Genomic DNA, 72,089 nt, shown 5'->3' with positions numbered 1-72,089 from the left:
TTCCAGACCACAGGTGAGATGTGTGTGTGTGTGTGTGTGTGTGTGTGTGTGTGAGTGAGAGAGAGAGAAAGAGGAAGAGAGAGAGAGAACACAGATTCGTCGTCCATGCCCACCAGTTTCTGCCACTTCCCTCATCATAGCTTTTTGTTTGCTTGCCTGTCCCTCCCTCAATGCAACTGGTTGAGCTGGTAGGGCAGGTGAACAGCAGCAGCAACATGCTTCTTCTCATGTGTGCCCCCCTCCTCCCGGTTGTCTATATATGGGATTGTGTAGTGCTCCAGTGCTGAACATCAATCATCTGTTTCTATATGGGACAGTTTGTGTGCCTGCTGAGGGGGAGTTCTGGAGGGCAGGCTCACATACTCTGCCCAATCCAAGGCATGTTTACACAGGGGTAAATCCTACTGCATTCAACTGAGCATTCTCCTAAGTAAGCTGTCCTAAGGATCTCCTAGTCCAATCTTAAGAATACCTTAACAAAGAATGATGTCCATGTGTTAGAAAAAAGGAGACTCCATAACCATTGGCGTCTCAAGTTACGTAAGAGCCCGAGTGGCGGGAAAATATAGGCGGAGCAAAAAGGGAATCATACTGACGCACTCATGACTAACGGCTTGGTAAGCTGATAGTGACTGTTTATTGGATATTAACTTAGTGAGCCGATGTACTAACTGTTTCATTGGTTACTGGTGAGAACAATAGAAGCGATATGATATAAAGGGCTTTTGCACACGTGTCTCGGGGTCCAGAATGCTCTGCACCCGTTTTGCAAAACATTCAATAAAATAGTGTTGGATCCACTGCTGCCTGCCTGGCATTCTTTTCTTCTAAACCGAAAGCAAGGACTTTTTATCTAACAATTTGGTGCCGTGACTCGGATCCTGCTTCGGGGCGCGTCCCCTTCGCGCTGAGCCGAGGGGCCGCGAAGGAGAAGTGGCCACAGGCGGTTGTTTTATACTGCCTTCTCTTCACGACGGTGGCAGCAGAAGCGCCTGGGGACCAACGCCAGAGGAAGAGGGAGACGTGATCACTCCTTTTAGGCACCGGCAGTGGATCAATAAAGCAGCTGGACGCAGCTGCGGGCGGGACAGAAGAGGCTTTTGGGGTAAGTGAAACAGCTTACATTAGGGGATAAACGCGGGACGGTGGTGTGTTTGTGATTGTGTGAGACGCCTACGGGCGAAGCAAGTGAGGAGCCCCGATCTGCATTTCCTTACCCCGGAGACGGGCTAGGTCAGAGGAGGGTGAAGCGCAAGAATTGCTGACTGAAATTCCCACCGTCATGGGCGGGTCCCAATCTAAGTCTGCGAAGAAGTCCCATACGCCCTTGGAGTGTTGTTTGCGCAATTGGTCACATTTTAAGCAGGATTATGGAACTAAGATGACAAAGGATCGTCTTGTCTTTTTTTGCACCCGGGAATGGCCAATATTAGAACCCAAATGGGCACCCGAGGGGTCTTTTGACCCAACCTTGGTATCTGATGTGCGAACAATAGTAGCACAGAGGGGAAGTTGGGACCAGTTCCCTTATATTGATTCGTGGGCAACTTGTGTGCCCCTTGGCGGCAGGCCTGCTCCGTGGGTTGTTAAATGCATGTCCCTTGCCCTTCCCATGGTGGTCAAAAGGAAACCACCAAAAGAAGGACCACCCAGGGTCGTGGCCACGGCACCGGAGGACCTACTGCTTCCTCCTCCCTACGGGACAGTCATCGCAGGGCGCTCGTTGCAACCACCACCCTCTCCTGAGGGGCCCGCCCAGCAGTTAGATGCCCCCGAGAAGGACCCCTCTCATGAAATAGTACCGGAGGACCCCACCCCTCTAGTTGAACGCCAGGACACTCTCCAAGATCGTCTATATTCCCTAGATGAAAGATTGGAGGTCCTACAGAGAGAGGCAAAAGGGGGACCTAACTACAACCTGCGAAAGGACCCCCAACCACCGGTGAAGTTCACCTTCCCCATCAGAGAAGTCCCCGACCCTACCGCCCAACATCCTCAAGGGACGATGTTTGTTTATGTCCCATTCACAACATCTGATTTGTATAATTGGAAACAATTTAACCCCTCCTTTGAAGAGGATCCCGGGCCACTCCTGTCTCTGATGGAGAATGTGAGGCTTACTCACAACCCCACATGGGACGATACAAAAATGCTATTGAACACCTGTTTTCTCAGCCAAAAGCCAACCATCCTTGCGGGGGCACGAGCCAAGTATAGGGAGGAAAATCCCCAAGCAACTGAGGAGGAGACGGTGGAGGTTCTGCCCACAGGGCGACCCAATTGGGGGGTGGCCACAGCGGCACATAGACACTTACATGCTGACTATTTTCGACTCATTTTAGCAGGCATGAAGCAAGCCGTGAGAAGGGCCCCCAATTTGCAAAAAGTCCTGACTCTAAAGCAAGACAAAAACGAACCTCCTGCTGTGTTCCTCCAAAGGCTGAGGGAAGCCTTCGCTAAATATACTGACATTGACTTGAATGATCCAAATAATTTAAGGATCCTCACGACTCAGTTCGTGGGAAATAGCTGCCAGGACATCAGAAAGAAGTTGCAAAAAGTTGAAGGAGGGTTGGCAGCTGACTTAGGAGTTTTAGTTGAAGTAGCTCAAAAGGTTTATGAGAGGCGAGAAGAAGAAGAAGGAAAAGAAAAAGACAAGAGGCAGGCCAAGCTCCTTGCTGCGGTTCTTAAACCTGACAAGGAGGGAGCTAGGAAAGGGAGGAAAGGGGGAAGGAAAGGATCTCCCCTGGGGAAAGATCAATGTGCCTTTTGTAAGAAAATGGGGCACTGGAAGCGTGACTGTGAGGCTTTGAAGCAGAAAGAGAGAGGGGAAAATACGGGAGAAGCGCAGAGAGTTCTGTATGAACAGGAAAGAGATTAGGACAGACCAGGGCCCGGCCCCCTCTTAGCCGTCTCTGAGGCAAGACGGGACCCCATGGTCAAAATAAAGGTTGGGGGCCGCTCCTACAAAGCCCTTGTGGACACAGGGGCCGCCCTGTCCGTCCTCCCCCTCAGTGAGCCCCCAACGGGAGGTGGGGGGTTCACCACCATAATGGGGGTCGAGGGAAGGGCAACCCAAGTGCCCCTCTCTCGTCCCCTGTTCACCAAGGTTGGGAAAACACACCTAGAACATGCATTTGTCTGTACCCCCTCCTGTCCGGTGGCATTGCTAGGGAGGGACTTATTGACTAAACTCCAAATTGAGATTGCTTTTACTCCTGACGGAAGGATGGAGATACGGCTCCCTAAACAGCAGAGTAGTAACTACCAAATGGCCCTTTTGAAGGTTGCAGAAGAATCCACCCCAGAGGCCACCGAGGACTGGAGCTTAATAGAAAACAGAGTCAACCCTCTAGCTTGGGCCGGGATTGGAGGGGCCTCTCGTGCCAAGTCGGCAGCACCATACAAAATTCCCCTCAAGGAGGGAGCAAGGCCTGTTCATGTGAAACAGTATCCCCTTTCCCGCCAAGGAAAGGAGGGCCTACAACCAGTAATAACAAAGCTCCGAGAAGAAGGCCGGCTCATTGAGATAATGTCCCCCTATAACACGCCCATCATCGCTGTGCCAAAAAGGAGAGGGGGGGCAAGGGCTTTCGCTTAGTGCAAGACCTCTGGCTCATTAATCAGCAGATCGAGGCCCCCCATCCTGTGGTCCCCAACCCACACACCCTCCTTGTAGGAATTCCGGAAGAGTACGCCTGGTTCACTGTCATAGACCTAAAAGACGCCTTTTTCAGCATCCCCCTCCACCCTGATTCAAGGCCTTTGTTCACCTTTGAATGGGAAAGCCCGGGGGGGGGGGTCAAAAGTTCAATTAGCATGGACAGTCATCCCTCATGGGCTGAATCTCTCACCGGTGGTCTTTGGCCAGCAGCTCCAAAAGGATCTCGAACCCTGGGTCCAGCAGCACTCAGAGGTGCATCTCCTCCAGTACTGTGACGACCTCCTGATTTCAGCCAAGGCCAAGAATGCGTGCCTGAGTGGGACGGTTTCCCTCCTCAACTATCTAGCGGGGGGGGGGGTATAAAGTGTCAAAAGAAAAAGTACAGTTGGCCCAACCAACTGTAAAATTCCTAGGCTACCACATAACTAAGGGGACTCGGAGCCTAGGGCAAGAAAGAGTTGAAGTCATCCGTGACACTCCTGTCCCTAAGTCCCCCCGCGAATTGAGGGCCTACCTGGGGTTGACCGGATTCTGCCGACTATGGATAGCAAACTATGGGGAGACAGCGCGGCCGCTGTATGAGGCGCTGCAGAAAGATAGACTGGATAAATGGAAATGGACTAAGGAAATGAATAAGTCTTTTCTCAGTCTTAAAGCTGCTCTTGTGTCACCACCTGCTCTAGCCATACCAAATCCCAGCCGGCCATTTAGACTTTATGTGCATGAAAATAAGGGCATAGCTTCGGGAGTGCTTTGCCAGCGAAAAGGGCCCTCTTGGAGACCAGTGGGATATTACTCCAAGGTCCTAGATGTCGTAGCGCGAGGATGGCCAAGTTGCCTGAGGGCAGTAGCGGCAACGGCTCTGGTTTGCGCTGAAGCGGAGAAACTGACAATGGGAGGACCCATTGAAATTTGGGTGCCGCATGGAGTGCCACAAATTTTGGGATCAGGAGGAGGAAGCAAATTTCTCAACCCAGCCCGGCATTCCCGATATGAAATAGGTTTACTAACAAACGAAAACCTCACTTTTAAGGCTTGCTCCAGCTTTAATATCGCCACACTACTGCCAACATTACTGGGCACAAACGGATCAGGACTCCCAGATCATGACTGCCTTGAAGTATTAGACCTGGACACCAAAGGCCGACCAGACCTTGAGGATGAACCAATAGAGGGAGCCAGAGATCTGTTTGTAGATGGATCTAGCTATATGCTGGATGGAAGGCGCTACACAGGCGCGGCTGTCGTTACTCTAGAGGAGAGTGTGCGTGAGGAAAGGCTGCCTCCTCATTTCTCCGCCCAATCCACTGAACTGGTAGCCCTGACAAGAGCCCTGCAAGCCAGGAAGGGAAAGCGAGTAAATATTTATACCGATAGCAAAAATGCCTTCGTCGTTGTGCATGCTCATGGGCAACTGTGGAAAGAGAGGGGATTCCTTACAGCAAACGGATCTCCAGTGGCTAATGGCAGCCTAATAGTGGATCTTCTGGATGCCCTCCAGCTACCCTCACAAGTAGCTGTTGTCCACGTCCGAGCCCATGGGAAAGAAAAAGAGGAAAAATGGAGACAGGGAAACCAGAAGGCAGATGAGGCCACAAAAAGAGCAGCCAGAGAGGGAATCCAAGGAACATTCCTCATTCTACCCAAAAGAAAAGAGCGCCCCACATACTCCCCTGCTGAGTTACGGATGGCACAAGAACACGGAATAAGTCCCTGCGATGACGGATGGATCCAGATGACAGATGGAAGACTGCTTCTTCCACAGACCCTGCAGAGGGTTGTTCTAGAGCAAGTTCACCATTCTCTTGGACACCCTGGAGCATCAGCCATGATCGACTATTGCAAGGGGCTGTTTGTCTCCCCTGGCTTAACTGTATGCGCCCACCGACTAGCCGCAACCTGTGAAGTCTGCCAGAAAACCAACCCTCCCAGGGCACCCCCTCCTCCAAAAGGAGGGCGACCATGGGCCTACTATCCTTTCCAGAGGGCGCAGATTGATTTTGCTGAGATGCCACCATGTAGGGGTTACGGGTATTTGCTTGTAATAGTATGTCAAATGACAGGGTGGGTAGAGGCGTTTCCATGTAGGAACTGCCAAGCTAAAACTGTTGTTGCTAAATTGTTACAGGAGGTGGTGCCCCGGTTCTCCCTGCCCGAAGTTATAGAGTCCGATCAGGGCTCACATTTCACCTCAGTTATTACACGGGGGCTGGCACAAGCTCTGGGAGTAGAGTGGCATTTACATTGCCCCTGGAGGCCCCAGGCAAGTGGACAGGTTGAAAGAATCAATCGGAGCCTCAAGGAGACTTTAACCAAACTCCAACGAGGGGTGAAGCTCACTTGGGTTGAGGCTCTGCCAATAGCTTTAACGAAGCTTCGAAGGATGCCAAGAAAGGACATAAAATTGTCCCCCTTTGAACTGATGTTTGGGTTCCCGCCTCGGGTACACTGCGGAAGGAGGGAGGAAGTCAAGTGGGAGGTGGGTGATCAGATGCTAAGGGATCAGTTGACTTCTCTACAGTCTGTTCTTTCACAGCTACGAGCTTATTCCGTTCCGTTTCAGAGACTGCCGTTAGATGCACCTATCCATCTCTTCCAGATGGGAGACGAGGTGTTGCTGAAAAAGTGGAATAAAGAAGCCTTAAAGGAAGGGTGGGAGGGGCCTTATTTGGTGGGACCAACCAGCCACTCGTGTGTAAAGCTTGTGGGTTCTAGTAAATGGACACATTGCAGCCGGATAAAGCCATTTAAGTGACCCTCGCTTCCTTCTGTCACTTGGAAAGAACAGGAGGACACAGGCAACGGTCCTTTGCTCCCTGGCACCCCTCTGGAAGCTGCCAAGGACACAGGCGAAGAAGCCATCCAGGAGCCACAATCGCCTGTAATATACAAGTCACAACATCTGGGAAAAGCTCGGGTTCGAATTACAAAAAACTTGTAATATGAAGCAAGTATTGTGGGTGGTGTTGGTAATGTTGGTTAAAGAAATATTAACGTGGATGGTGATACCTCAAGGACTTGGGCTTGACAGCTTTAAGATAAAACCCCGAAATGTCACACCAACACCCCTCAGACCACTTCTGGTACAGATCCCTGAGAAAGAGAGGCGTCCCTGGAGAACCAGGTTAGGGATCCCAATAACAGAGGAAACTGATAATGTGTGGTTAGAGTGGATAAAGTATACAGCCAAGTCTTTAAATAAGTCTGACTGTTTTGTTTGTGCCACAGGGAGATCTGTGGCAAAGGTGCTGCCCTTTCCACTGGGATGGGACACTCCTTCCCTCCTCACCTGCGTGATCCTTTTGTTCCAACACCCTGATGCATGGGGAGAGGAGGAATGCCAAACCCTCAATAAATTATACCCCCCACTCAAATCAAAGCATCGTGTCAGACCTTCCACAGTCTTCCTGCAAAGAAGAAACCATACCGGATGCATACACCGAAACCTTGCAGACACAGAGGGGCGTATAGGGAACCTGACGAGTAAAGTAAGATGTGTTAATTCTACCCACTTTAGGAATAATTCCCTTTCAATCCCACGAGCTGATCTCTGGTGGTATTGTGGTGGCCTAGAGTTGTATGAGGTATTGCCCTCCAATTGGTCTGGAGCTTGTGGGGTAGTTCAGTTGGCAGTCCCCTTTTCAATTGCATACCATCCAGCAGAGAAGACTGGCCAACCCCGGCAGAAACGATCAGTAACCCCTTTTGATGATCAAATATATATTGACTCCATAGGAGTACCAAGGGGAGTGCCAGATGAGTTCAAAGGAAGAAATCAAATTTCTGCAGGATTTGAATCTACCCTGTTTTGGTGGGTGACCATTAACAAAAATGTAGATTGGATCAATTACGTTTATTATAATCAGCAGGGGTTTATAAACTATACTCGAGATGCTGTAAAAGGATTGGCTGAGCAGCTAGATGCCACCAGCCAAATGGCTTGGGAAAATCGGCGTGTTCTTGATATGATGTTAGCAGAAAAAGGAGGGGTTTGTGTCATGCTAGGTGGACGATGTTGCACCTTCATCCCTAACAACACTGCCCCAGATGGCACGGTAACAAGGGCTTTGCAGGGTCTCACCGCCTTGTCTGAAGAATTAGCCGAGAATTCAGGGATTAACAACCCCGTGACTGACTGGTTGGAGAGATGGTTTGGAAAATGGAAACACCTAGCAGCCTCAATCCTTATTTCGCTTGTAGTGATGATAGGAGTTTTAGTGTTATTTGGTTGTTGCATTATCCCCTGCGCTAGAGGCTTATCCCAGCGGTTAATTGAAACCGCTCTGTCAAAACAGATGCTCTTGCTTTATTGTGCTGATAAAGAAACTCCGTTTTAAATGCTTTAAGACGTGAATAAAGACTTAAAGGAGGGAATTGTTAGAAAAAAGGAGACTCCATAACCATTGGCGTCTCAAGTTACGTAAGAGCCCAAGTGGCGGGAAAATATAGGCGGAGCAAAAAGGGAATCATACTGACGCACTCATGACTAACGGCTTGGTAAGCTGATAGTGACTGTTTATTGGATATTAACTTAGTGAGCCGATGTACTAACTGTTTCATTGGTTACTGGTGAGAACAATAGAAGCGATATGATATAAAGGGCTTTTGCACACGTGTCTCGGGGTCCAGACTGCTCTGCACCCGTTTTGCAAAACGTTCAATAAAATAGTGTTGGATCCACTGCTGCCTTCCTGGCATTCTTTTCTTCTAAACTGAAAGCAAGGACTTTTTATCTAACACATGGAATCCACAAGGGATAACAAAGGAAGTGTTCACCCGACTGCACCCCCTTACATTTCTATGGGGCTGGTATGATGAGGTTTCAAATGTAGGTAGGTGTTGAGGTTGCACATGCATTTACAGGAATGAGTGCTTGGGGGGGATATTTTTTTTTAATTGAAATTTATTGCCAGTTGTGGGCAGCTCAGCGAGCATGGGGGGGGACGTGAGTGGGGCAGCAGTTTGTCAGGCACAACTTAGAGGTGGAAGTGGTGCAGGGGAGCCCACCAGACTCCCAGACTCAGCTGAGTGCCTGCACCATCCCTAGGTAAAACATGGCAGGATGCACATCACTTGCAATCAGCTGCAAGCTCAGGAACATTTCTCTTCTGATTTATGATAATTGCTACCTATTTGGCAAGCCTAGAATCTGTGACACAGGCTCTCCAAGCTTTTGAGCTCCATATTATCAAAGCATACAGTCATGTCCAAGACCTTTTAAGTGCGTTCCGTGGACATAGAGAAAATGCAGAAAAGCATTTCAAGGAAAATTTTGATTTAGTTCAAGAACTAGCAGAAACGCTGGATATTGATTTGACCATTCCCAGGCAGTGTGGACGGCAGAAATTCCACTCACATTTTGGTGGCTCAGCAACCGTAGAGGAATACTTTTGGTGATCGATCTATGTGCCATACTTGGACTCAATCATCTAATTACTGGAAAGACATTTTGCTGCAGAAAGCAAGCATATTTTTGGCCTCTTCTCACTTCACCCAGTACTAATGACACAAATTAGCGATGAAGAGTTCCAAAACAGGATAGAAAAACTCAATGAAGTTTATGAAATAAAAACTTTGGAAGCTGAAGCATTCCCCTGGTTTGAGATATGGTCAATGGAGGAGACACAAGAGTGAGATTTGAAAATGGACTGTGGGATTTTCTAAAGCACACTGATTTCTTTCCTTCCATTCAGCAAGCAATTCATATTGCGTTGACATTGCCTGTAACAGCCTGCACTGTGGAAAGGTCATCTAGCACAATGAGGAGGGTGAAAACCTGGTTAAGATCAACAATGACAAATGACCGTTTATCAGAATTTTGTATGATGAGCATTCATTGTGCCAGAGTTAAGGAGAAAAAGCATGAACAAATTCAAAGACAAATTTGGACAAGACCACAGACGTTTACAGTTTCTATTTTATAAAAGCTAATTGGCTCATTGTTCTCAGCTTCTGCTCATAAATGTTGTGTTTCTATTATTGATCCAATTCTTTACAATTTCCCCCATTCTTTATTGTGATGCAGCTGATGAAGAATGTTGAATTGCTCTATAGAGCAACATTCAGCTGTTGCTCTATAAGCTTATACCTTTTGGTTTATTGACATACTTCATGTCTAAAACTCCCCCTTAATGTTGGATTATACAAAGCTTTTCAGAGCCATTTCAGCATTTTGAATAACGTAGCATCAGGAAGAATGTAAACACTTTTTTAAAGATTAAATGTTAATTGTATACATTTAGATTTCTATTTCCATATTTTGTATATGTTATATCAGATATATGCCAAGGATCTCTCTCTCTCTCTCTCTCTCTCTCTCTCTCTTTGTTGAGCTCAGATCCCAGCAAAAATGTGTGTGGGTGTGTGTTGCCAAGACTGCTGTGGAAGGTGCAGGGACTGGTGTTTTGTCCATGTGTTTCTATAAGCATCACCATTTTTATTTATCTGCTTAGTGGGAGCAAATATGTGTTTTGGGGATAAGACTCCCCCTGTTTTCTTGGCCATATTACCTCTCTCTGAGCCTGATCAGTTTTCCTTTAGTAGAAACTGGAAGGGATGGAAAAAACAGTGATTTAGAACCTGCCAAATTTCTTCAAAATCCACTTCAAACCTTGCTTTGTTTTCAATCTGTTCTTCAGCTCATTCAGATCAGAAAGTGAGGATTGCTATGTATATTTTTCAAAAGTGTACACATTTCCCCCATTGACCAAAATGTGAAAATGCATACTATTATGCATTTATTAAAATTAAAATTTATTATTTTTGGAAAGCACCGATCTCTTTCCCTCTTTACAAGGTCAGTTATGGTTTGGTCAGTCAAGTTTCCAAGGATAGACATGACTTCCCTTTTTTTTACTGGATGGTCCCCAAACCAGAACCGCCTTACCTGGGGATTATCAAACTGCTCCTGCATTTCAGATGGACTTGGATTGGTCTCCTGGCCCCAGAAAATGACAACGGAGAAAGGTTCATGAGCATCTTTGCTCCTGTGGCCTAGGGATGATGAAGAATTTCTCCCAGAATCTTCGGGGGGCCGAGCGCCAGCACATTCGGCCCCCCGAAATTGGCAGTGAAATTCTCCACCACCCCCCGCCACCCCCCCGGGATGGGACTTACCGTAGCCGAATGTCCCTCCCGGCGGTGGGTCCCGGTGGCGGTTCGGTGGACTTTCGGCGGGGGTGGCAGCCGGTCTTTCAACCGGCTGCCGCCGCCGCCATTACAGTGGAAGTAAAAAAAAAAAACCGTGATAGGCTACGTAACAATTCACGTAGCCTATCACGGCTAGATCTCCAAAGTCAGCCATGATAGGCTATGTTAATCGTTACGTAGCCTATCACGGGTGACTTTGAAAAAAAAAGCGCGTACGCAAATGGCGGCCCCCATGGGGCGCCTCCATTTGCGTTCCTTATTTGGTCTCTGTAGTCTACGTAAAGATTTACATAGACTACGGCGAAAATAAGGGCAACGCAAATAGCGTTGCCCTTATTTTCGCTGTAGTCTACGTAAATCTTTACGTAGACTACCGGGACCAAATAAGGAACATAAATGGCAGTGCCCCATGGGGGGCGGCCATTTGCGTACGCGCTTTTTTTTTTTTCCAAAGTCACCCGTGATAGGCTACGTAACGATTAACATAGCCTATCATGGCTGACTTTGCAAATCTAGCCGTGATAGGCTGCGTAAATCATTACGTAGCCTATCACAGTTTTTTTTTTTTTACTTTCTTAGTTCACGGCCAGGGAGATGGGGCGCTTCTCCCCGGCCTGAATTTCAGCTGGGTGAGGCGGGGCGCCTCCCCCCTGGCCTGAACTTCGGGGGGAGAACAGAAGCGCCTCCCCCCCACCGCGAAGCAAGCTGCAAGACCAGGTAAGTGACTTTCGTACATCCCTACTGTGGCTATCAAGAATGGAATTTGCATTGCCTTCTCAGAAAGCACTCCAATACTGAACTGGGGAAGGACTGTCAGCTTGGTTCTGTATTTTATGGACACCCGAGTCAATGTTGTTGTTTTTCCAGTGGACTCTCCGATCATCCTAATTGTCATACTAATCATTCAGAGAGTCACAAAAACAAGTCACAAAATCAACTGTGGGGAAAGTTTGGATTGCAACAGCTCTGCAGGACCTCAGCATAAGCTTGTTGCACATAGCAGTTGATGTGCACCGCAGCGATCTTACTTTGTCCTTCTTAATCAAGAAAAACAGAAGGACACAACGTGACAATTTGGATGCATTTTTCTTTGCTATCAAGGAGTTTGCAGAGAAAGGATTTCATTGTTCACATTCCCGGCATGTGCTGACTGTGAAAGTCTTTGAAAGATGCATAGAAAAAGAAAACTGGGTGCACCTATCCCAAGATGAGTTTGAAACAATCCTATCTCAAGACTCCTACAGTATTTACACTTCCATCCAGGCAGTGGCATGGACTTCACATGCTGCACACTCATCCCGATCGAATGGGATGAGGATGGCTGGTGGAGAGAAGCCGGGACTCCAGTGGGTACAGTCATGGCACGTACGCCTCTTCCTTCACCGATTTTATATATTGATTACATTTCTTTCCCACTTTTCCTCCAAGGAGTTCAAAGTGGGACACATGTCCCTCTCCCCATTTTTGTCCTCATAACCATAGTCCTGTAATTTAGGTTAAGCTGAGAGTTATTGACTGGCCAAGGTAATCTAGTGAGCTTCATAGTGAAACCATAGCAGGGATTTGAATCCATGTGGGGGCAGGGATATGGAGCTGGAGTTACTGTGGTCTGCCAGGTACCCAAGTCAGAAATCCTTCCGGTTTTGAGTGTTTCTTCCTTTTAAATGATGTCCAGGACCAAACAGGGATTCTGTGGATGTATGACCTAAACAGCTACTCAATAATCTGTCAAACAGAGCTAGCAAGGGCAGTCTTAGTTTGTGGTGTTGGGGTCTCCTGTACCACCCACCCAACTATACAATGCCCTGCCAACCTGAGCTGGTAAGGGTGGTCTTATATGCAGTTTAGGGTGGTTTTATATGCAGTACCTAAGGTAATTGTGTTGAGTCACTTCAATATTCATGCAGAAGCTGCCCTGTTGGGACTAGCTGATGGCTATATGGCTGAATCAGACAATATCCCTCTTGTTCTCAATTTTGTATCATTGGATGATGGTGATCTGGGTATGGATGTAAAGAAAGTTGTGTATTTGTCATGGAGAGATCACTACCAGGTTGTGTTTCGAGACTAACAAGAACTGCCCCACTGTGTCTTGAGCCACACAGCCTGAAGGGAAGATTAACCCATATTTTCTTGAACATGAGTAGAAATTTCCAGGCAATTCGGAATTCTTCATACTGGCTGATATGTTTTAAGGCATAAAGCCTGAACAGGCTTTATGAGTCTAGGCTTTATGAGTCTAGAAGAATCACTGCAGACTTGAGGTCCTTATGTGCAGATCCAAGATGTACCACAGATTTCCTAAATTCGTGTTTTTTCCATGTCATTCTAGCTTCATCTTTCCCTGAGAAATTTCCATCTTTACAATGCTTCCATGCCATGGATGGAGCTTATATAGATGAATATGAGGAGCTGACATCTGACTTTTATATCATGAACTGGGTGTTTTTTCCCAACAAGTCCACTGCGGGAGTGAAAATTGGGAGTATAGAGAGACAGGCCTCCTCAGAGATCAAGTTCACCATTAACCAGAATGCCATTGTATGGCCCAAGTGGTTTAACCAGGTAAGAGAAACTGCTTATTTCTTTTGATGCCCTTTAATATCTCTTCCCAGATAATAACACACATTATTGCTAATTTGCTGAAACAATTTAATTTAATTTGCTGAAACAGTTTTTGCAATTTAGCAATAATGCACATTTTAGCAATCTGGCAATTTTGCACAATTTTCCACCATGTTTTATTTATTTTTTGGTTATTTCGGTAATGGGAGCAGTAAGGAAGAAGAAAATGGTTGCCACCCACTGTCAGCAATGCCACTCCTGTTACGACTGTTTTCAGCTGCTCTTGCTGCAGAGCTCTATAGTAGCACTCTGTCAGCCTAAACTGTTATTTAGGTAGCAGTGAGCATCAAAGACAAAACTGTGAACAGGTCCCACTTTGTCATGTCAGAAAGTGGGTTGCTTTGGTTTGGATCACCTAAGAAAATCCAAGTCTTTCTATGGCCCCAACTATTAAAATTGGAATATCAAGGAACAGTCACAACTATATACCTAAGACAGACATACAGACATGTGTGTGTGTGTGTGTGTGTATCTTTGTGAAATAAATAAACTAACTAACAAACAAACAAACGTTTAGGCCTATCACCCCCTACTGCGGGGTATGTCAGATATCAGGCGCATATCAGATATCAGACAGATAGGTACAGGGAGTTCTGTGCAAATAGAGTTTTTAATATGATGGGAAGATAAAAAGTGATACTGCTTACCACCATGGTGGTTTTTTCAGTAATTTCTATGAGAATAGGATATATCATAGAACTGTCCATAGATAAGTAAACTGCAAAATTTCAAATGTTAGGCAAAGGGGTTAGGGAGTTATGAAGAACAAAAAACTGTCTGAAGTGTTTGTTTTTGTTTTCTGCTCAGCTGTCACCTATATCTCTCCAAAAAGCAGAGTGAATTGAAGTAAAAAGGAGAGCCTTTCTATATAGATGTCTTGTTAATTCTTAATCTCACAACTATTTCATTGCCTTTATTAGGCATTTGTTTCCCTTTTGCCAAGATTTGCTTCTCATTCCTTTTGGGAAAGAGTGCCATTTTCTTTTCTTTGTACCCTTGCTATGTACCAATATCTGAATTGCTGATCCATCATTACTGCAGTAAACATTCTGCTCTTCTGCCAATCTGTATTTTCAATTGAATTTCACCATGGTAGTTGTGGCAAATGCCATAATGGGAGAGCTGCAGCAGGGCTCTCTGGAACACCTACCCACCTGGCAGCACCCACCCACCTGGGTGTTCACCTGCCTGGCAGCACCTATAGACAACCTTCTTGGTGTTGGGGAGGGTGTGTGTGTGTGAAATTCAGCACTCTTGTTAGCTCAGCTGCCTGATGCAGGACATTCACCCCACCTTATGGAAAGGATAACCCTCATGTTTTGTTGCTTCTCCATGGTTTCTGTTTTTTGTTTTACCTAGAGAGGGCATAACTTTCAAATAGTTCCATAGAGGGTCCTTCTTATGCCATGCACCCTGACAGTTTTAGCTTAACAGTGCAATCTTATATGTTGGAAGGCCTAAATCCCTCACTGTAGGACAGGATGACAGAGACAGATTCTTTGACTTAGCTGTACTCTAAGGCAAATCAGGTGACACAGATCACACTTCAGTAGTTACGGCATGTAATCTTAGAAGTTATAAATCAGTTAACTTGAGAGCTAATGGCCCATGGCTTAGATTCAGGACCTGTCCAGATGCAAGTACTCTGACAGTCATAGTCAGAGACTTAACTATTAAAACAATATTAGGGGTGCAGAGCACTTAGAGATCCAGGTTCATGATACAAGATTCAAAACTGGGCCATGGATCACAATTCAAGAGGAGTCAGGGCTAAAGCCCCAAGTTTAAAAAAAAAAAAAAAATGGAGATGTTTCCCAAAGCAGGATCTCCTAGGGATGTACGAAAGTGACTTACCTTTCACGGATTATGTTGATGGTGGGGGGGGAGGCGTTCTGTTCCTCCCCCCGGAATCCTCGATGGCCGGCTGTGCTCTGCGGCAGCTCCGCGGAGCAGCCAGCCAGCCAGGCCCAGCCCAGCCCAGAGCCGTCTGCAGCCGGATTTCTGGCTGCAGAGGGCTTGGGAGGGGGAAAGCTTACGCAAATGGCGGTGGCTATGGACGCCGCCATTTGCGTTCCTTCTTTTTGGCCATCTGAATCTACGTAAATATTTATGTAGACTATGACGGCGAAAATAAAGGGGAACACAAATAACGTAGCGGGCGCTATTTGCGTCCCTTTTTGATTCACCGTTTTAGCCTACATAAATATTTACGTAGACTAAGACGGCCAAAAATAAGGAACGCAAATGGCGGCGGCCATAGCCGCTTCCATTTGCGTATGCGTTTTTTTTTTAAACCCAGCCATGATAGGCTACGTAAATCTTTATGTAGCCTATCACGTCTTTTTTTTTTTTTTTAACAAGACTGGAAATGGCGGCGGCGGCAGCCAGTCGGAAGACCAGCCACCGCCGCCACCACTGCCGGAGCTTCCGCCGCCCGGAAGATCCTCCCCAGGTAAGTCTCGTCCCTGGAGGGATCTGCGGAGGGGCGGGGGGGCAGGCTGTTCTGCCACGGAGTTCGGGGGGGCCGAATGCACTGGCATTCGGCCTCACCAAGATCCGTGGTGGAATTCTCTGCCGTCCCTAGGAACTCCATGCTCAGGAGCCCTGAGCTGATTCAGGTTTAGGGTCAAGAATAGCTGCAGGCAGGCAGAATCCCTGCTATTGGGGTAGATCTTTTGACAGGATTGCTACATGGCAGGGGACCAAGTTGAACTAACTGCAGGGATTCAGGAATAAACTAGGCTAATGAGCCCCAGGTGATGGAAACTGTCCCAAATTCAGGATTTCCATGCATAGAAGCATGTTAAACCAAAAGGTTTTTGTTTATTGAATTTATTCCAGAACAAAGCAGAGAGAAGTTAAGAAATGGATGGTTGCTTTTAAAATAAAACAAATGTAAAATTAATTAGCTGAGTAGTCAGTCCATCTTTCTTGAACTGCTTCCTCACAGTTCCAGGAAATAGACATACAGTTGTGAGTTGCAAAAATATGTTTTCTCCAGATGCACACCTGCACGTGGAGCCACACGGAAAGTCAACAAGGTTGCAGGTGTGATTTTTGGCTCTTATAATTATGGAAATCATAGTCATTTATTCTATTTCTCATCAAAGCTCAAGGGATTTTTATTTCCAAATATCACTTTTGAAACCAATGTGAGAAACCTCAGATCAAGCGCAACACCTGGTAACTCCTCATTGACAAGGACTGGTGCATAAAAAGCTCCCGTGCCTCCGAGAGTCTAGGGTGAGACTGAGGGAAGGCAGGGACTGTGCCAGGGTGAGGTTTGCTTTCAGCCCTTCCAGATCTGGGGCCAGGTCAGACTCTGTCCTTATTAGTAAAATCACTGCAGCTGTGATGGGGCTTGGCTTCTAAATAGGTGTTTCTGAGACAAGTCACAGGAGTGCGTGTGTGTGTGTGTGTGTGTGTGTGTGTGTAAGAGAGAGACAGATAGAAAGAGAGAATATAACAGGCATTTCCAGCATGCCGCTGCTGCTGCTTATTCTGCTGGCCCCTGTTCCCTGTGGGATGCTGAAGACAAAATGCCCATTGGATGTGATAAGTGATCGAAATGACCCATTTAATTACTACAGGATGGGAGAGTACCTGATCAGTGGGATCACCTCAACAGCAAATACTGTATTTCAACCATATCTTTTCTTCAAGCGGCCCTCTACCAGTTTTCGCTCGTAAGTGATGATGTGCCCAACTCTGAATTCATACTCTCCAGCTTTTCCTTTGTAGTAGAGGGGATCCAGTAACTCCTTCTTTTCCAGTCACTCTCCCTTGTAAATCTCATCCCAATTTTGTCCAGGGTTTTTGTCGAACCAATTTTTGTCGAACCAATTTTGCTTCGAAGAAAAGATTCTTGGGGAGGATTTGTGATTGCTCAGGCACCATCTAGTAAGTGCGCAGCCTTCCGTTTCAAATGCTCCAGTCCCTGAGGTTCCTTCTGAACTCTTCTGTTGGGGCTGGCATTAGCATCTAACATCCTTGGGCAGTAACTAATAGTAGTGCAGTTAGCACAGTTAGCACAGGGCCTCTGGGCAAAAGTCCAGGGCCTTGCATTCTAGGGCCCCCCAAATGACTACCCAGAGATCAGCAGGTGATGGGAACACTGATGACAAGGCCAACAAGGCTCACAAGGGCTGGCACTGTTCACTGCAGCATCCTCCCTTTCACAATCATTTAAGAAGTATTTTATACTCAAGGGGCTGTAGTCAGTTGGGCATGTACATGGTTAGAGATGCTCATTTCATTATTTTTATGTAAAACAACAATGACAACAAAAAGGTGGTTATTTCCAGCTAAATGTATTTAGAGCAGCCCAGGCACGCTCCATTTTATTCCTGTAGTCATGATGGCGCTATGATTTGAGTTTAAAATATGGCACATGCTGAGAACATTTCTTTATTTTTAAATTGCTGCTAGGTTTTATTCTGGTTGTACCATTATATTGTGGTTATAAGCCATGTTTTACATTATTTTATGCTGTGCTTTGTGGTTTTAATTTTTGTGAATCACCCAGTGAGCTTTGGCTGTTGGCTGGTATAGATATAAATCCATACATACATACATACATAAAATCCATTTGGAATGTGTGGGTTGGTCTAACATTTCAGAAATGTAGAAGCATTTGTAATGCATGGAATTGTGATGATGGTGGTGGTCATGGATGGGGAGAGGAGAAATCTAGGTTGTGTGTAGGGATGTATGGAGTTTGTAAAATTCATTCTGTCAGTGTCTCGTGGACTGTCAGGTGCCTCTCATTCTGTTGTTTGCACATTGACATAATTGGATTTTCCCTCATTTTGTGAGTTTGTGAAAATTCACATTTGCACAAATTTGCACTTGCAAAAATGTTCAAATCCCCCCCAAAATGTGCACATTTTCAGCTGATATTTTAATGTATTTTTTCTACAATTAATTTCATGTAAAATTCCAGAAAGTAAAAAACAGAACAAAAACAGTTTGCAAGTTCGCAGAATCTGTGTGACTCAGGAAAAGCTGGTCCACTGCGGAATCCATGGGTCAGATTAATAGAAATCCAAACTCATTTCATTCTGTTGTGGATTTCTCAACAACATCCCTAGTTGTGTGCTTCACAACAAAAGTAATACAGCAGGCCATCTAAAAATTACCTATCTGCAACACTGGCTGCTAGAGGCCCATGGTCCCGGCCCCTCCTTTTTTCTGGGCCAGCATTCAAAGCAGTGCCAAATGCCTGGATCTAGCCACCATTTCTATCTTGTCCTTGCACAAAAACAGCCCAGGGCGCTTTACTGAATAATCAACATAAAAGAGACTTTTAGAACTAATAGGTATTACACAATCCTAAAATATGTACTTACTTAATATTACATTTACATCCCACCTGTTATCTTCTTGCAAGCATCTCAAGGTGACTCACATCACCTTTATGGCCAAGTGGAGACTACAACCTGGGTCTCCAGTGTCCCAGTCCAACACTCTAACCACTAAACCACACTGTACATTTTAATAAAAAGCATTCAGTTAATAAGAAACATGTCCCACTTTTGTCTTTTCTAGGGATGGCAGAGAATTCCGCCACGGATTTCGGTGAGGCTGAATGCCAGTGCATTCAGACCCCCGAACTAAAATAGTGGGAGAGGGACCTTGTACACCACTTTGAGTTCCCATGCAATCTAATAAATAAATGCCGTAGGGCAGAGTGTGATCCAGGAATTATCTTCCAGTTGCAATGTGTCTGGGGTAGGGATTAGGGATGTACAAAAGGGACTTACCTTGTCCCGCAGCTTTTTTCGCGGTGGGGGGGAGGCACTTCGCTTCTCCACCTGAAGTTCATGCCAGGGGGGGTGTCTTCCCGCCTCACCCGGCCGAAATTCAGGCCGGGGAGAAGCGCCCCGTCTCCCCGGCTGCAAACTTCAAAAGAAAAGTAAAAAAAAAAAAAAAGCCCCGTGATAGGCTACGTAATGATTTACATAGCCTATCACGGCTAGATCTGCAAAGCGTTGCCCTTATTTTCGCCATAGTCTACGTAAATCTTTACGTAGACTACAGGGACCAAATAAGGAACGCGAATGGCAGCTCTCTATGGGGGCTGCCATTTGCGTACGTGCCTTTTTAAAAAAAAAAAAAAGTCACCTGTGATAGGCTATGTGACGATTAATGTAGCCTATCACGGCTGACTTTGCAGATCTAGCCGTGATAGGCTATGTAAATCGTTACGTAGCCTATCACGGGGCTTTTTTTTTTTTTACTTTTCTTTTGAAGTTCGCGCCCGGGGAGACGGGGCGCTTCTCCCCGGCCTGAATTTCGGCTGGGCGAGGCGGGAAGACACCCCCCCCATGGGGAGCTCCCTATGGGGGCCGCCATTAGCGTACGTGCATTTTTTTTTAAAGTCACCCGTGATAGGCTACGTGACGATTAACGTAGCCTATCACGGCTGACTTTGCAAATCTAGCCGTGATAGGCTACGTTAATCGTTACGTAGCCTATCACAGGGGCGTTGGTTTTTTTTTTACTTTTCTTGTAATGGCGGCGTTGGCAGCCGGTCAAAAGACTGGCTGCCGCCCCCGCCCCTGACGAAGACCTGCTGAACCGCCGCCAGGACCCGCCGCCGGGAGCGACATTCATGAAAGGTAAGTCCCATCCCGGGGGGGGGGGCGGGGGGCGGGGGGGCAGATAATTTCTCCCTGAACCTTTGGAGGACTGAATGCGTTGGCACTCGGCCCCCCGAAGTTTTGGGGAGAAATTCTCCCCCATCCCTATATAGGAATGTACGAAAGTCACTTACCTTTTCGCAGGGGTGATTCACGGAGGGGGGGAGCACCTCCCCCCAAAATCCTAACTCGACCGGCTCCGCTCCACGGCAACTCCGCGGAGCTGCCAGCTGGGTGCATTCGCAGGCGTCTGGAGCCTGCAGATGCAAATGGCGGCAGCTACGGCAGCCGCCATTTGCGTTCATGTTTTTGGAGAGCCAGCGTGGTGTAATGGCAAGAGTGTTGGACTAGGAGCCGGGAGATCCGGGTTCTAGTCCCCACTCGGCCATGGAAGCTCACTGGGTGACTTTGGGCCAGTCGCAGACTCTCACCCCAACCCACCTCACAGGGTTGTTGTTGTGAGGATGAAATGGAGAGGAGGAGGATAATGTAAGCCGCCTTGGATTCCTTGCGAGAGGGAAAAAAGGCGGGGTATAAATGCAATAAATAAATAAATAAATAAATAAATAAATAAATAAATACATGTTTTTGGCCATGATAGGCTACATAAATATTTACGTAGCCTATCATGGCGAAAGACAGGGGCACAAATGGCAGCCGCTATGCCATTTGCGCCCCTGTTTTTTTACCGTGATAGGCTACATCAATATTTATGTAGTCTATCACGGCAAAAAAAGAGGAACGCAAATGGTGGTGGCTACGGCGGCCGCCATTTGCGTTCCCTTTTTTTTGCCATTATAGGCTGCATAAATACTTACTATGTAAATACTATCATGCAAATGGCATCCCTGCTTTAGCTGTGATAGGCGACGTAAGTATTTACCTAGCCTATCATGGCCTAAATGGGGAAGCGAATGTAAGTGCTCTGCACGAATGGCACCAGGTAATGCAGCACGAACAGCACCAGGTAAGTGCTCTGTTTCGCGCACCTTCCATGGAGTGGTGGGGCGGGGGGCTTCGTTCTACCACAGATTTTGGGGGGCCAAATGCACTGGCATTCAGCTTCACTGAGATCGGTGGCAGAATTCTCTGACATCCCTAGTAGGGAAGTGCGAATCAGTAAAACGTGAGCTCACCAACATTCTCCGAATTCCATCTCAAAGCTTTTTCCAACTAGAGTCCCTATCAGTTTGCAAAGTTTTTGTTTTTTTTTTCTTTTCACATGAAAATCCATGTGCATTTCCATGCATATTTTTTTCTAAATGGATGCATCAATGCTGTTCAACTCTGAAATGTATGCTTTCTTCTCCCATTGATGAAAGCGTGCGTGTGTGCATTTTTCAAATGTATGCATCCTGTCGAGCACATTTTGTTTGGTCCATGAATCACATTGCAAGCTCAAAAATGTACAACTGCTGATTGTGTCCAAGTCTGTGTTTGATCCAGTGTGTTTAGGATCACAGCCCTGGTTCTTTGAAGCTTCTGCACAGCCTTCTCCAGCACCAGAGTGCACATTTGGCTTGGGTTTGCTGTGAAGAGGCAAAGGACTATGCATCTTGCTGCAAGGAGAACTCTCCTCTACACAACAAATAGTGTTGGGATCATCTTTGGTCCTTTATGCTCTAGATCAAAGGTGGGAGAAGGGCCAAACTAAACATGACATGTATGTGCATTATATTGTACCTAACATCCACATTAAAATAAATACAAATATATGCCAAGGGGTCCAGTTTGGCTTAGGACTGCTGTGCTGGAGGTTTCATGCTTTCCCTCCCTGCTATGGTCTGTACAAATTCACTCCCCTTACCCTGCTATTTGAATTGGGGAAAAAACTCCCATCAATTCAATGGGAGTGTAGTTGTAAGAGTAATGCCCAGAGATTTATATTTTATTATATGATATGGAAATTTGATATCTTTTCACTGAACAGAGGGATGCAAATCTGATGGCATCTATTTCTGTTCCAGTATAGAAGGTATGAGCTACTGGTACATCCTGCCCTTCTTGTTTGCCATTCATGAGATCAACCGGAATCCGAGGCTCTTGCCCAATGTCACCCTGGGCTACAACATCTATGAGAACTACTATAATGCAAGAATGACTTACGAGGCCATGGTAGACATGATGTCTGTTGGGCAGCAGCACATTCCAAACTATAGCTGTGGAAGACAGAAAAACCTGTTGGCGGTTCTCCAAGGGGCTGACTCCGAACTCTCTAAACAGACTTCAACTGTGCTGGAAATCTACAAAATTCCACAGGTATGAACGGTGGTGGGGGATGCAGGCTGCATCTACTTCCACTTTTCAGTTTCTCCAGAGAAGTCCAGGAGGTAGAATGGGCTGGGCATCAACAAGTAAGGCTGGAGACAGGCAGCACTCATCAAAAGAGCTGAATATGATTTGAGAGAGGTTTTACTTCCCCTACTACACACTCCCATTTCTTTTGTCCCACCGTCACTTTGGCACACGGGAATTCTGTAATTTTTGAAACAGTTCAAAGCCTTAGTAAGTTTTCAGGTTTTGATATTGGGTTGTATCCAGACTAAGGGTGCTTCCAGACAGAGGGCTCCGAGTACTAACACTCCCAAGCCATTGTGCAGCTATTCTGTCTCTTTTTCCCTATAATGTCCCCCCCCCCCATTAAGAAAAAAAATACAGAAGAAGCAATAGGGAAACATGGGGGAGTTACAAAGTGAAAACATTGTTGTCTGTACATACTGTATAAATCCTTGTCTGGAAGCATCCAAAGTCAATCACATACCATACCATAGGGATCAATGGGACTTAAGTCACAACTAACATTTCATATTGATTACAGTGGCCCTTAAGGTTGACTAACTTAGACTGGATCTAATGTTGTGCCTTACTGTAAACCACCTTGGAAGCTGTAAAACTCTAGGGTGGGATATAAATATTTTAAATATGTAGATAAAAACAAACTTGGAATGAGTGCACACACCATGACCAGAGGTACAAATTGCATCCCCCCTGTCTTTCTGGAATATAATAATTAAATTGCAATTAAATTACCTTGGATCCACTTTCCTTTTGCCTTGTGGCACCTGAAAAACTCAGAGATTTGTCAAGGAGATGCGCCTTTCATTGGTTTGGTGAAGATCTGAGAATCAGATCAAAATATATTAAGGTTTTACTGCCCCATGAAATCCTATGCCTGCAACTATTGGCAAAATGATGTTAGGCATGGTCAATTTAACTGTGAAGGTAGAATGCTGCCAGTATTCCAAGGTTTCCAGAGGAATTCTATTATAGAGGACTTCTATGTGCAATGTCTAATCCTTTAGTTATGGAATGTGAAGTCTCAAGGTGAGACTACATGTTATTATGTAAACTGGGACCGAGCTTGGGATGGATAGGGAGTCTTTAATCCTTTGTCACACCCACTGTGGTCCCAATCTGGATCAGCCCCTGCCCCCATGTCTCCAATATAAACGGCTAAAAAGGCATCCAGTTGTAACATAAACTGCAGGCATAGGGCAAACGGTTAAGCCCACTACCCATTCCTCTATGTTCTTTACCCATATGAGAACCCATGAGCTTACTTTTGAGTTAAAACAAAACAAAACAAACCCTACCTACATCTTAAAAGCAACATGAAGTTTGACCCTGAGAGGGTTGGGGATGGAATGTACCAGTGGCTGGAGCAAAAGGATCAGGGCTTCGCACCACCTTTCGGCTTTCTGAAAGCAGAAATGCAGCACAACGGCCCTGATCCTATCTCTTACTTTCTGTGTGATGGGAAAAGGACATGCAAGGATCATGTCTCACACCAAGGATATATTCACATCTTACACTGATGCTACACCCTATGTGCACCCATTGAGATGAGATGGCTGTGAGAATCTATCCCTATTCACTCATTCTCATTGAATGTGACCTCTACACATGAGGAAGGGAAGCAGGGATGAGCTTGCTTGCTCCACCCCTTCCCTTGCCATTCTTATCATTTTCTACATGTGGAGGATGACTGCCTACAGAGGACAGCCTCTTCTATCCAAGGAAGTTCTCCCCAACATTTTAGAATCCTGATTCTTGAAATGAAATCATGATTACCCTTGGTTAAGTGCTTATAAACCTATTTATCATTTAGGTAAACTTTCAAGAGAGCAGATTCAAATACATTGGAGAGAAGTTAGGATTGCCAACACTGTAATAATAAACTTCCTTTTCAAAAATCAGGGAAATTCAATGATAAATAAACCCATGCCAGTTTAAGACCAGAGTTAAGGCTATCTCAGGTTGGCTCAAGCACCTCAAAGCCAATGGAGTTAAAGGAGTACTCCTGAGGAAACTTAGCAGTCATGGAATAAGAGGAGAGGTCCTCTTCTGGATCAGTAACTGGTTAAAGAACAGAAAGCAGAGAGTAGGAATAAATGGTATATTCTCCCAATGGAGGGAAGTTAATAGTGGGGTCCCACAGGGATCTGTATGAGGACCAATGCTTTTCAACCAGTTCATAAATGATCTAGAAGTAGGAGTGAGTAGCGAAGTGGCCAAGTTTGCATATGACACCAAATTATTTAGGGTGGTTAAAACAAAAAGGGATTGTGACGACCTCCAAAAGGATCTCTCCAAACTGGGAGAATGGGCATCTAAATGGCAAATGCAGTTCAATGTAAGCAAGCAAGTTGGGGCAAAAAATCCCAACTTCAAATATAGCCTGATGGGATCTGAGCTAGCAGTGATTGACCAGTAAAGAGATCTCGGGGTTCTGGTGGACAGCTCAATGAAGATGTCAACCCAGTGTGGGGCTACTGTAAAAAAGGCAAACTCCATCTTAGGTGTAATTAGAAAAGGGATTGAGAATAAAATTGCCAACATCATACTGCCCCTATACAAATCTATGGTGTGACCACACTTGGAATACTGTGTACAGTTCTGGTCACCGCACCTAAAAAGAAGTTATCGTAGAGATAGAAAAAGTGCAGAAAAGGGCAACTTAAATGATAGGGCTGGAGCATCTCCCCTATGAGAGAAGGTTACAACGGCTGGGATTGTAGCTTGGAAAAAAGGAGGGTAAAGGGAGACATGATAAAGGTCTGCAAAATTATGTATGGCGTGGAGAATGTGGATAGGGAGACAGTTTTCTCCCTCTCTCAAAATACTAGAACCTGGGGTCATCCTATGAAGCTGATTGATGGAAGATTCAGGACAGATAAAAGAAAGGACTTCTTCACACAGTGCATAGTTAAACTATGGAATTCTCTACCACAGGATGTAGTGATGGCCACCAATTTGGATGGATTGGATGATGATGGATCCAAACAGAGAAGGCTTTGGTCAATGAAGATGACATATTCTTAGCAAAAGCTCCCCACCTCTGCATCAGCTCAAAAGGGAAGGTGTGACTATACACCCCTTCCAGATCCCCCAACAGACAAAGGCCTTTAGTCTTTTCAGCAAGGCTTCTGCCTAAACAGAGCAGCACTGCTCAGCTCTCTAGCAGTGACGCTCCAACCTGGGCAACTTCTCTACAAATCCCGCTCTACCTCTGTCAGGTTCTCACAGACATCTTCCAGCCTCCCTGCCCACCAAGGCTAGATCAGCAGTTTTCAATGGGTCTACTTGGAAAAATAAATCTAAGCTATTTCAAACACATTAGAAACAACAAAACCATCTCTTCTGCAAGCAGAAAAGGATGTCATTCTTAAAGCTGTTCACATGGCTTTCACACTATAATCGGCTATGATTCCCTCCCCTTTGCAAAAGTAAACTTACAGTTACAGGACAGTCTTGAACTGCAGGGCTCTTAACAGCAAGGGAGCAATAATTGTACTTCGAAATGCCTCTCAGACAAGGACTAAGGAAACTGAGGCTTGAGTGAGGGGAAAACTTCTTGGGGCTATCAATCACTAGACAGGCTAGCCCAGGATTCACAGCATGACCACCACCCCTTCTTCTCCCTCACTTGGCACACAAACCTGAAGCAGAGTGTCGAAACTCAGGACACCACAGGGAGATGGGGGTCGTTTTGTACTTGCATTCTGTAAGCAGCCATCAATCTTCTTGGGGAGGCAGCGGGTGGGTGATTTGCAGGGCTTGAAAGTAGAGCTTCACAGTTTGTATTGTAAATCCTGGGTTCAAAACAAGACCCGATGAAGTAAAGGGCAACCAAATCTTTGCTTTGTCAGGGACAACACATGACTCAGGTCAATCTTTTTCCGCTGGGGTCTCAAACAGGAAAACAGTCTTAGTTTGCAGTTGTAACATAATTTACAGCATCAGCTAGCTGCTATGCAGGTCTTGCTATTTTAGGGGCAGGTACTATGATATCTTATTTTTCTTAATCAGGTTGGGTCTCCCAGCTTACAAGGTTTGTTGCAGCTTGCAGGAGCGTGGAAGTAGCAATTTTGGCTTGGCTAGGAACACGCTGTCCAGTTTCTTGATCTCTTCAGTGCACACGCTCAGGCAGTCTGACACTGGACACTCAAATCAGTGAGATTCCTTTATTGCAGGGAATCCCATGGCAAAAGCTTAATGGTTACACTCTTCAGAAATCATATAGCTGATGGTCAGTAGCTATAGGCTCTATGTTCTTCTAGAACAGTCCAAAGCTAAACACTATTACCGTGACTGAGATCCTCAACATTTTTTCCCCACTTCATTTCGCTCTGGGACCATCCTCTGGTGTGCTTTTCACTCTACAAGGGGTAGAGTGCTCTACACAAGCCTGTGATCTGGGTACTGATTCTTCACCTTTACTCTGTGTCTCATCTTCTGGGTCTTCATCTTCAGTTTCCACTTCTTAGGGATTTCATTCCAATCAGGCAAGGTGATGATATTGCTCACTTCAGAATGCTTTGGGCAATTCTTCTGAGCTCGGTGCATCAGCCTAATGACTACTTCTTCAGCCTTATGCTCCCACATCTCGTTGGAGGCCAGGCTGCCTTGCAACATTTCTCTAGTTAACAGCTTCAGATCTTGCTCTTTCCTGAGCTCGTCCTTGAGCTTTTCTGCTTTCTCTCTCCATTCTGACTCCTTCTACCCAACAGTTTGCAATGCTGTCGGCAAAAACCACACCAGAGTTCTAGCACTCTGTGCCTCCTTAGCTGACCACTTTCCCAGATGCAGAAATTCCAACGCAGTTTCCAGAGCCACTGGTGTGCATTCCTTCTTGACCTCTGGGCATGCTCCCAGTCCACTCAGGACTGCCAATTGCTTTGTGACCGGACCCCACAGCTCCAACCGCAGACAGCCCAGGGGTCGGTTTTGTACACCAACTACTGCATCCTCCTTCCCTTTGAATCTAAACATATCAGTTCTCTTGGCACCCTGCTCGCTGCACCAATTGTATGCCCTGGCCGTGGGCTGCTAAGGTTTGGAGGTGCTGAGATAGTGAGAAGCCACATCCAGGTTTGCTTACAAGGAGACCTTATTGAGTACTTACAGCACACAGGAGTACCCAATGGTTGGATCAGACAGCTTCTCTGAACCAAGGAGTAAAATGAGTTTTATACCATACATGTTAGCAGTGAGGCAGCATGACAGAAGCCAGCGTTAATTAGGATTCATCTGCAACTTTCCCAGCATAGACTAACAGTACTTGTTCAGAGGGAAAACAATCAGGACTTTCCCAGCACAGCCACCTGTAAACATAGCCTACACAGAGCTTCACTTCTCAGGCACATCCTAGGCCCTGATAAGATAAGTAGTAGCTTGTTAGCATGGAATGTGCTGAGGTGGCCATATCAACCTTTGACTCATCTCACAAGCTCAGAGGCCCACTAGCAAGGAAATTGCACTTAATAATGAACCAAAGCAACACATTATGGATCTCTAGGCCCCTCTAAAACTACAGGTGACTTGGTTACAGGTCTGAGGCCATTACAGGTGGTTAAAACAAAAAAGGATTGTGAAGAGCTCCAAAAGCATCTCTCCATACTGGGAAAATAATCATCTGAATGGCAAATGTAGTTCACTGTAAGCAAGTGTAAAGTGATCTATATTGGGGCAAAAAAAACCCAACCAAGTATAGCCTGATAGGATCTGAGCTAGCGGTGTCCAACCAGGAAAGAGATCTTGGTAGACAGCTCAATGAAAATGTCATCCCAGTGTGCGTCTGCTGTAAAAAAGGCAAACTCCATGTTAGGCATAATTAGAAAAGGAACTGAGGATGAAAATGCCAACATCATATTGCCCCTATACAAATCTATGGTGTGAGCACACTTGGAATACTGTGTACAGTTCTGGTCACCACACCTAATAAAAGATATTGCAGAGCTGGAAAAAGTGCAGAAAAGGGCAACTAAAATTATCAAGGGTCTGGAGCATCTCCCCTGTGAGAGAAGGTTACAACAGCTGGGATTGTTTAGCTTGGAAAAAAGGAGGGTAAGGGAAGAAAAGCCACTGCAAGTCAGTGTCAGATCTCAGAAGCGAAGCAGGGTCAGGTATGGTTAGTACTTGGATGGGAGACCGCCTGGGAATCCAAGGTGCTGTAGGCTTCCTGCACTGAGCAGGGGGTTGTACTTGATGGTTTTGTAGGCCCCTTCCAACCCTACTATTCTGTGATTCTATGACTCTGTCATTGTTGTTGTTTATTCATTGAGTCACTTCCAAGTCTCCCTGACTTCATGGACCAGCCCACGCTAGTGCTTCCTGTCAGCCGTCGCCACCCCCAGCTCCCCTATAGTCGAGTTTGTCACTTCCAGAATATCATGCATCCATCTTGCCCTTGGTCAGCCCCTCTTCCTTTTGCCTTCCACTTTCCCTAGCATCAGCATCTTCTCCAAGGTATCCTGTCCTCTCATTATGTGGCCAAAGTACTTCAGTTTTGCCTTTCATATCCTTTCCTCAAGTGAGCAGTCTGGCTTTATTTCCTGGAATATGGACTAGTTTGATCTTTTTGCAGTCCAAAGCACTCTCAGAATTTTCCTCCAGCCCCACATTTCAAAAACATCTATCTTCCTTCACTCAGCCTTCCTTATGGTCCAGCTCTCGCAGCCATAGGGGAAGACCATTGCTTTACCTATGCGGACCTTTGTTGTCAGTGTGATGTCTCTGCTCTTCACTATTTTATCAAGATTTGTCATTGCTCTCCTCCCAAGAAGTAAACGTCTTCTGATTTCCTGGCTGCAGTCAGCATCCATAGTAATCTTTGTGCCTAGAAAGACAAAGTCTGTCACTGCCTCCACGTTTTCTCCCTCTATTTGCCAGTTATCAACCAAGCTGGTTGCCATAATCTTGGTTTTTTTGAGGTTTAACTGCAACCCAGCTTTTGCACTTCCTTCTTTTCAGAAGTGCTTTCAGCCATCAAAGTGGTATCATCTGCATATCTGAGATTGTTAATGTTTCTTCCAGTGATTTTAACTCCAGCCTTGGATTCATCAAGCCCAGCATGTTGCATGATGTGTTCTGCATACAGGTTGAATAGGTAGGGTGAGAGTATGCAACCCTGCCGTACTCCTTTCCCAATCTTAAACCAGTCTGTTGTTACATGGTCTGTTCTTACCATTGCTACTTGATCGTTATACAGATTCCTCAGGAGGCAGACAAGATGACTTGGTATCCCCATCCCACCAAGAACTTGCCACAGTTTGTTGTGATCCACAAAGTCAAAGGCTTTAGAATAGTCAATAAAACAGAATAGATGTCTTTCTGAAACTCCCTGGCTTTCTCCATTATCCAGCGGATATTGGCAATTTGGTCTCTAGTTCTTCTGCCTTTTCTAAACCCAGCATGTACATCTGACAATTCTTGTTCCATGAATTGCTGGAGTCTACTTTGCAAGAACTTGAGCATTACCTTGCTGGCATGTGAAATAAGTGCCACTGTTGGATAGTTGGAACATTCTTTGGTGCTTCCCTTTTTTGGTATGGGGATATAAGTTGATTTTTTCCAATCTGATGGCCATTCTTGTGTTTTCGAAATTTGCTGGCATATGACATGCGTCACCTTGACAGTATCATCTTGCAAGGTTTTAAACAGTTCAGCTGCGATACCATCGTCTCCTGCTGCCTTGTTATTAGCAGTACTTCTTAAGGCCCATTCAACCTCATTCTTCAGGATGTCTGACTCTAACTCACTCAAACCTATCCCTGATATTATTATCCTTCCTATACAGATCTTCCATATATTCTTGCCACCTTTTCTTGATCTCTTCTGCTTCTGTTAGGTCCTTGCCATATTTGTTTTTGATCAGACCCATTTTTGCCTGGAATTTACCTCTGATGTTTCTAATTTTCTGGAAGAGGTCTCTTGTCCTTCCTATTCTGTTATCTTCTTCCGCTTACGCGCATTGCTTGTTTAAAAATAATTCCTCATCTCTTCTGGCTAACCTCTGGAAGTTTGCATTTCATTGGGCATATCTGATATCTCCCCCTATCACTGTTGCCTTTTGCTTCCCTTCTTTCTTGGGCTGCTTCCAGTGTCTCAGCAGACAGCCATCATGCCTTCGTGGTTTTCTTTTTCTTCAGGACATTTCTTGTTGCCGCCTCCTGAACAATGTTGTGAACTTCTGTCCATAGTTCTCCCAGGACCCTATCTACTAGATCTAGTCCCTTAAATTTGTTCTTCACCTCCACTGCATATTCATGAGGAATATTAGTGAGCTCATATCTAACGGATCTGTGGGTCTTCCCTATTCTCTTTAGTCTGATTCTAAATTGTGCAATAAGAAGTTCATGATCTGAACTACAATCAGTTCTGGGTCTTGTTTTTACCAACTGTATAGATGTCCACCACCTTTTGGTATGACTACAAAGTATGTAGTCAATCTGATTTCAATGTTGACCACCTGGTGAAGTCCATGTATAAAGTTGTCTCTTAGGTTGTTGGAAGAGAGTGTTTGTTATGCACAGTGAGTTGTCTTGGCAACATTCTATCAGCCTATGTCCTGCTTCATTTTGTTCTCCCAGACCATGCTTGCCTGTAATTCCAGGTGTCATTTGACTACCCACCTTAGCATTCCAATCCCCTGTGATGAAACTAACATCTCTTTTTGGCATATTATCCAGTAGGTGCTACAGATCCTCATAGAACTGATCTACTTCTGCTTCTTCAGCATCTGTGGTTGGGGCGTATATTTGGATCACTATGATATTAAATGGCTTACCCTGAATTCGAATTGAGATCATTCTATCATTTTTTGGATTGTATCCAAGCACTGCTTTAGCCACTTTATGATTAATTATGAGCGCTACTCCATTTCTTCTGTGTTACTCTTGTCCACAGTAGTAGATCTGGTGGTCATCTGATGTGACGTGGCCCATTCCAGTCCATTTCAGTTCACTGACACCCAAAATGTCTATATTTAATCTTGACATCTCCCCAATAACCACATCCAATTTGCCCTGGCTCATAGATCTTACATTCCAGTTTCCTATGGTGTGTTGATCTTTAGAACTTCAGATTCATCGTTCACCACCAGCACTGTCAGCCACTAGCCATCCTTTTGGCTTTGAGCTAGCTGCGTCATCACATCTGGGGCTAGTTGAACTTATCTTCTGTTCCTCCCCAGTAGCATTTTGACCATCTTCCAACCTGGGAGTCCCATCCTTCGATGGTATACCATCACATCTCTGGTTGTACTGATCCATTTAGTTTTCACGGCAAAAATACTGGGTTGGGTTGCCGTTACCTTCCCCAGGGATCGTATTTAGTGTGACCTCTCTGCCATGACCTTCCCATCTTGGGTGTCCCTTCCCAGTTTAGCTCATTGAGGTGCTCCAGCACCATGACAAGGTAACAATCTCCTTTGCTGGAGAACTCTGTGATAGAGGTCTACAAAATTATGCATGGTGTGGAGAATGTGTATAGGGAGACATTTTTCTCCCTCTCTCAAAATAGTAGAACCCGGGGTCATCCTATGAAGATAATTAGTGGGAGATTCAGGACAGATAAAAGGAACTACTTCTTCACACAGTGCATACTTAAACTATGGAATTTGCTACCACAGGAAGTAGTGATGGCCACCAATGTGGATGGCTTTAAAATGGGGTTGGACAAATTCCTGGAGGAAAAGGCTATCAATAGCTACTAGTCCTGATGGCTATGTGCTACCTCCAGTACCAGAGGCAGTGAGCCTATGTACACCAGTTTCTGGGGAACTTGGGTGGGAGGGTACTGTTGCACTCATGCCCTGCTTGTGGGTTCCAGGTCAGCAGCTGGTTGGCCACTGTGTGAACAGAAAGGTGGACTAAAGGGACCCTTGTTCCGATGCAGCATGGCTCTTCTTATGTTATTAAGCCAGGAAATGGGAAGCTAAGGCTATAGTGCCTTAACTGATATGCCCATTCATCAGTGATGATGTTGTACAATGTCACTGCAGTTGCTTACAACTTACCTTCCATGCATCCACACTTTATCAGGAAAGATGCCTCACTCTGTCCTGGTCTTATATTGCCTTATGTAGCATCTAGCCTTAGTGCTAGAAGAGGGCTTCATCTGACTGTTTAACTCATTCTGACAGCTACTCATGTAAGCAACATGGGTCAACTCACAGGACTCCTCTACCAAAACAGTAAGGCTCAGATGCTTCATAACACAATACTGGACCAGGAATACATGAGACTTCTTTTCTGATCCCAGGGACTCCATCTTCCCCATCTCGATTTGGACCTGAAAGACCAAGAAATCTGTGGGTGCAATGAGGGTAAGTTGTAAGAAAGCAAAATTTCTGACATTGTACAACACCATCAGTGATCATGGGGCAAGTCAGTTTAGGCATCAGCTTTAGCTTCCAATTTCCTGGCCTTGTGGAGCTTGAGGCAAGATGAGATTGCCTTAACTATGGGCTTAAAGCAGTAGGTTTTTTCATCATTGAATTTTATAGTATGACAGTAGCCATCAGTGGTTCAGTTAGTAATAATTTTACATTAACTTACATCAGAGTTTTTTTCCTTAAAAGCAAGAAATCACACAAATCTCTTTCTCTTTTCCTAGGTCAGTCACAGTTTTGTTAGTCAAGTTCCTGAAGCTAAAAATCAGTTCCCTTTTTCCTATCGAATGGTCCCAAAACAAGAACCACCTTACCTGGGGATTGTCAAATTGCTCCTGCATTTCAGGTGGACATGGATCAGTCTCATGGCTCCACAGAATGACAGTGGAGAAAGGTTCATGAGCACCTTCATGTCTGTGGTCATAAATAATGGAATTTGCATTGCCTCCTCTGAAACCATCCCATTACAGAATTGGGGAAATAGGAAGTTGGACATTATTTCAAGCTTAATGAACACTCAGGTCAATGTAGTTGTTTGTCCCCTGGATACTCAGCTCATGTTAATGGTAGGAGTACTAATGCAAATAGCTGCAAGGACAAAAAAATCAACTGTGGGGAAGGTTTGGATTGCAACGGCTCTACAGGACCTCAGTGTGAGAATGTTATACGAAATATTTGATCTCCAGCACACCCATGTTTCTTTCTCTTTCTTAACCAAGACACACAAAAGGATACAATATGATGATTCTAACCCCCTTTTCCTTGCTATTGAGCAGTTTGGGGATGCTGCATTTCATTGCTTACATTCCAGGCATGTGCTGTCTGTGAAACTCTGGAAAAGATGCAGAGAAAAAGAGAGCTGGGAGAACCTGCCCCAGGATGTGATTGACAGGATCTTGTCTCAAGACTCCTACAGTATTTACAATTCCATCCAGGCTGTGGCACAGACCTTACATGCTGCATACTTATCCTGGCTGAACTGGATGGGGAGGATCAGTGGAGACAGGCTGGGGCTTCAAAGGATACAGCCATGGCAGGTATTCCTTCTCCTTCACATATTTTTATTCTCTCTCTCTCTCTCTTGCGTGTATAGCCCACCTTTCCTCCAAGGAGCTCAAGGTGGCACACATGGTTCTTTTTCACGTTTTTATCCTCACAACAACCCTGTCAGGTAGGTTAGGCTGAGAGTGGGTGACTGTCTCAAGTCACCCAGTGGGCTTCATGTCTGAGTGGGGATTGGAATGCATGTTGAGGCAGGGATCAGTGGCCTATCAGGTGCCCCAACCAGCAATCCTTTCCATTTTAGTGTTTGTTCTTGAGGAAAAGTGGCCAGGACCAAATAGTAAACCACCTACCCCACAACTGAACAATCTGCCTACCAGAGTTAGCTGGGGTAGTCTCAGATGTGGTGTTGGGGTCTCCTAAGTTAACTGTGTTGAGTCACTTCAACATTCATGGCGTGGGGCCATGCATGCTGGTCTCACTCCCTACATCCAGTGTTTGCTGACCTTGCTTCATTGAGGTCTGAATGGGGAGTTCTACAACATTTGCTTGAATGTGATTTAAACTCTCCAGGTCCTCAGGGGCTCTACATAGAGGTTAACATGTCATTTTCAAGTATTATGCCTGAATAGGGCTTATGAGTCTAGAAGAATTACTGGAGATTCTAAATGGGCAGATCCAAGATGTGCAAAACATTCTTCAGTGTGCATGTTTTTCTATGTCATTCTAGCTTCACCCTTTCCTGAGGAATTTTGAGCTACACAATACTTCTGTGGATGGAGCTTATGTGGATGAGAATGGGGAACTGGCAACTGACTTTGATATTGTGAACTGGGTGGTGTTTCCCAACAGGTCCACAGCTGGAGTGAATGCTGGGAGTATAGAGAGAGAGGCCTCCTCAGAGATCAAGTTCACCATTGATCAGAAGGCCATTGTGTGGCCCAGATGGTTTAACCAGGTGAGGAAAACTACTTATTTATTTTGATGCCATTTAATAACTCTTACCAGATAATTCTATGCATGTCTTCTCTAAGGTATGTCCAATTGTGTTCAATAGGGCTTACCCATTCAGTTCATTGGGGGTTTCTCCCAGGTAAATGAGCATAGGATTGCAGCCTGACATGCTATTAATGTGTTAGCTATAGTGCATAATACTTAAAGGATGTCATTCCTATCCCATTATTGTATACTGAAATAACACAGTGACTATGAATAGAAAAATGTTTGTAAGCTGTTGTTGTTGTTTAGAATCCATTGGAGACCTTCTGTGAAGTTTCCTAGACCAGGTGTCTCCAATATTTTTGGGCTAGAGGGCCCATTTAGAATTTTGCTAAAGTCAGCACTTTAGCAAAATGGCTGCCAGGAGGGGGCATGACCATTCATAAAATGGGTGTCATGGTGGTCATGCCCTGTCATAAAACACCCATTTCACGTAAGGCAAACTGGTAAGACTAAAATACAAGCTAAAAACCTGAATAAAAGGCAGAGGCAGGGTCTTTGCCCTGAAATACAAAGTCACTCTGGGGTCATCCCATGAAGCTGCTTGGTGGGAGATTCAGGACTGATAAAGGGAAGTATTTCTTCACAGTGCATAAACTATGGAATTTGGTACCACAAGATGCAGTGATGGCCAACAATTTGGATGGCTTTAAAAGGGGGTTAGCTAAATACCTGGAGGAGAAGGCTATCAATGGCTACTAGTCCTGATAGTTCTATGCTACCTCCAGTACCAGAGGCAGTATGGGTACACCAGTTTCTGGGGAACATGGGTGGGAGGGTGCTGTTGCATTCATGTCCTGCTTGTCAGTTTCCCCTGTGCAGCTGGTTGACCAATGTGTGAACAGAATGCTGGACTATTAATTAATTAATTAATTAATTTACTGGATTTCTTAATTGCCCATCTGGCTGGTCCCCCGGCCACTCTGGGAAGTGTACAGCAATACAATTTTACAACAATAAAATTCTACTTTAAAACTAGAGGGACCCTTGGTCTGATCCAGCATGGCCATAACTAGGGATGGACGAAAGTCACTTACCTGATCCCAAAGCTTGCTTCGCAGTGGGGGGGAGGCGCTCCGTCCCTCCCCCCAAAATTCTGGCTGGGGGGGAGGCGCCCCATCCCTCCCTGCCGAAATTCTGGCCGGGAGGGAGGCGCCCCGTCCCTACCTGCCAAAATTCTGGCTGGGGGGGAGGCGACCCGTCCCTCTGGCCGCGAAACCTCGTCTCCTGCCGGGACACAAATGGCAGCGGCCGTAGCCACCGCCGTTTGCGTCCCTGGCCTGCAGTCAGCCATGATAGGCTATGTAAATGTTTACGTAGCCTATCACGGCTGACTTTGAAAAAAAAAAAGCGTGTACGCAAATGGCGATTTGCATTCCTTATTTTGGAACGGGTAGTCTACGTAAACATTTACGTTTACGTAGCCTATAATTTACATTTATGTAGCCTATCACGGCTGACTTTGGGGGGAAAAAAAAGCACGTACGCAAATGGCGGCGCCCATGGGTGCCGCCGTTTGTGTAAGCGCTTTTTTTTTTTTTTTCAAAGTCAGCCGTGATAGGCTACGTAAACATTTATGTAGCCTATCACGGTGGTTTTTTAAAAAATCTAGCCGTGATAGGCTATGTAAATCTTTACATAGCCTATCATGTTTGTTTGTTTGTTGTTGTTTTTTACTTGGAAATGGCGGCAGCGGCAGCAGGTCGGAAGACCGGCCGCCGCCGCCACCAAACTGCCACCGAACCGCCGCTGTCGCCGCCGTCGCCAGGGACATTCGAGCAAGGTAAGTCCCATCCCGGGGGGGCGGGGGGGCAGACCGTTTCTCCACCAATTTCGGGGGGCCGAATGCGCTGGCATTCGGCCTCCCCGAGATTCGTGGAGAAATTCTCTGACATCCCTAGCCATAACCTTTTTGGTTTTCATGGTAAACACATGAAATATGGAGACCTGTCAGCCTCCTTGGAGGGGATTGTTGTTCAGTCTTTAAGTCATGTCCGACTCTTCGTAACCCTAGGGATGTCAGAGAATTTCTCCACGAATCTTGGGGAGACCAAATGCCAGCGCATTCGGCCCCCCGAAATTGATGGAGAAACGGTCTGCCCCCCCCGCTCCCCCTGGGATGGGACTTACCTTGTGCAAATGTCCCTGGCAATGGTGGCTCCAGCAGTTCTGGTGGCGGTTCGGTGGCGGTTCGGCAGTGGCAGCTGCGGCAGCCAGTCTTCCATATTTAGCTATGGCCATAATAACCATAATAGCTATGGCGCCGCCATTTGTGTCCCGGCATGACAGGATTTGCGGCCGGAGGGATGGGGCACCTCCCCCCTGGCCAGAATTTTTTTGGGGGGACGGGGCACCTACCCCCCAGCCAGAATTTTGGGGGGAGGGATGGAGCGCCTCCCCCCACCGTGAATCAACTTTCGGGTTCAGGTAAGTGTCTTTCGTACATCCCTACGTAACCCCATGGACCATAGCACTCCAGGCCTTCCTGTTCTCTGCTCTCTCCCGGAGTGTGCTCTAGTTCATATTCATTGCATCAGTGATGCTATCTAGCCATCTCATCCTCTGCCGTCCCCTTCTCCTTTTGCCTTCAATCTTTCCCAGCATCAGTGACTTTTCCAGAGAGTTTTCTCTTCGCATTTGGTGGCCAAAATATTTGAGCTTCAGCTTCAGTATCTGTCCTTCCAATGAGCAGTCAGGGTTGATTTCAGGGTTGATTTTAAGGGTTGGGGGGGATCCCACTTGCCAAATTTGACCTAGTAGTTTTTTTGTGCTAGGCAGAGGTGAAATTTGATTCTTTCGCAAAGTCTCTCAAACCAAAGAGCTATAACTTTTCACTGTTTCCATAGACGTTCATGACATTGGGGACTTGTCAGCCCCCATAGAGAGGATCCCAGCTGCCAAATGTTAGACAGTTTGGCCCAGCAGTTGTTGTGCTAGGCACAGATAAAGTGTGGTCTTCTCAGAAACTCAAACCAAAGGGCATAAGGGATAATCAGAGAAGTCAGGTGTTTGAGTGGTGATTTGGAGGAGGTTCTTATCCCTAATCTCTGCTGTTGGTTTCTTTGAAGTGCAAATAAGCACTCTCTCCCCTCCATGCAAAAGGGTAAGGGGAAGTAGGGATGGCGGAGAATTCCGCCCAGAATTTCAGTGAGGCCAAATGCATTGGCATTTGCCCCCCCGAAATCCATGGCGGAACAGCCTGCCACCCCCCCCCCGCGGATCTCCCCCAGGATGAGACTTACCTAGGGCGGATGTTCCAGACAGCAGTGGCTCCAGCGGTGGCTGCGGCGGCGGTGGCTGGTCTTTTGACCGGCTGCCATGGCCGCCATTTGCAGTCTGGTCTTTTTTTTTTTTTACCCAGACATGATAGGCTACATAAAGACTTACATAGCCTATCACGTCTGGGTAAAAAAAAAAGGCGTATGCAAATGGCGGCGGCTACAGCGGCCGCCATTTGCGTTCCTTAGTTTTTGCCGTTTTAGTCTACATAAATATTTACGTAGACTATTAACAGCGAAAAAAAGGGGAACGCAAATAGCATAGTGGGAGCTATTTGCATTCCTTTTTTATTCGCCGTTTTAGCCTACGTAAATATTTACATAGGCTAAAATGGCAAAAAATGAAGGAACACAAATAGCGCCCACTACGCTATTTGTGTTCCCCTTTTTTCACTGTTTTATCTTACATAAATATTTACGTAAGATAAATCGGCGAAAAATAGGGAACACAAATGGCAGCCACCATAGCCGCCATCATTTGCGTACGTTGTTTTTTTTGGGGGGGTTAGCTGTGATTCTTACATAGCCTATCATGGCTGCCTGGCTGGACGCAAATGGCAGCCACTATGGCGGCCACCATTTGTGTCCGCCGCAGCCCGCCCGTGGCTGGAAATCTGGCTGTGGACGGCCCTGGCCAGCTGCTCCGCAGCCTGGCCACGGAGCGGAGCCAACCGTCAAGGATTCTGGGGAGGAGGACCAGATTGCCTCCCCCCCATCCCCCTCACTGTGAAAGATTCCACAAAAAGGTAGGGATGGCAGAAAATTCCGCCACGGATTTTGGGGGGGCCGAATGCCAGTGCATTCGGCCCCCCAAAATCTGTCGCGGAATGGCCTACCCCCCTGCCCCCCCACGGATCCCCTCAGGACTAGACTTACCTGGGGCGGATCTTCTGGGTGGCGGTGGCTCCGGCGGCGGCTTTGGCGGGGTGGCGGCGGCTGGTCTTCCGACCAGCTGCCACCGCCACCATTTACAGTTTATTTGTTGTTGTTTTTTACACACACATGATAGGCTACATAAGTTTTTATTATGTATTTTTTATTACGCCATTTGCGTTCCTTATTTTTGACATCTTAATCTACGTAAATAATTATGTAGACTAAGACGGCGAAAATAAGGAGAACGCAAATAGGTTCCACTACGCTATTTGCGTTCCCCTTATTTTCGCCGTCTTAGTCTACGTAAATATTTACGTAGATTAAGACATCAAAAATAAGGAACGCAAATGGCGGCGGCTGTAGCCGCCGCCATTTGTGTATGCGTTGTATTTTTTTTTTCCCCCAGAGCCCTCCGCGGCCAGAAATCCAGCTGCGGATGGCTCTGGCCTGGCTGGGCCTGGCCGGCTGCTCCGCGGAGCTGCCGCGGAGCACAACTGGCCGCAGAGGATTCCGGGGGGGGAACGGAGCGCCTCCCCCCTATCCAGGATTCCGGGGGGAGGGACAGAATGCCTCCCCCCCCACCATAAACATAATCCGCAAACAGGTAAGTGATTTTCGTACATCCCTACAAAAAGGTAAGTGGGTTTCGTACATCCCTAGGGGGAAGGGACCTACTCATTGGGACTTGAAACTGGAGAATGTGCACCACTCTCATGCTGATGTGACATCCACCTTCCTGGAGACAGAAATCCACCCATGCCAGGAGGGCACATTGACTTGAACTGAGAACAACAGCAGTTGTCTTGATGGACCAAGGCAAGTGCGCTGGTACACAGTTGACAGAGAGAGAGAGAGAGAGAGACCCATGGTGCAGCAGGGTGCAAATATGCAATAGGCTCATTATGTTAAAGCCACCAAGCCCAGCTATTCCACCCAGGCACAGGGCACAGGGTGGGTGACCTGGTTGATACTGCAATGCTTGTCTGAAAGATAAGCCACATTTACACATAGGCATTACAGTGAAACTGCAAATGGCTCATTAAATCAGTTATGGTTCCTTTGGGTGGGGCGGGTGGGCGGGCAGGCAGGCTGATGGAGGCAGGCGGAGGCTTGCAGAGACTGGAGGAGAGACACCCGTGGGTGCAGCAGGGTGCCAATATGCAATATTGTCTACACTGAAGTGAGGCTGGAAGCAAACAAACCAAGCCCACCATGAGAGCATATTCATTGAAACATGGCAGATAGTGGGTTCTGACTGGGCCGGAGAGTTGTGTTTGCTGTAGACAAACAAAACTAGCCCGCTGAGGGCATATTGAGACAGAAGACCCTGAGTTGTGAGTTGAACCGGGCCAGAGACAAACAAAACAGGCCTGCTAAGAAGCTTAAATAAAATAATAACAACAACAATAAAAAATGTAATGCCCTTCCTAACTCAAATGAAGACAAAAAGCCAGCAAAAACAAAGAGAAACAGCAAGGTGAGTGTGCCACTTACTCGCCTGAGGGCTTGTGAGTGGGGTATCCCAGCAAGGGCAGGTTAACTTTGGGAAGACCAGCTGCTCCAATAAGTCAGCCTCCAAGCAGGACCAGTGGGGTGTTACCATGTCACCCACCAAGGAGAACTCCCTCTTGCTTGTGAAGCTGGTGGGTGGGCAGCTGAGTCTTTCCCTGGCCACCCAAGCCAGGTCCGGCCAAACCTGTCTGCAGGACAACCAGTAGGCCATTGGGTCTGTGGACCAGTCCTCCAGAGGGTCTGCCGTGTAAGTCTGCACAGACATTGCAGCGTCATCCTGGCGGGCGGGTTGGGCGCCTCTCCCCCGAACCACTGCCTGCACTGCCTTGGCCCAGAACCCCCGGCCTGTGGTCCTGCTAGGAGTGATGCTGCTGGAAGAGATGGGGCTGGAAGAGATTGGGTCTGTCTCCCCACCTCCTCCTCCCCCCCCCAGCACCTGTCCCAGCCTCTTTGCCCATTCCCCCCTCACTTGTCCCACTAGTATTCCCTGCCACCCCATCCAGGAGTTCTCCCCACAAAGGCCATTTTTCAGGCAGGGATCACATATGGTGGCCAACATGTATGTCCTCTCCTGGCAAAGGGCCTCTACCCACTGTACTAGGCCATCTCTCAGCCTTGTCACCACTTCCCGCATGTCTGGCAGGAAGCATCTGCCTGTGACAGGATCCCCAGTCTCCAAAAACTTGCACATCTATTTCTGGAGATGCCTGGCTGCAGTAGGCGTGTACGAAATCCCACTTACCTGGCTCCTCCGGGTTCAACATTGGGGGGGAGGCGATCCGGTCCTCCCCCCAGAATCCTTGATGGGGGGGAGGCGATCTGGTCCTCCCCCCTAGATTCCTGCCCGGCCAGCTCCACTGCACGGCTAGTCCGTGGTGCTGCCGGAGGGGCCGATCCACAGCAGAGCTTCCATCTACTGCTGGGCTGCTGCGGACGCAAATGGCGTCCTGCATAGGGGACGCCATTTACGTCCCTATGCTAGGCCATGATAGGCTACGTATATATTTACGTAGCCTATCACGGCTAAAGCGGGGATGCAAATGGTGGCTGCTATGCCCTTTGCGTCCTTGTCTTTTGCCGTGATAGGCTACATAGATACTACATAGCCAGAGCTGCTGCCAGGTAGGTCCGTTCTGGGGATTTTGGGGGGGTAGTCCATTCCGCCACGGACTCCGGGGGGGCAGATTCTAAAGAATCCGGCCTCACTGGAGTCTGTGGCAGAATTCTGCAACATCCCTAGGGCACAGGTATCACCTGGCTGAGGGCAGTGCTGGTGCTCAGGGTCTTGGTGGCTACAAGGAACGACTTGAGGACCACCACAAGCTGGGACACGGCATCCCACTTCTGCCTGCTCAGGGGTGCTTAGGTGCCAACGTCCCCAGCCCTTGGTACCTTGTGGACAGCACACTGTTGCTCCACCATACACTCCAGCATGAGGTAGAAGGAGTTACAGCATGTGGACATGTCCTGCACCAGCCTGCGCTGTGGGATCCCCAACTCTGCCTCCTTCCCCCGCAGCAGCCTACTGCCTTTGATGCTGTGATGGAAGTGCCTAGCCAGTTTCCTGCAGCTCTCCAACAGATTACGGATGGCAGACAGAGGGGTAGGATACACCTTGTGCTGCCCATTCCAAGGGCACCCCTCACAGCCAGGTTGAAGATATGCATGATGCAGCGGATGCCCTCAAATGCACCCTTGCACACAGCCTTGTCCATGTTGGCTCTGCTGTCTGTGACCATGTAACCATGGGTGAGCTGGTGCCCAGCCAGCCACCCCTCTATCATGTGGCTCATGGCCTCCATAATCTCTGCTGCCATGTGGGACTGGTCCATGACTTGTGTGTGAAGGAGGGCCCAGTAATACCCATGCTTCCCACCAGTTCCCGAAGTGCTGGCTGCTACTAGGGATGTACGAAACTCACTTACCTTTTCGCAGATGTGATTCGCGGTGGGGGGGGAGGTGCTCTGTCCCTCCCCCCAGAATCCTCAGTGGGGGGGAGGCGATCCAGTCCTCCCCCCTGGAATCCTGCCCGGCCGGCTCTGCTCTGCAGTGGCTCCACAGAGCAGCCGGCCAGGGCCGTCTGCAGCTGGATTTCTGGCCGCAGACAGGCTGCTGCGGACACAAATGGCGGTCGCCATAGTGGCCGCCATTTGCATCCAGCCAGGCTGCCGTGATAGGCTACGTAAGTATTTACAACCCCCCCCCAAAAAAAGGGCGTACGCAAATGGCGAAAAAACTTTTGCAAATGGTGAAAAAATACGGCAAAAAAAAGGGGAACGCAAATAGCGTAGTGGGCACTATTTGCATTCCTTTTTTCCCCGCCGTTCTAGCCTACGTAAATATTTACGTAGGCTACAACAGTGAAAAATAGGGAACGCAAATGGCGGCCGCTGTAGCCGCCGCTATTTGCATACGCTGGGTTTTTTTGAGGGGGGGTTACATAAATACTTACGTAGCCTAACACAGCTGCAAGGACGCCAATGGCGGCTGAAGCAGCCCGTCCGCAGCCAGCCAGGAGACGAGCTCCAGATCTGCCGCAGCCGCCACCGGAGCCGCCGCTGCCGAATCCGCCGCATACACCCCAGGTAAGTTCCATCCCGGGGGGATTCCGCATGGGGGGGGCGGGGGGACAGGAGGCCCTGGGATGGAATCCGTGGTGAATCTCACTGGAATCCGTGGCGGAATTCTCTGCCATCCCTAGCTGCTACTGTCCCTGTGGTTGCCCACCAGTGAACCATCAGGGATAAGTAAGCCTGAGCTCCATCCTCATTGGACCAAAAGTCTGAGGTGAAATGCATGATCTGTGACTCTGCCTGGTGCAGGTGGTCCAGCACTCTCTCCCTGCATGCCTGGTACAGGGAGGGCACCACCTGCCTGCTAAGGGTGGTGCAACATGGCAGCTTGTAGTAGGGCACTGCAAGGGCCATCAACCTCTTGAAGCCCACATTTTCAGCAAGGATTAATGGCTGGTCGTCCAATGCCACCATCTCACCAATGGAGTTGGTGATCTGGTTGGGCTCTGGAAACCTTCACCTTGTGGACCCATACTCCCCCCCACCGCAACTCCTCAGTGGTGGCCTGCCCAAGCCTCTTGGGGGTGAGAGACAGAGAACTTGCAGGAGTTCCGGCACTACCAGCCTTCTGCTTGCCCCTGCTGCCGGCCTGCTGGGCTGTGGGGGCCTCTTCCCCGAGCAAGACCAATGGGAGCTGCCTCCTTCAGTGCAGGAGCAGTCTTCTGGTGGTGTAGTGCCCTGGCTGTTCCCCTTGCTCAGAGACGCCTTGCAGTGGCGGCACACGGCAGTCCTGGGATCCCATCCCACCTCAAAATGGTCCCACACGATGCTGCCCTGACATTTCTGTGGAGTCAGAGACTGCCTGCCTTGAGTCTCAGGGGTCACCACATGTGCAGGGGGAACAGTGGAAGAGGGGTCGGGTGCTGGAGCCTCTGCCTGCTGCTCCTCCTCCTCTACACCCTGGAGGATCTCCTCCTCTTGACCCTGCACCATGCTGAGGACATCAGACACCTCTGATGTAATGTCCACCAGCGGGCTCCTCTCTTCCACTGCAGAAAGAGACGCTGCTCCTCGGGCAAGAGTGCTACTGCTGCTGCCTGCACCAGCCTCCTCCACAGTGACCTCCGGGCACGAATTGCCTCTGCACTCTGCTGCCCTGCTACACCCGGACACACTCTCTGGACTGGGGGAGAGCCAGCTTGCCTGCCCGTGCAGCTAGACCTGGTGGCACCTCACAAACCTCTGCCCCTGCCAAGACCCTACAGATGCCTCCTATTGGGCTTGCTTTCTTTGCCACACAGTGCAGTATTGTATTATTTAAATAATATATGTTCATGTGTGTGTAGTGCTTTGTCCGTTATATTTTGAAATGTGGTGCTTTGCTTGACCACAACAACACAAGCACAGAGAGAGAGAGAGAGAGAGAGAGAGAGAGACAAGAGCAAAAGAAAAGCAAATACTGAACTACCTACAAGCAAAGAAAAGGGTTTATATCTTATTTTTTTAAGGAAAAGATACAGAGTTCAAAAATGGGAAGGGAAGGAATTACAGGAATTGAGAAGGGCAGTGGTGATGGTGGTGGTGGTGGTGAAGCCAAGAACGAGGAAAGAACAGTACTTTTAAGTGTGCATGTGTGTGTGTTTTAAAAGGATCGAGCCAGAAAACTATGAAGAAAGGGTTGACTTGAGAATGGGGGGGGGGGAGCCACAGAACAAGGCAAGGGAAGGAAAGGAAAGGCAAAACTACTTTTAAAATATTTATTGGTTTGATTGTTTTTTAAATAAAGAACTACAAAGACAGGCAGAGAAAATGGTTGAATAATTCAGAAGGGCAGGGGGAGCCAAAGAGCAAGGAAAGGCAAGGCAAGGCAAGGAAAAACTACTTTTAAATCTCTTTCTTTCTTTCTTTCCTTCTTTCAAATAAAGAACTAGGAAGACAGAGAAAATGGTTGAATAATTCAGACGAGTGGGGCGGGGGGGGAGACAAAAAGCAAGGCAAGGAAAGGAGGAAAGAGTAAACTACTGAAGTACTACATGTTTTTGGTTTTTAAATAAATAATCTAGAAAAGAAAGCAAGGGAATTGAGAAGGGTTGGGTGGGAAACAGTCCAACACATACACACACGCACACACATGCCACAGATCTAGCCAAATAACTTCAGAGCTCTCTCCGGTAACACCACCAGATCTCTCTCTCTCTCCCTCTCTCTCGCACGCCATGAACAACCACAGGCTTTTTTCTCCAACATATCCAGTATTCCTCCCCCCACCCCCACTGTCACTGACTGAAGACTGCTGGGCTATGTTCAGCAATTATTATTTGGCAATTAGAGTTGCCGTTCGCCAAAGCTCCCCCTCCCCCCTCCTGCTGCTGCTGCTCCTCGTCTCCCCGTCCCTGATCTTTCTCAAGTTGATACATTTTGGAGTCGGGATGTCTGGGCTTCAGAAGGCACCAGAATAGCTCCAGATCTCTCAGGTGGACCAAGGAGCTTAGCTTCAGAGCACCTTGGTGCTGGTCTAATTTGCTTCAGATGGCACTGAGGCACCCCCAAAGCACCCTGCTCTTTCTCCTGAACCTCAGCCCCTGGACCTCTCTGGCGTTTTTGATATCATAGAATCCAGTATCCTAGCAATCCTGTGGGGCATTATGGGAAATTAAAAATGTGGCTAGCCCCATGCTGCTTGGAGCATAGCCACTGTAGCCAGGTAGGCCTTGTAGAGTCCCTTTCACAGATGAGGGGGGCCACTATAGAACTACCTCAAACGTTGGCAGGACCATCTCAAACCTGGAGCCAGCCCTGAGTCTGGATGAGGCACTTCTGAGGACTGGCCTAGGATAGAGGACTGGGGATTCAGCAACAAATGCATAGTTCTCTCTGGTGACAGGCCAAGGTGAGGCAGAAGGTGCAAAAGGCTGCGAGACAACAACAGAAGCTGTCCCATGAATTGCCCAGATGAAACTGAAGGCTTAAGAAACCGGGCCAAGAGAGCAGCCAGCTCCGCATGACTGCTGAGGTGACTCTAGGACCCAATCCTGCTGAAACATAACTAGTCCCAGTTCTTCATGAGCATTGTGTTTGCTACTATAACATGGTAGCTGACTTGTAAGAGGTCAGGTTATTTGTCCATCTAGCCCAGGGATGTAGAACCTCAGGACCAGTACCCAGTTCTGGCCATCCTGGTGCCCCAATTCTGCCTTCTGGGATTCCCAAGATGGCCACTACTGCCCAAAACACACTAGGCAATATTCAGTTATTAAATTGTTACTCTCAAGCACCAGCTTGACAACTGCCTCTCTCCACGTTCCATCATCACAATTACAGCCCTAAGAAGTAGAGCCAGGAGCCACAGGGTGATAAAATTGGGTGTGAGACTAACTGTTCCAACTCTGTAGCTAATTTCTGTGAATATAAATGAAACCTCCTAACTGACACATTTTGCGTGATGTGCCTTCTCTTCCTGGCTAGACGGTGCCCTTTTCTAGATGTACTGAGAGTTGTCGGCTTGGATACACCAAGCGGATTAAGGAAGGAGAGCCTGTCTGCTGCTATGATTGTGTCCCATGTACAGAAGGAACTATCTCCACTGAGGAAGGTAGGGGACTCCAGAGCAAAGTGCTGCCCTTGAGGAATAGGCCAAACTTTCATTCATACATTGTCCTAGAAGGATTGTTTTGGCATTGGATTCTTTCTGCTGTTGTGTATACTTAATTATTAGCTTATTGTAGTGGAGGCTGGTAGCCAATCTGACTGTTGGGGCATAGAATGCATCAGCAGAGGCAGAGCCAAGGGGTCATCTCTCTCTCTCTCTCTCTCTCACACACACACACACACACACACACACACACATGAGCTCTTAAAGCCAGCCAGATGCTTTAGAAAACCTTATGGGTGCAATTATATGCATCTTTAGGCAGAAATAAGTCATATGACTGCGGTCCCCTCCCCCTTGTAGCCAGCACAGTTCTGGCAACATCCCCATGCTTAGGAACAGAGCGCAGAGACAGGAAAAGGGGCCGTTACCAGGGACGGGAGGAGACTGTGGTGGTGGCCAGATGAGATTTCCTATGGCTACTCCAGGCTCCTTCCCTCCCCCTCCAAAGTGCCGCTGCTAGATGGGCAAAATCGCCTGGCTAGAAGAAATTAGGGATGTGCGAACTCACCCCCATCCAGGTTCTCCAGATGCCCACCCAGCCCCTGTCCCTACTCACTGGTCCCCAGACTGCACTTGAGCCCCTCTCATGCTCAGCAAGCAGCCCACACTCACCCCAGCGGCCTCATCAAGCTCTGCAGTCACCATTTTAAAATAAAATGGAGACAGCAAAAATACACATATTTTTGTATGGATAACATGCACATTCTGCAAATGCACATATTCTCATGTGTGAAATGCACATTTCTCCCAAGACACACAGTGTGTGTGTGAAAATGTGCATTTTTCAGAAATTGTGCATTTTCGCACATACACAAATATACCCATTTGCAAAAATGTGCATTTTTGCATACATGAATATGCGCATTTGCAAAATGTGCATTGTGTGTGTGAACAAATTTGCGCATTTTTGCTGACCCCATTTTATTTCTCCAAATATGGCAACCACGAAGCTCGAAGAGGCTGCCAGGGTGAGTGCAGGCTATTTGCCGAGTGTGGGCAGGGGGCAAGCAGGGGCTGGGGCTTGGCAGATGGGCTTGTGTGTGCTGGCAGGAGCGGGTCCACTGGATTCCCGGTCTGAATTGGGCACCCATGCCATCCCTAGGAGAAATGCAGGGGGGCTGGAGAGCAGAGGCACAGATCTCCTCTGTTCTCCAGCTGCCCTGCATTGGATATTCAGCAGCCTCTGAGTTCGGAGGCTGCTGCCTGTCTTCATAGGGTTGCGCCCTAAAGGACTTCTAAAAAAAATCAGGTATCAAGTTCATTCAGTTGTTTCACATACTCTGCGATCTGTTTCAAACCAGCCAAAGAGTATTCCACTCTCACCATGCATTTCAAAACAGGTTTGAAACTCAGCAATCCAGTTCAGCACAGCACAAACACGTGTGTGTGTGTTTTGAGTAGGGATGTACGAAAATCACTTACCTTTTCGCAGCTTGGATTCGCAGTGGGGAGGAGGAGCTCCATCCCTCCCCCCAGAATCCTCTCTGGGCCAGCTCTGGTCTGCTGCGGCTCCGTGGAGCCGCCAGCCAGGGACGTCCGCAGCTGGAGTTCCGGCCATTGCCGGCTGCTGCGGACGTAAATGGCGGCCGCCATAGCGGTTGCCATTTGCGTCCAGCCAGGCTGCCGTGATAGGCTACATAAGTATTTACATAGCCTATCACGGCAAAGAGCAGGGGCACAAACAAAGGCTGCTACACCTTTGCACCACTGCTCTTTCCGTGATAGGCTATGTAAGTATTTATGTAGCCTATCACAGCAAAGGCAGCTACGCAAATGGTGTGGTGGCCACCATTTGCATGGCTGCCTTTGCCATGATAGGCTACATAAATACTTACGTAGCCTATCACGGCAGCCTGGCAGGATGCAAATGGCCTCTGCAGCAGCCGGCCGAGAGGCCACTGGAACTGCCGTTGGAGCCGCCGCTGCCAGAACATCCACCCCAGGTAAGCTTCGTCCCCGGGGGGATTCTGCAGGGGGGTGGGGGTTGGGAGGCCATTCTGCCATGGGTTTTGGGGGGCCGAATGCCAGTGCATTTGGCCTCACTGAAATCTGTGGTGGAATTCTCTGCCAACCCTAGTTTTGAGAGGCAGGACAACCCCAACCCACAGAGCAAAGCAGGAAAGAAGCAGGCAGGCAGCAGCCCCCATAGCCCCCCTGACCTTCATGCAAACGAGCACACCCCTCCCTCAAGACTACCTCTGAGTAGCAAGACTTGCAAGCACACAGGAGGCAGCAACAGGCAAGGAGGAGATAACGCTGTGGGGAGCTGTAAAGCAGCAGGCTAGGCCAGGCATCTTGTCTTCGGCACAGAAAAGCAAGCGACTAGCCAGAGCAGTAACAGCAGCCACACTGGCACCTCTTCCTCCTCCTCACTCAGCTCACTCTGAGACTGCTCTGAGGAGTGCTGTGTGCCTGCAGAACAGCCACACCCACAGGACTCTTGATTGGTGGTTCAGTCTGAATTGAGCCCACCCAACAGGCAGTGATTTGTCGGTCCAGGCTCCCCACCGCCCATCTACTCCCGTTCCTTGTGAGTTGATCTTATTAGCTGTTTCTGCTAGTTGACGAGCCTTACTTCTTTTTTGTAACACTTCCTGCCTATCACAAAGAGCACCGTACTGATCGCAGTCCATCGTGCCCTTCCCCATGTCTTTACATGGGGAAGGGCTTAATGGAGGACAACTAGTCCGCTTTACACATGCATAGGAGAGACCCATATTTAAAGACAGAGTCATGTGCCATTTGACCCCAAATGGATGAGATGGGCAGGATTCATGTACAATGTCTGCTCCTGGCAAGGAATTACAACATGATGATGCATGGGGGCCTTTGGAAATTGCCAGTGTAGCAATGTGGCTACAGCATGGGCTTTGGCTGCGGAGAACTGAGACCAGCTCCTTGGGTGACCTGGGACGAGATACTGCGATTTCTCACCCTAATGTCCCACGCAGTTGTCAGGATGATGCAGTAAATCTTAATTCATGATGCCCAAGGGTCTTTGGAGGAATGGCAGATACAAATATAAATGACATAGGGAACTAATATTATTAATTGGTAAGAGCAAATGTTTAATCAGAGCACCCACCCCACAAGAGTTGCATACTGCCACTGAACCTCAAGGTTGTATTAGACATCATGATGACAAGACATGGACACTCCTATCTCCCATGAATTTCTCTAATCTTTTTTTTAAAGCTAAAGCAATCATCATTTATTGTGACAATGAATTTTGAAATGAGCCTCTTCCCATCCCTACTAATGAATGTTAGTTCATGACCTCTGCCCCATCCATGTCTTCACTATTATCTTGTGGCATATATGCTTTTACCCCTCAAACATATATTTCAGGTAATGTCATAGACCACGGGCTACACTTGATGGAAGGTTGATTACAATCATGCTGCTACTCTTGTTATTTTCAGATGCAAGCCAATGCTACAAGTGTCCAGATGATCAGCATCCAAACAAGAACAGAGATCAATGTGTCCCTAAGCTTATCAACTTCCTTTCTTACAAAGAAACTTTGGGGATCACCCTAGCTCTCAGTGCGCTATTCTTATCTCTAAGTGCTGGTCTTCTTTTAGGAATCTTCATTAAATATCGAGAAACCGCAGTGGTCAAAGCCAACAATCGTGACCTTACTTACATGCTCCTCAACTCCCTCCTGCTTTCCTTTTTGTCCTCCTTCCTGTTCATTGGTCATCCCATGAGGGTGACCTGCCTTCTCCGACAAACTGCCTTCAGCATCATCTTCTCAGTTGCTGTCTCTTCTTTGCTGGCAAAAACAATCACAGTGGTGGTGGCATTTATGGCCACAAAGCCAGGAAACAGAATGAGGAAATGGCTGGGGAAGAGTTTGGCAAACTCCATTGTGATTTCTTGCTCTGGTGTTCAAGTGGGCATCTGCATTCTCTGGCTGGGAATCTCTCCTCCTTTTCCTGACTCTGACATGCATTCCCAGCCTGGGCAGATCATCCTGCAATGTAATGAAGGGTCTGTCATCATGTTTTATAGTGCCCTTGGCTACATGGGCTTCCTGGCTGCCATCTGCTTCACAGTGGCTTTCCTAGCCAGGAAGCTGCCTGGGGCATTCAATGAAGCCAAGTTGATCACCTTCAGCATGTTGGTGTTTTGCAGTGTTTGGGTGTCCTTTGTGCCAGCCTATCTGAGCACCAAAGGGAAATACATGGTAGCTGTGCAGGTCTTCTCTATTTTGGCCTCCAGTTTGGGGTTACTGGGTTGTATCTTTATCCCTAAATGGTACATTATTGTATTGAGGCCAGATCTGAATAAAAAAGAGCATCTAATGTTGAAACTTAAAGATGGCATTTGATTTTACTACTTTATTCATTCAGCATAGTGGTAATAAAACCAGTGTACCTTGCTTGGGTAACCAATCTAGTTTTGAATGATGATGACTGAATAATGAGAAACTGGAATGGCCACAGACCATTTTCTTTTAGAGATTTTAATGTAATCATTGACAATGACATTCTTTTGTATGCTATTGTTACCAATCTTTGTTCTTTCCATGTATGTAATGGCCACTTCTGAAGGGATATAGCATGCATCTCATTTATCAGACAATTTATCAGTATCAGACAATTCGGTATAAGGGATTTTGTCCAAGAGAAGTATTTAACATTGTGGGGAGGGTAATAAAGGATTTCACTTATCACCCTGGTGGTTTTGGGGGGAATTTTTATGAAAATTGCGTACTTCATAGAGGTGTCCATATGTAAGTAACCTGCAACATTTTAAAGGACAGGCAAAGGGGTTAGGGAGTTATGATGGATAAAAAAGTGTCTGAAGTTTTTGTTTTTTGCTAACTTGACAGTTATATTCCCACCCCCACCACAAGCAGTGTCAATGGAAGTAGAAAGGAGAGACTTGGAATTGGTTTTCTCTGGTTGGAAGCTAGATATGTCAATCTCAAATTAACATCCTCTCCTCTTTCTCTCCCACATTCCTAGTATGAAGAGCTTCAAGGGATGCTACACTTTTAAAGAGACAAGCAGTCTGAGCCTGCCAGAGTTCTCTAGGACCTCAAAAGCTCATCCTAAGGTTTCAGGATGAGCAAGATTGTATTTGACAACCTTGGAGGACCCCTGCTTCAACTTGGAAGCAACTGGAATCTCTCCAAAGCAGACTCATTTGGCCTGGGATTTAGTCAAACCAAATGCACACCCTAATATCCATTGACTTTACTGGTTTTTATGCAGTTTAGTTTATTTAGTACATTTCTAATCTGCCCAATAACTAATGTTCTCAGGGGCAGGGCAGATTGCAACCCGTAATCCAACCAACACTATATGCATGATATAGTTTTAAAACAATGAATGTGAAATTCATGTTTTGTTTTGTTTTGTTTGTTTTGTAGCCCAAATGCCACACATGGTTTTTAGAGGACCACTTCTTGTGGTGAACACTTCTGTGCATATTTTTAAAGGTCCCCCTTCAGGCTGCAGAAATGGGGTTTGGCCATTGTAAGCATGATAAGAATGTTTCTGTAAAGGTAGTTTTCTAATTCCCATTCTCACCATGGTTTCATTTTCCTTATCAGACATGTTAACTCCTCTTGGAAACATTTACTTCCCATGGTTTTAGGGGAGAGAGCCATTTTCTTTTTATTTGTATCCCTGATATGCACTGAGGCCCTGAATACCTGATTCATCATTGTTTCCTTAAGGGTGCAATCCTATTCATGTTTAGACAGAAAAGAAGTCCTACAACTCCCAGCGTGTCCCAGCCAGCTATCTTGGAGGGCATCATGAAGCAACTGAAAGGTATTGAAGAGTGGCTGCAAGGATGTGGATACTGGATGTTATAATGGTCTCAGTAAGCATCTGGTGCTTTGCCACAAATCACAAAAGAAATTGTGAAGAAATTCCAGCCCCTTCCCTGAATTTTCAGCGTTCATTTCCCCCACTCCCAAGAAACATGCAATCCTATGCATGTTTAGACAGGGAAAAGTCCTACAGTTCCCATCCTGGCCCAGCTAGCCATGCTGGCTGGGGCATGCTGGGAGTTGTAGGGGTTTTTGCTGTCTAAACATTAGGAGTGCACGAAAGCCACTTACCTGGTCTTGCAGCTTGTTCGCGGTGGGGGGGAGGCGCTTCGCTGCTCTCCCCCCGAAGTTCAGGCCGGGGGGGGAGGCTTCCCGCCTCACCCGGCCGAAATTCAGGCCGGGGGGGAGGCTTCCCGCCTCGCCCAGCTGAAATTCAGGCCGGGGAGGAGGTGCCTCACCTCGCCCAGGTGCAAAATAAAAAGCTTAAAAAAAAAAAAACGCCCCTGTGATAGGCTACGTGATGATTAACGTAGCCTATCACGGCTAGATGTGCAAAGTCAGCCGTGATAGGCTACGTTAATCATCACATAGCCTATCACGGGTGACTTAAAAAAAAAAAAGCACGTACGCAAATGGCGGCCCCCATAGGGAGCCACCATTCGCATTCCTTATTTGGTCGCTGTAGTCTACGTAAATCTTTACATAGACTACGGCGAAAATAAGGGCAATGCAAATAGCGTTGCCCTTATTTTCGCCATAGTCTACGTAATCTTTACGTAGACTACAGCGACCAAATAAGGAATGGGAATGGCGGCTCCCTATGGGGGCCGCCATTAGGTGTACGTGCTTTTTTTTTTAAGTCACCCGTGATAGGCTATGTGCCGATTTACGTAGCCTATCACAGCTGACTTTGCAAATCTAGCCATGATAGGCTACATTAATCGTCACGTAGCCTATCACGGGAGCGTTTTTTTTTTTTTACTTTTATTGGAATGGCGGCGGCGGCAGCTGGTCAAAAGACCAGCTGCCGCCTCTGCGCCCTGTCGAAGACCTGCCGAACCGCCGCCGGGACCTGCCGTCGGGAGGGATATTCGGGAATGGTAAGTCCCGTCCCGGGGGGAGTGCGGGGGGCGGGGGGGGCAGAGAATTTCTCCCCGAAACTTCTTCGGGGGGCCGAACACGTTGGCGCTCGGCCCCCCAAGGTTTCAGGGAGAAATTCTCCGCCATCCCTACTAAACATGCAGAGGATTGCACTCTAGACCTCTTGCTGTTGTGTCTATCAGCATTTCTCTTTGATTTTGAAGATGAGTTGTAGAGGCCCCTGTTCATTACCTTTGGTCTGGATCAAGCTTTTTGTGTTTTTATTAATCCCACTCTGTGCTCTGTTTTAATTTATTTCAATTACATATTTATTTTGTGTGCTTTTATTGTAAGGTTATTGTTGGTTATTTTTAGGGCCAAAGGAAATATATAAGGATACCCTTACAAATGAAATAAAATGTTGCATCAACTCTTTGTTGTGTCTTCTTGCATAAAATGTATTTTCCTGTGGTGCAGCATATTAGATCACATCTTCTGATCCAGGCTTGCCAATTAAAAAGAAAACAACCATTATGTGGATTAGAACATACTGCGAGGCTCCAGGCATCTTGATTCAGGAACTCTGGTTGAAGCACCCTGGTGTCAAACTCCCTAAATGTCCTTGCTAATGGAGGAAATCTCTGGTTTAACTGAGCTGTAGTGCTACCAGTTCCAAAGGTCATAAAGTGGACCTACAGCCGTCTGCCCAGAGCTGTAATCAAGTGACAGAAGGAGCTGTTGTTAGAAAGCTGTTGTTAGAAAGATGGCTTCCTAATCTGAGTTGCTGTTGTTCAGTTGTTAAGTCGTGTCCAACTTTTCGTGACCCCATGGACCACAGCACGCCAGGCCTTCCTGTCCTCCGCTCTCTCCCGGAGTGTGCTCAAGTTCATATTCATTGCATCGGTGATGCTATCTAGCCATCTCATCCTCTGCCGGCCCCTTCTCCTTTTGCCTTCAGTCTTTCCCAGCATCAGGGTCTTTTCCAGTGAGTTTTCTCTTGTCATTAGGTGCCAAAATATTTGAGCTTCAATTTCAGTATCTCTCCTTCCAATGAGCAGTCAGGATTGATTTCCTTTAGGATTGACTGATTTGAGCTCCTTGCAGTCCAAGGGACTCGTCAGAGTCTTCTCCAGCACCACAGTTTGAAAGCGTCAGTTCTTTGGCGCTCAGCCTTCCTTATAGTCCAGCTCTCACAGCCATACGTTACTACTGGGAAAACCATAGCTTTGATTAGACGGACCTTTGTCGGCAAGGTGATGTCTCTGCTTCTTACTATGCTGTCTAGGTTTGCCATAGATTTCCTCCCAAGGAGCAAGCATCTTTTAATTTCATGGCTACAGTCACTGTCCGCAGTGATCTTGGAGCCCAAGAAAATAAAATCTGTCACTGCTGCCATTTCTTCCCCTTCTATATGCTAGGAAGTGAGGGGGCCAGATGCCATGATCTGAGTTTTTTAATGTTGAGTTTCAAACCAGCTTTTGCACTCTCCTCTTTCACCCTCAACAAGAGGCTCTTGAGATCCTCTTCACTTTCTGCCATTAGGGAGGTATCGTCTGAGGTTGTTGATAATTCTCCCGGCAATCTTAATTCCGACCTGTGATTCATCCAACCCAGCATTTCTCATGATGTACTCTGCATATAAGTTAAATAAGCAGGGCAACAATATGCAGCCTTGTCATACTCCTTCCCAATTTTGAACCAACGGTCCATGGTTGTTCCATGTCTGGTTCTTACTGTTGCTTCTTGACCCTCGTACAGTGGGTCACAGTGGTCTTTGCCCTTCCTCATATGGGGCAGCAAGGGACAAGGTCCACTAATATATGTGGGCATTGTATGTTGCCACAGGCAGACATGTGGAATGGGTCTAGCTTTTAGCCAGCCACAATCCAATGGACCTAACCTTGGTTGTCCTGAATGTCTCCCTTGCAGTAGGCAGTGGAAGATTTTTTGACAGGTGTCTCAGTGGTTAGCCAAGATGAGATATGGCTAGGGATGTACAGATTTTGTAAAATCCATTCTGTCTGATTTCATGGATTGTCACATGTCTTTTGTTCCATCCTCCACTCATTGGGGGAATCAGACAACAAAGATCCTATGGCCATCTAGCCACTGTCTAGAAGGGATGTCAGAGAATTTTGCCACGTACTCCAGTGAGGCTGGATTCTTTAGAATCCGCCCCCCCGGTATCTGTGGCAGAACAGCCTCCCACCCCCTACCCCCCCAAGTAATCCCCCCAGGACAGAGCTTACCTGTGGCAGTGGTGGTGGCGGTGGCTCAAGCGGCAGCTCTTGTAGCGGTGGCAGCGGCTCTGGCTGGTCTCATGGCCAGCCGCTGCCAACCTGCTGCGGCCGCAAATGGTGGCCGTCATAGCAGCCGCCATTTGCATCATTCCAGGCAGCCATGATAGGCTACGTAAGTATTTATGTAGCCTATCACAGCAAAGAGCAGGAGCGCAAATGGCGGCCACTACGCCATTTGCGCCCCTGCTCTTTGCCGTGATAGGCTACATAAGTATTTACGTAGCCTACTATGCCATTTGCGTGGCTGCCTTTACCGTGATAGGCTACGTAAATACTTATGTAGCCTACCATGGCTGCCTACAAGGACGCAAATGGAGGCCGCTATGATGGCTGCCATTTGCGGCCACACCAGCCCAGACACGGCCGGAACTCCAGCTGTGGCCAGCCCCTGCCGGCGGCTCCGCAGGGCTGCTGCCGAGAGGAGCTGGCTGGGGATGATTCCTGGGGGAGCGATGGAGTGCCTTCCCCCCACTGCGGATGCCCCGGCGCGGAGCCAGGTAGGTGTTTAATACATCCCTACTGTCTGGTGGCCATAGGATTGTGCCCTAATGGTCAGTCTAGCTTTGCCATCACCCATGTGATTGATAATTCTTATATTCTGGACAGATGGGAATCCAGGCTTATGGCTTGTATGTATGGAGAAATATACGTCCCTTTTTTCCACGATCCCCCGTAAACTCCTTTTTCTTTTCTTGTTATAAAATGTTTTATACAACCAATAAAAAAACCACACACTCAAAAAGACATCATCAAATGAACAATACAAAGTTATCAAACTATGCACACAAAATACTTCCAAAAGATGGACAACCCTTCCTGTATAAAGCTCATATCCTTATTCTTCTCAACCTTCCATAAAAGAGTTATATATTGATGAAAAGCATTGTCAACACACCAAATCTTTCCAGAGATTTACATGAGATATTGGTATACTCAATTTGTCAGTATTCCTTCTGGCATGAGAAATAAACAAATGCCAAATTGCATAAAAGTCTCCTCGTTCACTCTCATCATTTCCTAAGAAATGCACATATAAGGTAAATTGACCATAGTTTATCCCTTCTCTGTAGAATGCACAAGACATTTTTATTATTTCCAGTTTTGTGTGATAATTAATATTGCTGCTCAACAACAAAGACAGATCAGGTCTTCATGCAATAGCAATTTGTTAGCATCTATGAATAGAGATGAGAGACCCAGAGAGAGGGATAGTTCTAGTGACTGGTTGGTAATTATCTCTATTTCTGCAAATAATTTGCACCAAAACTCGAACACTCCTTAAACTCCTTAAAAAATCAGGGTAGTGCATGTCAAGTAGCCCAGGCTTGAGTAAGACCAACCTCACACAGGCCAAAGAACGAAATCAATTCCAGTTACCAATTACGTAAATTTATGCAAGAACCAAGCAGAAAGAAGTTCAGAAATGGTTGGTTGCTTTTAAAATGAGACATAATCTGAACTGGCTAAGGTCATTCAAACTTTGCTGAACTGCTCCTTCGCTGTTCTATGAAATGGACCTGCACTGGTGAGTTGTGCTGTGCAGTCATGTTTCTCCAGATGGGCACCTGCCCATGGAGCCACAGAGAGAGTCACCAAGCTTGCAGGAGCGATTTTCGCTCCCTTGTAATTATAAAAAATGATGGTGATTTATCCTACTTCTCTTCAAAGCTCGAGGGATTTTTAATTCCAAAGATGAATTTTGAAACCAATGTGAGCAACTTCAAATCGAGAGCGACACTCAGTAATTAGTCATATACAAAGCCTGAAACACTGGTGCATAAATACCTCCTGAGCCTCGGAGATCCTGGGGTGAGATCTAGGGAAGGCAGGGACCATGCCAGTGTGAGGGCTGATATCATCCCCTTCAGATCTGGGGCCGTGGCTGGACCCGGTCTCTATTAGTAAAGTCTCTGCAGCTGTGCTCTAGAAAGTGGGCCTGGCTCCTAATTAGCTGGCTGGCTCAGAGACCAGTCAGTGGTGTGTGTCTGCACACACGGAAGAGAGAGATGGAGAATGTAAGAGACCCCTCCAGTGTGATGTCGCTGCTATTTCTGACTCTGCTGCCCCATATTCCCGGTGTGACACTTGCAACAAAGTGCCCATTGGATTTGATGATTGATCGAAACGACCCATTTAATTATTATAGGCCAGGAGACTACCTGATCAGTGGGATTGTATCGACAGCAAATATTCTATATAAGCCATACATTTTCTTTCAACCCCCCTCTCCCAGATTTGTCTTGTAAGTAATAAAGTGATGGGCTATGAATTCACACCCTCCGACTGTCCTCTGTAGCAGGGTCAGTTAGGGGGGTTAATCTCATCCCAGGTTTGTCTTGCTTTGCTTCAGGGAAGTTCTCTCAGGGAGGAGGCACAAATGCTGAGGCACCGCCTAATCACTACACAGCTTGCAGTTTAAAAAGTGCTGAAAATTAGTCCTTTGTACTCCAAGTTGCGGCTTGGCATATCGTACATTTCTTTCCAAATGTGGGGGAAACTGCTGATGGATGTTAATCAGATTTGTCAGGGAAATGTGCTTTCCGTTGGTTTGGTGACATTCTGAGCAGCGGTTCAAAGTAAGTTGAACGGTTGCTGCCTTGTGGAAGCCTATGGCAGCAGCTGCTGGCAAATTGGTGCTGGGCATGCTCAGTTTCACTCTGAAGCTAGAATGCTGCCAGGACTGCAGGGTTTGGGGAGGAGTTCCAGTGCTGCTGACAGCATTCTGACTGTGGGGGAGGGGGAGGAGGGAACCGCCTAGTGAGACCAGCGTGAGGTAATTTCAAAGGCTGAGGGAATCACTCCGCCTGACACACAGATCACTGAGGAAGAGGGGAGAGGGAGGGAAATTGTACGCTGGAATCCCAGACGTAACCCTTTCTGAACAAAGGGGGAGATATCTATTCATTTACACACATGTCCCCAGCTAAGGATGTATGCGTGCATGTTTCAGAATCATCCCATAAGTTGGAAATGCCGCCGGGTTGCTGTCTTAGTATTGTGCCCCTGCTAATACTTGTGAGGATCTGTGGCAAAGTGTATGAAAGAGACTCTGGTGAACGAAGAGCTAATATTTGTAGGAGGGGCCATCTGCCCCTTGAAGGCAGTGTGGGAAGGAGACCCCCTTCTTGCTGGTGGAGATTACGGTGAAGATGGCCGATTTTAGTCAAGAGGCTTTACACCTCCGCTGTTCTATACTCAAATAAACAGTAAATCAGAATATAATTGTGGCTTCCATTTGGAATCCACCCTTCATTTTAAATTTCAGGAGGGGGTCTAATCAATAGCTCTAGACCCTCCCTTTTTATTACAATTCAGCACAAAGAAGTCTTCTGGGTATCTGAAAGGTGAGCTCCCTACATTGTGATTTTGCTTATTCCTAATAAAAATATTGGGGCCATGGTGGCTTAGTGGTTAAGATGCTGTAATGCAGACCAGAAGGTCAGCAGGATAGCAGTTCAAGACTCGAGTGCTGCGGGATGGAGTGAGCTCCCATTTTCAGTCCCAGCTCCTGCCAATCTAGCAGTTCGAAAGCAAGAAATTGCAAGTAGATAAATAGGTACAGTGATCACCCTCATGGATCACTGCCTTGTTGTGGCGAAGGGGCTTGTGTAACTCAGTGAAGCCATAAGCTATGCCGTGCAGGGCCACCCAAGATGGACAGGTCATGGTGGAGAGTTCTGACAAAATGTGGTCCACTGGAGAAGGAAATGGCAACCCACTCCAGTATTCTTGCCAACAAAACCCCATGGAAAGTATCACAAGGCTAAAAGAGATGACGCCGGAAGATGAGCCCCTCAGGTCGGAAGGTGTCCAATATACTACTGGGGAAGAGCAGAGGGTATTTCCAAGTAGCGCCAGAAAGAGTGAAGCGGCTGGGCCAAAGCCGAAAGGACACTCAGGTGTGGATGTGTCTGGTGGTAAAAAGGAAATCCGATGCTGTAAAGAACAATATTGTTTAGGAACCTGGAATGTCAGATCAATGAATCAAGGTAAGCTGGAGGTGGTCAAACATGAGATGGCAAGACTGAACATCGACATCTTGGGAATCAGCGAACTAAAATGGACAAGCATGGGTGAATTTAATTCAGGTGACCATTATATCTACTACTGTGGGCAAGAATCCTTTAGAAGAAATGGAGTAGCACTCCTAGTCAACAAAAGGGTGGGAAAAGCAGTACTGGGGTACAATCTTAAAAATGATAGAATGATCTCAGTACGAATCCAAGGCAAACCATTCAACATCACAGTAATTCAAGTCTATGCCCCAACCACTGATGCCGAAGCAGCTGAGGTTGATCGGTTCTATGAAGACCTCCAACACCTTCTAGAACTAACACAAAAAAAGATGTCCTTTTCATAATAGGGGATTGAAATGCCAAAGCAGGAAGTCAAGAAATCACCAGGATAACAGTAGGGATGGCAGAGAATTTCTCCACGAATCTCCGGGAGGCCGAATGCGTTGGGGAAATTGGTGGGGGAAATTCTTCGCCACCCCCCCACGGGATGGGACTTACCGTGGCCGAATGTCCCTCTCGGTGGCGGGTCCCGGCGGTGTTTCGGCGGCGTTTCGGCGGGGGTGGGGGCCACGGCCGGTCTCCCGACTGGCTGCCGCCGCCGCCATTGCAAAATAAAAAAGTAAAGTAAAAAACAACAACACACACCTGTGATAGGTTACATAACAATTTACATAGCCTATCACGGCTAGATTTCCAAAGTCAGCCATGATAGGCTACATAAATCGTCATGTAGCCCATCACAGATGTGTTTTTTTTACTTTACTTTTTTTTTTTGCGGCCGGGGAGACGGGGCACTCCTCCCCGGCCTGAATTTCAGTGGTGAGGGATGGGTTGCCTCCCCCCCGGCCTGAATTTCGGTCGGGCAGGATGGGGCGCCTCCCCCCCTCACCTGAAATTCGGGGGGAGAACCGAAGCGCCTCCCCCCCACCGCGAAGCAAGCTGCGGGACCAGGAAAGTCCCTTTCATCCATCCCTAGATAACAGGCAAGCATGGCCTTGGTGTACAAAAGGAAGCAGGACAAAGGCTAATAGAGTCTTGCCAAGAGAACACGCTGATCATAGCAAATACTCTTTTCCAACAGCACAAGAGGCGACTCTACACATGGACATCACCAGTTGGTCAATATCAAAATGAGATTGATGATGTCCTTTGCAGCCAAAGATGGAGAAGCTCTATACAGTCAGTAAAAACAAGACCTGGAGCTGACTGTGGCTCAGAACGTGAGCTTCTTGTTGCAAAATTTCAGCTTAAATTGAAGAACGTAGAGAAAACCACTAAAGCATTCAGGTATGACCTAAATCATATCCCTTAAGAATATACAGTGGAGGTGATGAATAGATTTAGGGGATTAGACCTGATAGACAGAGTGCCTGAGGAACTATGGATGGAGGTCCATAACATTGTTCAGGAGGCAGCAACTAAATCCATCCCAAAAAAAAGAAATGCAAGAAAGCTGTCTGATGAGGCTTTACAAGTAGCTGAGGAAAGAAGGGAAGGGAAAAGAAAGGTAGAAAGGTGAAGATATATCCAACAGAATGCAGAGTTCGAGAGAATAGCAAGGAGAGACAAGAAGGCCTTCTTGCAAAGAAATCGAGGAAAACAACAGAATGGGAAAGACTAGAGATCTCTTCAAGAAAATTGGAGATATCAAGGGAACGTTTTGTGCAAAGACGGCCATGATAAAAGACAAAGAAGGCAGGGACCTAACAGAAGCAGATGAGATTAAGAAGAGGTGGCAAGAATACACAGAAGAACTATACAGGAAAGATCTGAATGTCCTTGATAGCCATGATAGTGTGGTCACTGAACTTGAGCTGGGCATCCTAGAGAGAGAAGTCAAGTGGGCCTTATAGGGATGTACGAAAGTCACTTACCTTTGACAAAATTTGCTTCGCGGTGGGGGGGAGGCGCTCCGTCCCTCCCCCCGAAATTCTGGCTGGGGGGGAGGCATCCTGTCCCTCCCCCCCGAAATTCTAGCCAGGGGGAGGTGCTCTGTCCCTCTCACTGCGAATCCTGGCCGGACAGGAACACAAATGGCGGGGGCCATAGCTGCCGCCGTTTACGTCCCTGCAGTCAGCCGTGATATGCTACATAAATGTTTACATAGCCTATCACGGCTGAGTGAAAAAACAAAACAAAAACCGCGTGTACGCAAATGGCGGCGCCCATGGGCGCCGCCATTCGCGTTCCTTATTTTGGCATGTGTAGTCAACGTAAACATTTACGTAGACTACGGCAAAAATAAGGGGAATGCAAATAGCGTACGCTAGTTGTGTTCCCCTTATTTTCGCCGTAGTCTACGTAAATGTTTACGTAGACTACACATGCCAAAATAAGGAACGCCAATGGTGGCGCCCATGGGCGCCGCCATTTGCATACGCGCGGGTTTTGTTTTTTTTTCATTCAGCCGTGATAGGCTACGTAAACATTTACGTAGCCTATCATGGTATTTTTTGAAAATCTAGCCATGATAGGCTACATAAATCTTTACGTAGCCTATCACTTTGTTGTTGTTGTTGTTGTTGTTTTCCTGGAAATGGAGGCGGTGGCAGCCGGTCGGAAGACCGGCTGCTGCAGAACCGCCGCCGGAGCCGCCGCTGCCGCCGCCAGGGAGGTTCGCCCAACGTAAGTCCTGTCCCGGGCGGTGGGGGGGGGAGGCAGACCGTTTCGCCACCAATTTCGGGGGGCCGAATGCGCTGGCATTTGGCCTCCCCGAGATTCGTGGCGAAATTCTCTGACATCCCTACTTAGGAAGCATTACTAACAACAAAGCTAGCGGAGATGACAGTATTCCAGCTGAGCTATTGAAAATCCTAAAAGATGATGCTGTTCAAGTGCTTCACTCAATATGCCAACGAATTTGGAACACTCAACAGTGGCCACAAGACTGAAAAAGGTCAGTTTACATGCCAATTCCAAAGAAGAGCAATGCCAAAGAGTGTTCAAACTACCATACAATTGCGCTCATTTCACATGCCCGCAAGGTTATGCTCAAAATCCTACAAGCTAGGTTTCAGCAGTATGCGAACTGAGAACTACCGGAAGTACAAGCGGGGTTCCGAAGAGGCAGAGGAACTAGAGATCACATCACCAACATTCGCTGCATCATGGAGAAAACAAGAAAATTCCAGAAAAGCATCTATTTCTGCTTCATTGACTACGCTAAAGACTTTGATTGTGTGGATCACAACAAACTGTGGCAAATTCTTAAAGAGATGGGAGTACCAGACCACCTTACCTGTCTGCTGAGAAACCTGTCTGAGGGTCAAGAAGCAACAGTAAGAACCAGACATGGAATAACCGATTGGTTCCAAACTGGGAAAGGAGTATGACAAGGCTGCATATTGTCACCCTGCTTATTTAACTTATATGCAGAGTACATCATGAGAAATGCTGGTTTGGATGAATCACAGGTTGGAATTAAGATTGCCAGGAGAATTATCAACATCCTCAGATACGCAGACAATACCACCCTAATGGCAGAAAGTGAAGAGGATCTAAAGAGCCTCTTGTTGAGGGTGAAAGAGGAGAGTGCAAATGCTGGTTTGAAACTCAACATCAAAAAGACGAAGATCATGGCATCTGGCCCCATCACTTCCTGGCATATGGAAGGGGAAGAAATGGAAGCAGTGACAGATTTTATTTTCTTGGGCTCCAAAATCACTGCAGACGGTGACTGTAGCCATGAAATTAAAAGATGCTTGCTCCTTGGGAGGAAAGCTATGGCAAACCTAGGCAGCATAGTAAGAAGCAGAGACATCACCTTGCCGACAAAGGTCCGTCTAATCAAAGCTATGGTTTTCCCAGTAGTAATGTATGGCTGTGAGAGCTGGACTATAAGGAAGGCTGAGCATCGAAGAATTGATGCGTTCGAACTGTGGTGCTGGAGAAGACTCTTACAAGTTCCCTGGACTGCAAGGAGGTCAAATCAGTCCATCCTAAAGGAAATCAACCCTGACTGCTCATTGGAAGGATAGATACTGAAGCTGAAGCTCAAATGTTTTGGCCACCTAATGCAAAGAGAGAAGTCACTGGAAAAGACCCTGATGCTGGGAAAGATTCATTGAAGGCAAAAGGAGAAGGGGCCGGCAGAGGATGAGGTGGCTAGATAGCATCACCGATGCAATGAATATGAACTTGAGCATGCCCTGGGGGAGAGCGGAGGACAGGAAGGCCTGGCATGCTGTGGTCCATGGGGTCATGAAGAGTTATACACGACTTAACGACTGAACAACCTCAAAATAGGTACTGCTTCAGCAGGAAAGATAACAGTGTTCTGTGCACCTCAGTGTTCAGTCATGCCGGCCACATGGCCATAGAAGCATCTTCGGACAGCACTGGCTCTATGGCTTAGAAATGGAGATGAGCACCACACCCTCGATTCAGACAAGACTGGTTGGGGACACCTTTACATTTAATAAAAATATTACCCTACTACTATGCTAATTGGCAAACATGTTTACCTGTATTCCTTGTTTGTTTGAGGTGTACACCTAAAATAATGTGTGCACCTTGAAATGAAAGCATGATTGCCATTCATTAACCCTTTATAATCCATGTATCATATAGGTCAACTTGCAACAAAGCAGATTCAATTACCTTGGGGGGAAATTTCCTTTTCAAAACCAAGGGAAATTAAATGATTTTTAAAAAAATAGCCAGGGTAAGACCAGTGGTAGATCTATCTCATGTTGACTGAAGCTCCACAAAGCCAGGAAATTTTAAGCTAAGGCTGATGCCTTATCTGACATGCCCTATGATTGGTGATGATGTGCAATGTCAGAAACTATGCTTGCTTACAACTTTCCCTCCATGTAACATACTTTTACTTGGTCTTTCAGCCTCAAATCTAGATGGGAAGGATGGAGTGTATTGGACCAGCAATGATGCCCCATGTTGTCCTGGGCCTGCATTGCCTTTTGAAGCATCTGAGCCTTGCTGTATTGCTAGGGGAATCCTCCTGTGAGTTGATTCATGCCAGTTTTTTTATTACATTGGTAGCGGTCAGGGTGGGTTGAACAATGAGAGGGAGCCCTCTTGTAGCTGGAAGGCTTGGTGCTTCGTAAGGCAATAAAGGACCAGGACAACATGGGGCATCTTTGCTGACTGAGGAAAAGTGTGGGTTCATTGAGGGGAAGTTGTAAGCAAGCTCAACTTCTGACCTTGCACAGCCTCATCACTGATCATGGGGCATGTCAGTTAAGACATCAGGCTTAGGTTCCAATTTCCTGGCTTTGTGGACCTTGCACTTAACTCTTGCCTTAACTCTGGCCTTAAAACAGCAGGGTTGTTGTTTTTCAAACCACTCAATATTATCCTTTTTTTCTTTTTTTTTTTACAACTAAGTGGTGCTTATTCCAAAGTAAATGTGTCCATCAGGACAGAAGAAGCAACTTCCATTGTATTCCTGTAGTCATGATTGTGCTATGATTTAAATGAGATTAAAATGTGAAGCTGCACATGGTTGGGGTATTATTATTTTTTCATCAGGGTTGGCAAACTTCTTTTTCTTTTTCTTTTTTGGAGGAGGGAAGGTTCTAACACCTCAGGAATGTAGAAGCAGATGTAAAGAATGGCAGTGTTGAATGGGGAGAACGTAGATGTTATTCGTATACTTCGCAACTGAAGCAATACGCAAAGTCATCCGAAGGGTTGAAGGCCATTAAGACCATTATGTCCATGGTCTAAAACTACCCCTCTGAAACACTGACTCACAGAGCCTCATGGCCCCGGGGGAATCCTGCTTCTGATGCCCCCCATAATTTAACTTCTGGGCAAGTGTTCAGAGTAGTGCCAGGCAGCTGGATGTAGCCACCATTTCAGTTTCTGACAATGCTCCCGAACTACTGCCATGGGGGGGGGGGTTGTGGGGAATTAAAAAGGTGGCCAGACACAGCTGTCCAACACTGCTCAGAGCGCTGCCAGTGCAGTCCAACAAGAAGGCCATTTCTCTCCGTATTTCGGCATCCTGGAAAACAGGCCGCCACCCCCTTTCTACAGCCCTACCCCACCACCCCCAGCTCCTGTTCAAGATGCCAGACAGCTATGCCCTCCTCACTGATATTCCATTCCATTCCACTTCCTTTTCAGTTTCTATTTCAAACTGACATACAACATTCTGTCAGTACAGTCAGAATGCTGTCAGCAGCACTGGAACTCCTCCCCAAACCCTGCAGTCCTGGCAGCATTCTAGCTTCAGAGTGAAACTGAGCATGCCCAACACCACTTTGCCAGCAGCTGCTGCCATAGGCTTCCATGAGGCAGAAACTGTTCAACTTACTTTGAACTGCTGCTCAGAATGTCACCAAACCAATGGAAGGCACATTTCCCTGACAAATCTGATTAACATCCATCAGCAGTTTCCACCATATTTGGAAAGAAATGTATGATATGCCAAGCCGCAACTTCGGGTAGAAAGGACTAATTTTCAGCACTTTTTTACTTGCTGTACCCATGGCAATTTCTAAAAAAACCCTTTTAAATGACCATGCCGGTCCTGGAGTGGCATGATCATTTTAAAAGGTTTTTTCTTTCTTTAAAACAGCACTGCTTTAAACAAATAGGTTATCGCTCAGGCACACTTCTTTTGGGAAGCCCCTAGGAAGAGGAAGTGTTTTGGCTGAAAGTAAATGGAGACAGAGGATTTCATTTTTTTTTTTTAAAGTAAATATTTAAGAAAAATAGTGATTCTTATGGAAGTTATGTAGACTCATGGAGCCAGCTGGGCACCGGAATTATGGTTTTCGGTACGGATTTATCTTCATAATTTTCAGAGTGGAAAAAAAAGAGGAGAATTCCGAGGGCTTGTGAATGGCGGAATGGAGCACTGGCCGCAAACTGCGGAAGTCAAGTGGCACTGAAGGTACACAATTCCTACATCCCTAATCTAGAGCCAGTTTCTCTATTATTTCACGCAGATAAAGGTAATACAGAATTCTAGTTCTCAAGAAACACTCTCTCAGACAAGATTTTGTCTTTTACTCCAAAGTATTAGCATAAGAGTACTAAATACAAGAGCTTATGCATGCATAAAAACACATGAAAACATCTGATATCATTCTTAAACATGGCTTCTAAGCAGAGTCAAGTACATTTGCTAATTCTTAAAGATAATATCATGCTTACCAGGTTGATTCTACAGACAACACGTTGGGGGAAGCTGATCCCAAAGGAGAGCTTCCACTGTTGCATGTTCTGAGTCTCCTTTATATACCTTTTGGATGCTATAAAATATGTCAAAACTATTTTTACTACGGCTTATGTTTCTTATCCAAGAATTCCAAAGATAACCTTTCTGCTCTAAATCTTCATATGTCTAAATATAAGTATCAAATTTTGAAGTTTCTTATCTAGATTAATGTGCATACCAACATACTTATCTAAACATCTTAACTTTCCCTGACATACTATAGGTATGTTTCTGACACAGTCTTATTCACTTGATATCATCCTGTCTTGTCGGCTTGTTTTTCTTACATATTTATAGGGATGGCGGAGAATTTCTCCCCGAAACTTCGGGGGACCGAGCGCCAACGTGTTCGGCCCCCCGAACAAGTTTCGGGGAGAAATCCTCCGCACCCCCCCACACCCCGCACCCCCCTCGGGACGGGACTTACCTTCGCCGAATGTCCCTCCCGGTGGCTGGTCCGGCCGGCGGTTCGGCGGGTGTTCGAGCGAGGCGGGAGCAGCAGCCGGTCTTTCGACCGGCTGCCACTGCCGCCATTGCAATGAAAGAAAAAAAAAATGCCCCCTGATAGGCTACGTGACGATTCACGTAGCCTATCACGGCTAGATTTGCAAAGTCAGCCGTAATAGGCTACGTCAATCGTCACGTAGCCTATCACGGGTGACTTTAAAAAAAAAAAAAAAGAGTGTACGGATAATGGCGGCCCCCATAGGGAGCCGCCATTCCCGTTCCTTATTTGGTCGCTGTAGTCTACGTAAACGTTTACGTAGACTACGGCGAAAATAAGGGCAACGCTATTTGCGTTGCCCTTATTTTCGCCGTAGTCTATGTAAACATTTACGTAGACTACAGCAACTAAATAAGGAAAGCGAATGGCGGCTCCCTATGGGGGCCGCCATTCGTGTACGCGCCTTTTTTTTTTTAAGTCACCGGTGTTAGGCTACGTGACGATTCACATAGCCTATCATGGCTGACTTTGCAGATCTAGCCATGATAGGCTACGTGAATCGTCACGTAGCCTATCAGGGGGCGTTTTTTTTGTTTTTTTTTTTACTTTCGCGTTCGCGGCTGGGTGAAGCGAGGCGCCTCCTCCCTGGCCTGAATTTCGGCCAGGCGAGGCGGGAAACCTCCCCCCCGGCCTGAATTTCGCGGGGGGAGCAGCGAAGCGCCTCCCCCCCACCGCGAACGGCCTTCGACGACAGGTAAGTGACTTTCGTCCACCCCTACATATTTATTGTCTCCAATGAGGCCTCTTGGTCATTTATCTGATGGCCCATCTGACCTAATGACTTTACGATGCTCTACTAATGGAAAGTCGTAAACCGAAATATAACATTGACACCTCCTTATCCAGATTCCTATCTAAGCAAGGAAAGGAACTATTTCTAATTGCCTGGTAGGGATGTCAGACAATTTCGCCACCATCCTCGGGGAGCCAAATGCCAGCGCATTTGGCCCCCTGAAATTGGTGGCAAAATGGTCTGTCCCCCCCGCCCCCCCGGGGACAGGACTTACCTTGTGTGAATGTCCCTGGCGGCGGCGGCTCCAGTGGCGGTTCGGCGGTGGTTCGGCGGCATTGGCTGCGGCGGCTGGTCTTCCGACTGGCTGCCACCACCACCATTTCCAGTAAAAAAAAAAAAAAAAACCAAAAAAAGTGATAGGCTATGTAAACATTTACGTAGCCTATCACGGCTAGATTTTTTTAAAAAATCCCATGATAGGCTACGTAAATGTTTATGTAGCCTATCACGGCTGAGTGAAAAGAAAAAAAAAACCGCGTACGCAAATGGCGGCGCCCATGGGCGCCGACCATTTGCATATGCGCGTTGTTTTTTTCATTCAGCCGTGATAGGCTACGTAGACATTTACGTAGCCTATCACAGCTGACTGCAGGGACGCAAACGGCAGCGGCATTTGCATCCCGGCCGGCAAGGATTTGTGGCGGGAGGGACGGGGTGCCACCCCCCTGGCCAGAATTTGGGGGGAGGGACAGAGCGCCTCCCCCCCACTGCAAATCAAGTTTCGTGAAAGGTAAGGGACTTTCGTACATCCCCTGGTACATCTCGCAAACCTCAGAGCTAAGACATTTTCATTACTCTTGGGTCAGAAAATCATACTGGGTGATATTATGCATTGGGATCCCAGTTTTAATCCCAGAATTCTCTTGGAGGCATTTAATTTTAGAATTTCTTAATCAAGCAGCAGGGATAAGATCATGCAAATGTGGACTATTTGCTTGATCTGCCACATTTTAAGTAGCAAACTTTCAAGTAGCAAACAAATAAATGTCAGAGGGCACCATGTGATTTAGGAATTAGCTTCCCAGTTACTATGTGTTTGGGGAGAACAGAGTTTGCTCAAGGAAAGAAACCAATTCTCCGGCAACTCTTCTTCTATCCTTCCTTTCTCATTTGGAGGCTGACTTCTTTGCTGAAGTCAAGGTATATTATGTCCACAGCATTCCCCCACAGTCCACAAGGGAGGTTACTTGATCCAAAAATGAGATCAGATTCGTCTAGCAGGATTTGTTCTTGACAAATCCATGTTAGCTTCGAGTAAACACTGCATTGTTTTTAAGGTGCTTACAGCCTGATTGCTTTATAATCTGCTCCAGGATGTTCCCAGGGATTGATGTCAGACTGACTCATCTGTAGTTCCCAGGTTCCTCCTTTTTACCCTTTTTGAAAATAGGGACAACATTAGCCCTCCTCCAATCATCTGGCACTTCACCCGTCCTCCATGATTTCTCAAGGAGAATAGACAGCGGTTCTGAGAACTCTTCTGCCAGTTCCTTTATTATTCTAGGATGCAGTTCATCTGGCCCTGGAGATTTGAACTCATTCAATGTATTAGGTGTTCCTTGACCATAGGCCTATCGATCTCAAGCTGCAATCCTGCCCCTTCAATCTGTACTTCGCCTATGCCAGGGGGTCATAGACCCTCTTTGCGGAGAAGACTGAGCTAAAGTTGGAGTTGAGCACTTCTGCCTTTTCTTTGCCATCTGTTATCATTTTGCCAGCCTTATTTAATAGCTGAACCACCATTAATTTCTTGTGTCTTTTATTATGCACATAGCTGAAGAAAGTTTTTTTGTTGCTTTTAGCATCCCTCGCTAATCTCAGCTCGTTCTCAGCTTTAGCCTTCCTGACGCCATCCCTGCAATTCTGTGCTACCTGCCTGTACTGTTCCTTTGTTGTTTGGCCTTTCTTCCACTTCCTATATGTGTGCTTTTTTTGTTTTCAGGTCATCTCTAAGCTTTTTGTGAAGGCACACTGGCTTCTTCTGTTGTCTTCCACCTTCTTTTCTTGTGTTTGTAATTGTGCCTTGAGAATTTCCTTTCTTAAAAAGTCCCACCCATCTTGGGCTCCTTTTCTCGTTAGAGTCACTTGCCATGGGACCTTACTTATCATTGTTCTGAGTTTATTAAAATTGGCTTTCCTAAAAACCAGGGTACATGTTTGGCTACACTTGGCTTTTGCTTCCTTTAGAACCATGAACTCAAGTATAACATGGTCGCTTTCCCCCAGAGTTCCTGTAACAGCTATTTTATCCACTAAGTCATCTCTGTTGGTTAGGATCAAGTCAAGGATAGCCGATCCTCTACTTCCTTCCTCTACTTTCCGTAGGAGGGAGTTATCTGCCACACCAGTCAGGAATTTCTTGGAGGGGCCATGTTTTACAGAATTTGTCACCCAACAGATATTGGGAAATTGAGGTCCCCATTACTACTACATCATGCTTCCTTGAAACATTGGCTACTGCTTTTCAAAAGTTTCTTCTTCATCTTTTATTTCATGGGGTGGCCAGTAGTAGCCTCCAACCACCAGTTTCCTTTTATTCTTTGCTCCATTTATTTTGACTCAGATGCTCTCGATGGGGCTACCAAGCTCATCCTCCTGTATTTCTGTGCAGAGATATGTATTTTTCACATATAGTGCAACCCCACCTCCCTTTCTGTTCCTCTTGTTCTTTTTGAACAAGTTCTATCCTTCAGTTGCTGTATTCCAGTCATGAGAGTCATCCCACCAAGTCTCAGTTACACCTATCAAGTCAAAATTTCCCTCCTGTATTAAGAGTTCAAGTTCATTCTGTTTGTTTCCCATACTCTGGGCATTAGTATATAGACATCAAAGATCATGTGCTTCATAGTCTGGCTTTCCTCCTACATGTGTCTGAAGACTATTATTTGGCGCTATCAGAGCTGTTCTCTCCATTGCGGTGAATGAGCCTTCATCCATTGTTACCCCCAACTTTACATCTCCCTTCCCCGTAGCATTCAGTTTACAGCCCTCCTGATAAAGTTCTTCATGCTGTGGCCTAACACATTCTTCCCATCCTTTGTGAGGTGCAACCCATCCCTTGCCAACAGTCCATCTTCCAAGAAGTATAGCCCGTGGTCCCAGAATCCAAATCTCTCTCATCGGCACCACCTTCGTAGCCTGTCATTCACCTGGAGTATTTTTCTTTCCTTTTCTATCCCTCTTTTAATTACAGGAAGGATGGATGAGAAAACTATCTTGGCCCCAAAGTTCTTCAGTTTCCTTCCCAAAGCTTCAAAATCTGACATGATTTCTCTGTAGCTCCGCTTGGCAGTATCATTTGTTCCCACATGGATGAGAAGAAAGGGATACCTGTCAGTGGGCTTTATGAGTGCAGGCAACCCTTCAGTCACATCTCTAATCCATCCTCTCAGGACACAGCATACCTGGCAAGTCCACGGGTCTTTGCAACATACTTGGGTTTCGATCCCATGCAGCAAGATGTCTCCCACTACTACTACTCTTCTCTTCTTGTTGTTGTAGGCCTTGGTTTCATCGCCTTTGCTTCACTGATCTTCAGCCTCTTGCTCACTCTCATGCAGGTTCCCCTGTAATTCTTCCTCTGCAGACTGTCCTCCAGTCTCATCCTCAAGTACCTGGAAATGGTTCCATAGCTATTTAAGCTTCTGTTCTTCACTTTGCTGCTGTAGTTCCACTGTTCTGTCCAAGAACTCTTTGTGTTCTCTTATTCCCTGGAGGGCCATCACTCACCACTCCAGACCTCTTACTTTTTCTTCTAGCAATGTGATCAGCTTCCACTTGTCGCACGTGTAGGCCATGTTGATCTCAGGTGAGAAAACAAATACTGCACACAGC

The 72,089-nt window shown here is 46.8% G+C and overlaps 1 protein-coding gene across 1 annotated transcript; it reads left to right on the top strand.

Moving 5' to 3' along the window:
* Positions 1 to 16,918: 16,918 nt before the first annotated feature.
* On the top strand, positions 16,919 to 50,917 carry LOC146355482 (vomeronasal type-2 receptor 26-like). The gene is made up of 6 exons (XM_084829899.1): positions 16,919 to 17,124; positions 22,047 to 22,338; positions 32,977 to 33,318; positions 34,485 to 34,712; positions 46,398 to 46,524; positions 50,007 to 50,917. Exons 1-6 carry the CDS (start codon positions 16,919 to 16,921, stop codon positions 50,915 to 50,917), a joined length of 2,106 nt encoding a protein of 701 aa, XP_084686025.1.
* The last annotated feature ends 21,172 nt before the right edge of the window (positions 50,918 to 72,089 follow it).

Source organism: Heloderma suspectum, chromosome 2, assembly GCF_057233095.1.
Source record: "Heloderma suspectum isolate Gila_16-S chromosome 2, 16-S_ref, whole genome shotgun sequence".
NCBI classification, from domain to species: domain Eukaryota; kingdom Metazoa; phylum Chordata; class Lepidosauria; order Squamata; family Helodermatidae; genus Heloderma; species Heloderma suspectum.
The sequence above is the reverse complement of the archived record's forward strand: the minus strand, read 5'-3'. Positions and strand labels throughout refer to the sequence as shown.

What these genes read in the sequence shown, in the direction of transcription:
- LOC146355482 (XM_084829899.1), top strand. Translation starts at nt 16,919, where the DNA reads ATGCCGCTGCTGCTGCTTATTCTGCTGGCCCCTGTTCCCTGTGGGATG. An exon ending in AAATCTACAAAATTCCACAG is followed by an intron (nt 22,339 to 32,976) that starts GTATGAACGGTG and finishes CTCTTTTCCTAG; the next exon opens with GTCAGTCACAGTTTTGTTAG. An exon ending in AACTATCTCCACTGAGGAAG is followed by an intron (nt 46,525 to 50,006) that starts GTAGGGGACTCC and finishes TGTTATTTTCAG; the next exon opens with ATGCAAGCCAATGCTACAAG.